General features: G+C 44.0%; 1 protein-coding gene and 2 long non-coding RNA genes across 6 annotated transcripts; 2 read left to right on the plus strand and 1 right to left on the minus strand.

Annotated features, from left to right (window-relative positions):
• Nucleotides 1-4,397: 4,397 nt before the first annotated feature.
• On the plus strand, nt 4,398-14,370 carry LOC116270733. The gene is made up of 3 exons (XR_004178899.1): nt 4,398-4,662; nt 5,681-5,875; nt 13,263-14,370. It is a non-coding gene; the product is annotated as an uncharacterized LOC116270733 (long non-coding RNA).
• A 39-nt stretch (nt 14,371-14,409) lies between these two features.
• DYRK3 (dual specificity tyrosine phosphorylation regulated kinase 3) lies at nt 14,410-33,536 on the minus strand. Of its 3 annotated transcripts, none has more exons than XM_021927587.2 (4): nt 33,291-33,536; nt 32,103-32,196; nt 31,341-31,452; nt 14,410-21,293 (listed from the first exon to the last, which is right to left on the minus strand). In XM_021927587.2, the coding sequence occupies exons 2-4, from the start codon at nt 32,117-32,119 to the stop codon at nt 19,716-19,718; spliced, it is 1,707 nt and encodes a 568-aa protein (XP_021783279.1). In that variant the 5' UTR covers nt 32,120-32,196; nt 33,291-33,536; the 3' UTR covers nt 14,410-19,715. The 3 variants fall into 3 exon arrangements, with proteins under 3 accessions (XP_021783279.1, XP_003893249.1, XP_021783281.1); XM_021927589.2 differs by lacking the exon at nt 33,291-33,536 and adding an exon at nt 33,010-33,155 and having other exon boundaries at nt 19,568-21,293; XM_003893200.3 differs by lacking the exon at nt 32,103-32,196.
• Nucleotides 33,448-38,766, plus strand: LOC103878242. 2 transcript variants are annotated; one of them, XR_638316.3, is made up of 3 exons: nt 33,448-33,531; nt 34,108-34,323; nt 38,116-38,766. It is a non-coding gene; the product is annotated as an uncharacterized LOC103878242 (long non-coding RNA). The 2 variants fall into 2 exon arrangements; XR_001896039.2 differs by lacking the exon at nt 33,448-33,531 and adding an exon at nt 33,719-33,859.
• The last annotated feature ends 16,003 nt before the right edge of the window (nt 38,767-54,769 follow it).

Consider the following 54,769-nt stretch of genomic DNA (forward strand, 5'->3'; position numbering starts at 1 on the left):
CTTTCTAGCACAGGACCCTTTGATTATCAGGACCTCACACTCTGAATTCTACTTCTAAATCCTTGCCCACTTTTTCTCAGTTTCCTTTAGTTGCTCTTCTCCCCTACTTCCCTCTAAAATGTCAAAGTTTGTCAGGGCTCCTCCCTTGACTGTCTTTACTAATCATTTTATACTATTTTCCAGGTTTCAACTACCAGCTAATCTATACTCATGACCCCCAAATCTACAAATTCAACCCAAAAACTTTTCTTAAACTCATACCCATAGTGGACTTTCACTACTATTTTCAGACAGCTTAAATTCAGTATCTACAGAACTGACTCTATCTACACCACACACACACACATACACACTCCTTCATCCTGCACTCAGAGAAGGTACCACTCTCCATCTGGTTGCCAAAGGCGGAAGCTGGTATTCAACCTTGACTCCTCACTGTCGCTCACCCCCAATAATCAATTACAATTCCAGCTAATGTCACCTCCCCACTGTTCCCTTCTCTCCATTCCCATGCCACTGCCCTGCTTCAGACATTCACCAGCTTCCATCTGGATTATGGCACCAGGCCCCTGATTGCTTCTGGTCTTCCCCTTTCCAATCCATTCTCCCAATATCACCCCAATAATTTTTTTAAATGCCGATGTGATCATTTGATTCCAGGGGACTTAAAAATCTTGGAACAGCTTTGCAGAGCCTAGAGAAATGGGCCAAACTCTCTAGAGTACATGGGACTCTTCACAGTCTTGACCCCTAAGTCATGAGCACTATTTATATAAACTGTAAGTGCTGTGTAGATTAGATTGAGGAGGGGACACATAGTGACTGGGATATTAGTAAGAGACTATTCTAAAATACTATTTTAAAATCTCTGCCATCAGATTTGCAGATTTCATAAGCTCATATTGCCCCCAAACCTTGAATATTCATAGCACCCAGTGAACATTTACTGGTTTGAAATTGAAGTGCATTACTTTCCTTTGGGTTTTAACTTTTCCAGCTACTTCACATGGTAGACAGAGTCATACATCCAACAGGGTATAGACCTTAGCCAGCTCACTTAATTTCCACAAATAATTTACTCCACGCCTTTATCTTAGAATTTGGAGGTGAAAACAAATGTGCCAAGTAATTGGAAGGAAGGGGTGAATGAAAGAGGCATTGTGAATGATGATAATTCCTGGCTATTATTAAGACTTGAGTGCCTATGACAAGTACTATGCCCTCTGTCCCAGGAGAATGTGGCCAAGTCCTTGGATTTGGAAATAGTAAAAGACATGATAGTTTCAGTTTAATGGGTGAGAGAAGTGGCTTGTGTCAGTGATTATGCATCAGAGGCAGGGATGGGTGGTGGTGAGGGTGAGGGCACGAGAAGAGAGAAAGGGAACACATAACATGCATAAGAAAACAAATCTGGCCAGTCGCAGTGACTCACACCTGTAATCCCAGCACTTTGGGAGGCCGAGGCGGATGACCTGAGGTCAGAAGTTCGAGATCAGCCTGGTCAACATGGCAAAACCCCATCTCTACTAAAAAATACAAAAAAACAGCCAGGCGTGGTGGCTCACACCTGTAATCCCAGCACTTTGGGAGGCTGAGGCAGGCGGATCAGTTGAGGCCAGGAGTTCAAGACCAGCCTGGTCAACATAGTGAATCCTTGTCTCTATTAAACATAAGAAAGTTAGCCGGGTGTAGTGGCACACACCTGTAGTCCTAGCTACTTGGGAGGCTGAGGCAGAGAATCACTTGAACCTGGGAGGCAGAGGTTGCAGCGAGCTCAGATTGTGCCACTATACTCCAGCCTGGGCAACAGAGTGAGACTCTGTCCCTGCCCCCCCAAAAAATACAAAAAATACAAAAAAAATGAGCTGAGTGTAATGGCGCACACCTGTAATCCCAGCTACTCGGGAGGCTGAGGTGGGAGAATCACTTGAACCCAGGAGGCAGAGGTTGCAGTGAGCCAAGATCAAACCATGCACCACCGTACTCCAGCCTGGGTGACAGAGCGAGACTCCATGTCAAAAAAAAAAAAGAGAGAGAGAGAGAGAGAGAAGGGAAAAGAGAAAAGAAAACACAAATCCATCCAATGAAATAGAAATCGAGGAGGCTCAATTCCAAAACACAAAGAAAGTACCATTTCCTTTTCACATTTTACCAGCATTAGAATCCTAACTTGAAAGGGCTAAGGTTAGAGTTCAGAAAATAGGGAGGATTCTCATTGTTAGGAACTGACAATAAGTGAGGCAATGGGAAAAGGAACTGGCATTGAGAAGAGAAAGTCATTTCTGGAGATGCATCTGTGAGATCTTCTAGTAGATGGAAGGGAGACAGAACTAACATCATTGAGCTTCTACTACTCTGAGGTAAAGGACCTCATGTACATTGCCTCATTCAAACTGCACATCATAAGGTAAGAATTGTTATTCCTATTTTGTGGCTCAACAACAACAAATGAGCCACATACTTAGTAAGGAATTGGGCCAGCCCATGAACCCATATCTTTCTGACTCCAAAGTGCATGCCCTTGTCAATTCATTGTGACCATGAGCAGCCATAAAGTCTCCTTTCCCAGGGATGGCAAATCTCTCTGTCCGGATTCATTTATCAAACAAATCTTTATTAAGTGCCCATTATATGTCAGGCCCAGAGCTAAGCTATGGGTTGGCTCTGGTTCCGATTTGAGAAGAGACATTCAGGACCCCTGGAGGCACTCTTCTTGCCAAAGAATTCAGCAACTATAGGAAATTGAGGAAGCCCCAGCCCCCTTCTCTGTTGTATTATCTGATTAATTCTCCTGGAGAAGGGGCCAGAACACAGTAGCCCACTACTCTTGTGCCCAGTCTAGGGAGACCAGAAGGAGAGAATATGTGCAGTTGAAAAGATAAGTAGCAGTGACTTAAGTCATAAAGAAGCTAATAGTTTCTTTATGGTTCTTGAATAGCGGCAGCCCAGTACAGAGTTTCTGTTGGGGATAATGAAAAAGTGCGAGAGACAGATGATGGTGACAGTTGCACAACATTGTTAATGTACTTAATGCCAATGAATTGTACATGTAAAAATAATTAAAATGATAACTTTAATGTTGTGTTTTGCCACAATAAAAACATTGAGCAAAACTCTCGAAAATAACTTTAAAACACACAGTGCAACATTGCTCCCAAAGAATTGACCTTTCAGACCATTCAGACAACTCAGTTCATTTTTGTTTTTAAGCCAGCGTACAAAAAGAAAAGAAAAGAAGCTGCAGCAAAAGCTCCGCTAACTGACCTGCGGAAAGAGAGTCACAAGCATGGGCAAAGTATCTCCCTTCGGGAGAACAAGAATTTGTTCTCTGTCTTGTGTCCCACCAACAAAATCCAGCTTCTGATAGACAAAGAGTCACAGTGCATAAAAGAAATGTCCGGTAAGATACCTAAAAATAAATGTAAATAATAAGACTGTTAAGTGGCAACAACAACAAATAGGCCCACGACTCCTCCCTATGTCTTTCCAGCCTGAGTGCCATAATCACCATGTCACCCTGTCCTCCCCTGGCCATCAGCCTAGGCAGCTGGAAAGGTGACTTCCTGACCAGAATGAAATAATCCTGGCAGCCATGAGGAGCTGAGCCTTGTGGGGTATCTCAGGACCAGGCATGGGTGACAGTGGTGCTGGCTTCTGACAGGGAAGACCACCCTGACCAGCAATGGAACTAACTGAGTCCCGGGACCGGGAAGCATCCCTCTTCCCTTGTCTGTGATTAGTGGTTCACATTGGATCTCACAGCCTCCTTGGGAGGCAGACAGGGCCTCTAGCATCATCTCCAAATTACAGATATGGAAACAGCTAGGCTTAAATAAAGACATTCAAACTCAGATTCAGGGCACAGCGCCAATGCTTCCTCCGCTGTGCCATGTTGATCCATAAAGTTGAAAGCCTCTAGCTAGGGACCATAACTGCAAATAGGAGAAAGAGAAGGAAGCTAGAAAGAAAAGGAATCAGCCCTGGACTCACACCGCAGGCTCCCAGTCACCTTTCAGGGACTTGGGGGAGAAACTGCCAGGCCAAGTGAGGGCCAAGTAAGCTGTCCCTGTGTAACCTTATCCTGATATTCACCACCAGGGGGGGTAGTTGCTCCACATCGGTGGTCTTTCTGCGGCGCTAAGGAGGTATTTGCTAAGGGTGAGAGACCCTCAGAGCTCTAAGGGGTCTTTTTCTCTCTCCCTTGCCCGAGTGCTGCCTGCATTTGCTTAGCACGCATCACCCTGTTTTAGATAAGGAAGGCATTGCAGAGATCATCTGGTCCCAGGCAGCTGGCAGTTCCCCCTACTCTTAAGAGCTCCAAAAATAGACTCCAGCACCTCAGTTGGCTGCTGTCACAAGGCTGCCGGTGTGGGCTGTTGGCTGCCCACAGCCCTGAAACAGGAGCCAGACTAGGGCGGGTGAGCCCCAGGCGACCCTGCATTCGCCCTTGCAGAGGAAGCAGCGGTTCCTGCCCTAGAGACCCTGCACAGCTTCCCCGGCACCTGCTCCCAAGGCACCTGCTCCCACCCTTCTCGCCTCCTCACTGGCTATGCCGGCTCCCCTCCGTGCCCAGTGCCTGAGACCCTTGGCTTGCAAGCCCAAAGGCTGCAGCCCTTTCGTCTGCCTCTTGAGCTCCTTGTTGTAAGAAGCAGCCTTATAGAGGTGAGCCTGGACTCATAGAACCCCATTTAGCATCTACTCCCGCCTTTCCTTGTCCCCATGCATCTGCTTGTACTTCATTCCACCTGGCATCCTTGGAGGAATGGTTAATTAAATGGAAAACAGCTGGCCTATTTTTTGGTGTTTTTCAGCTAAGACCTGGGGGAATTGCCACAAAATGTGGAACGAGCCCTGGGGAGACTGACAAGCTCTATGGTTGGCTGGTTCCTCTAGGATTGGCAGGTCCTGAGTCCCACAGACTGGCTGTTCCACTTAAGGTTTCATCCCATTCTCTCGGTTTTCAAATTTGGGAATGGGGTAAAAACAGGAGGAAGAGGAAATGTTCTCCTGGGTGTTCAACCCACATTGTCCTAGAAGAGGAAACAAGCTCATTTATTTGGCCCCGTTCTTTGGTTGCAAAATCAGGATGGTAACAGATTTCAAATAACAACTGTTCTCTGGAGAAACATGGGGATGGGGAGGTGAGGAGGTGCGATGTGGGATGGGGCCCTGAGAGGAGCAGAGGAACAGATCCCTGTCTCAGGTCCTATTGCTTGTATTTGAGCAGTGTCATCTCCTCCTAGAAAATTGCCTTTCCAAAAAGAAGCTCATTATGCCCCTCCCTTGTGTTAGACCATCTTTGGTTCCTTATTTGTCTGCTTAACTGGCGAACTCCATAAGTGGAGCTATAATAACCCTTTAAACCAGCCCACAGCTTTTCCACTAGACTCAATTACTGCCATCCTAGGCTCTGGCCACCCCGAATTTTTCACCATCCTTTCTCACCTTCTTGTTGTTTCCACACATTTCAAGTCCTCTGCCAGGAATTCCCTCCTCTGCCTAGCAAGTCCTACTCATTAATGGAGTTGCAGTGCAAATATTACCTCTCTGAAGCCTTTTTTTAACACCTCTAGGAATGAGTCACTCTCTCCACTGCATTTTCCCAGAACTTTGCTCATAACTCCATTACACCTCCTACCAAACACATTTTAATCATTTCTACATGTCTCTGTTCCATTAGAATATGAGTTCATTGAGAAGAAGAGGTGCTCTGAAGAGGTGTAGCCCAAGTTCCCAGCGCCTTCTACTTAAGAGGCTGGTGAATTTTTATTGATGGATTGCTTGATTAATTAGGACATCACTCTTGGAGTTGGAAGAAAGCTGTCGTTCAGAGAACCCACCAGGAATGACATTTAGGCAAACTGATCCTTCCCAGGTGAGGTGAGACGTAATATGTGGAGTCATATGGCTATAGTCAGATGGGTATCTTTGGCCATGCCTATTACGTAAAATCTCAGGGATGGAAGATCTGAAACTTGACCTGGGGGTGGATCGAGTTGCTGAATGACATTCTGCTATAGTGAAGGAAAGCACTCCCAGCTCTCTGCTCACCTGTCCTCCGATCCCCACCTCCACCCCCTCCATGAAGCCTTCCCTGAACACTCCTGCTTCTGACTCCCAGCTGGACTATCAGGTTGCTGAAAATCCATTTCTGTGTCTTATCCTTGGTACACAGCAAAATGCCTGTGCATGGTTTGTGCTCAAAAAACTGTTTACTGCCGGGTGGGTGCAGTGGCTCACACCTGTAATCCCAGCACTTTGAGAGGCCAAGGTGGGAGGATTGCTTGAGTCTAGAAGTTCAAAATCAGCATGAGCAACATAACGAGACCCCATATCTACCAAAACAAACAAACAAACAAACAAATTAGCTGGGTGTGCTGGCGCGTGCCTGTAGTCTAAAGTAGCTGGGACTACAGGTGCACACCACCACGCCCAGTTAATTTTTGTATTTTTAGTAGAGACAGGGTTTCACCATGTTGGCCAGGATGGTCTCCATCTCTTGACCTTGTGACCCGCCCGCCTCAGCCTCCCAAAGTGCTAGGATTACAGGTGTGAGTCACTGCGCTCAGCCGTAAAAAAAACAAAAACAAAAACAAAAACAAAACGTTTCTTAATGCTGATGAAATTACCTGCTTAGGATCATAGAGATTTGCCGTATATACTCTTTGCTCCTCTGGATCCACTCTCCACCCTTCTACACTGTGCTCTGTGTGCCAGGAGGATGACATTCTTTTTTTTTTTTTTTTTTAGAGATGGGGTCTCACTATGTTGCTCAGGCTGGTGTTGAACTCCTGGGCTCAAGTGATTCTCTCGCCTTGGCCGCCCAAAGTGCTGGGACCGCAGGTGTGAGCCACTGCGCCTGGCCAAGGATGGCATTTTTTGACTATGCCAACCAGACATGGCTTCCGATTAGGTTAGGCCAATGGGAGGCACAGGAGTAAGATAAGCTGGCACTAGCGTGAGACCAGCACATTTATTCCTCTGGTGTCTCCCGACCGGCCAGAGGTTGCAGTGCCTGCCCTCCTCTACCAAAAGCCACAGCTTCTGTCAGGCAGGCCACGCTCTCCTACAGCCTTATCCACAGCTATTGCTTGCAAAGATTCCAGCAACCACTCCCTTCATTCTGCACCATGTGGCTATCCTGGGTGTACCTCACTGTCCCTTAGTAGTTTCCCGAAACCCTGCCCACATTTTATAAATGGTGTCTTCTTTCGACTCCCCAGTTATCTCAGCTTGAGGAGAATTAGACGCAGTACCCTCAGGAATGTCTCTGACCCCCACGTCGAGCTCCATGTTGTCAGGGCTCCGCAGATGCCTGCTTGACATTGATGCATTGATCCCAGCTTGGCTCAGAATCACATTTGTTGATTATATTCCAGGAAGTCAGATGCTTCTGCATATGGCCCAGTTCCACCTTGGTTTCTTAAATTTCCCAACCAGAGAAAATGGGCATTTGTCCCCAATGTTTAGGATTAATCTCCATGGAGTTTGGAGTTCCAGAATAGTCCTTGAAATTACAAATGATACTGGTTTCCCTCCCTATATGTCCAGTGTTTTTCTAGACCAATTAGATATGCAAACTTGCAGTTGGTTTTTTACAGAGGAGGGACAATTTCTCTCTTGAAAAGCACTTCGGGAGGCCGAGGCGGGCAGATCACTTGAGGTCAGGAGTTCGAGACCAGCCTGGCCCACGCGGTGAAACCCCATCTCTACTAAAAACACAAAAAATTGGCCAGGTGCGGTGGCTCACGCCTGTAATCCCAGCACTTTGGGAGGCCAAGGCCAGTGGATCACGAGGTCAGGATATCGAGACCATCCTGGCTAACACGGTAAAACCCCGTCTCTACTAAAAATACAAAAAAATTAGCCAGGCATGGTGGCAGGGCCCTGTAGTCCCAGCTACTCGGGAGGCTGAGGCAGGAGAATGGTGTGAACCCAGGAGGCAGAGCTTGCAGCGAGCTGGGATCGTGCCACTGCACTCCAGCCTGGGCTCTGTCTCAGACCAAAAAAAAAAAAAAAAAAAATTAGCCAGGCATGGTGGCACATGCTTGAATCCCAGCTAGTTGGGAGGCTGAGGCAGGATAATCCTTGAACCCGGGAGGCAGAGGTTACAGTGAGCCAAGATCGGGCCATTGTACTCCAGCCTGGGCGACAAGAGCATAACTCCATCTCAAAAAAAAAAAAAAACAAACAAAACAAAACAAAACAAAAAACACAACTATTATCTAGTTGAGGGCTATTGAGTATGTCCTGCCTGCCCATGCTATGGCCATCGCTCTAGCTCAGACTCCTGGAGTTCAGGCATCTTGGGGCCTACAACAGCTCCCGTTCCCTCCACGTCCCCATTCCACAGCACCGTATCATCCCACAGAGCAAGTTTTCTGTCCCTTCAGGATCCCTAGACACCCCCATCCAGCTAACCCACTGCAATGAACAGGCCCTGGGGGTTGCACTGGTCCAACCACAATATATGTGGTACTTTCCTCACCAAGAGGATCTGAGCAAATGAGCCTCTCGACTCAAGGTCCCCCAACATCTCAGGGAACTCAGATCTGAACGGGGAGGTCTTCAGCTTGCTGAATCCTTTAACCTAGTTCTGGGACTTCAGTAAAAGTGAAACTTCTCCCAGGAGCCTCCCACTGTCTTCTGGCCTAAATTGCCTAGAGGGCCCTGGGAGTGGGATCTGAGACACGCTGTCTAAAGGGAAACTGAGGCCTAGAAAGGAGAAGCAGCCACAGGCCTGAGTCCCAGGAGAGAGGCGTGGGAGGAGGGAGAAGTGTCTGTGTTGCTGGAGATCGGCAGATGCTAGCATTCTGAACTGGAAGGGGTGGAGGAGGGGGCAGGAATGCATGAAGGGGATCAAAGCTATGGGAAAGAAAAAGATACGCAGTGGTGTGTGTGTGCGCGTGCGCACACGGGGTGGGGTGTGACGGAAACAACGGCTTTGGCCAAATTAAGATTTAGTCCTGGAACTTCTGCCAAGCTTTTTCTCCCTTTCAGTCATCTGCCCTTACTAATGTTAGGCAGTCACAGTGTCCTTACTAACGTTATCACCCTTTCCCAGTGCCCAGAGCTGGAGGCTGATAGCTGGAGGCGGACTGGCACTGGGGCCAAGTCCACCTGTCCGGCTCCCTTCCTGGCCCACTCCCTCCCTGGCCCAAATTGCCCCTGCCCACTGGGCCTCCCTGTCCACCAGGCCCTGTAAAGAAAAGCTGGCACCTTCACCCCACAGCTCCTCATGCCAGGACAGATACCTGAGCTGGGAGATCACCCGAGCTCTCTTTTTAACCCGCCTCGGCTCATGTGACAGGCTGGAGTCCAGGCAGACATATGCAGGCCAGGCATCCAGGCAGGGCACACAGCGCTATTTATTTCCTACTGGGTTCTCTTCAGGCAGAGCTGGCAGGGTGGGACTTTCTCATTGTATTTAAGCCTCAGCTGGCGCCACAGAACTGCCCCAGCCTCAGCCTTTGCCCCTTTTCCAACCCAGTAGGTAAAAATAAACCCATTTGGCAGCTTTGGGGAGTGGGATGGGGACTGCTGAAAAGGCGCTGTAAACACGACAGTGGGGGCGGGATGGGGTTGGTTGCAGCAGGGAGGGGTCTGGTCGTAAACCCTGGCTCTGCTGTGAACTGAAGGGACGGGTGTTTGATCTCTCCAGCTGGGCACTCTGCCTCCCACTTCTTCAGCTGGGAAGAGCCTAGGCACCATTCATTCCCAATCTCTGAGGCAGAAGGCACTGGAGATAGTGGGTGGTCACTGGTGCTGCGGGTGGTGGCTAGGGTAGAAATAAGGGAAACAAAGGAGAGGAAATGGTCATGGCTAGTGAGGGACCCTTCATCCGAATGGGTCTTTCGAGGAACACTTGGCTCCTAGGGCACCAGTTCATGTCTACCATCATATGCATCTCATTGTATTTCAATTCTTTACATGTTTGACCTTCCACTAAATATGTGTGTTATGTTTGAATGGATCCAGCACAGCGCCTGGCCCACCAAGTACACTGGGCATTTACTGAGCGACTGAAGAGAAGGCAGAGAAAGGTGGAGGCGGGGCCTGGCGCCCCCTCGGGGGGCCCCGTGGAAGTGTAGCCGCAGGGTTTGGAGAGGTAGGACACTTCCCACCCAGGAGGCTCCCGCAGCTGTTCCCTACCAGGTTCCTAACTTTACAACTGCGACTCTGTGGTCTGGGAAATCTCCGCCTTGTGTGTTCCTCCGGCTCCAGCCCAGCTTTCCCAGCGACAGCGGCGCCTCCCCTTCTGAATGAAATAGAATTTAAGGCTGGGACTAAATGAAGAACAGAGGAAGCCCTCTCTTTGAAATGCAGCTGCCCCAGACCAGGTTGGGTTGGGAAGGGGTAGCAATAGCGTGTGTGACACAGCGGTTGGGAAACAGTTATGCCTGCGGGAAGACCGACCATGGAAGCGCCTGCCCCTCGTTATCTTAGCAGCATTGAGAGGAAGCACCTGTGGTCCATCACTCCTCTTGGTCCCCCAAAGAGCTCTGAAGCCTCCTCCCTCTCACTCATGCCACTTTGCCTGGACATCTCGCTGGCATTTTAAAACAGCTAGTGACTTCAGTTCCAAGGGGAACAGGGATGAATGAAGAGTGTTTGCTGAGAGGGGAATGGCACCAGGACAATGTGGGACACTGGCTTAAAAACTCAGGTGAAAGATCCCAGGGATGAGGTTTCTGAATTCATCTCCTGTATTCACCTCAGTCTCAGGCTCTGGCTGGATTGTTGGTGGGACAGAAGTAAGCAATGTAGTTTTAGCAACCAGAGAAAACAGCAACACAGCGGGCTACTTGTTGAGGGAAATGAGGGAATGGGGGAAGACAAGTAGGGAAGCCTGGTCTGCTGGTTCCTCCTCCCCCGCGGACCTCAAGATGGCTAATCTGGGATAGAATCAGTTTGATGAGGGAGAAGAAAAAGCCAAACCCGTGATCTGAAATCATAGCAGAGAAACCTGAAGGGTAACCCCATCTCATCTTCAAGGTCAGAAACAGGGAGGTGAGAGCCAAGTTGCTACTGGATAGCCATGTCTTTCATGCCTTTCATTCCTACCATCTTTTCTCCTCCACCTTCAGCTCAGGACAGAAGCCCCTTATTCTATACTATGCACAGACTCAGATGACATTCTTTTCTGAAACCCTCTCCCTTCCCCATCCCATTCACTTTCAGAGTTACACAAATTTTAAACCAGAACAGAGTGCAGATAACTTGCTGGCAAGTTTTCTCTGAAGCCATTGCCTAGCTTTTGTTAGATTCTAAACATATGGTCAGCAATGCTGCTGACACTCCCTATCCTTGATAAATGCCACTAGGGTGCTTTTTTTGCACACAACAGTTGCTCAACAAGTCACTGGTGAAAGAATCAATGCACCAACAAAGGCCTATATAGACATGCTTGAGAACAGCAGAGGTGAGTGCAGCTTGGGTCAGGGGTCCACCCTGGGAATGATTTAAGAATTCTCTGCAGTGGTTCAGATTGGGTGTCCTGGATCTGCTCCTCAATCAGGAGATCATCAACAGCCAGATTCAAAGGCAGGGCTGAGCAGCCTCTGCAAAATGAGGTCAAATCATGTCCAGGCTCACTCTACCGGAAGGTCAAGGTCAGTCCTTAGCATCTGCACAGACTAGATGCAGTCACTTTACGTTTCTGCCTTTGGACTGACAAATTCCTTCCTAGAAAGTAAAAAGCAATAGGTAATGCACTAGTAGTCCTCATTGCCATTTTCACTGCCTTTTCTAAGCTCTGATAGTTTGTGTCTTAAAAGGCATAAAGAGCCATGGGAGTATCCTGGTTTGTGGTGCCTTTGAGCATGGGTTTTGTTTGGTTTTTGAGACAGAGTCTCCCACTGTTGCCCGGGCTGGAGTGCAATCTCGGCTCACTGCAACCTCCGCTTCCTGGGTTCAAGTGATTCTCCTGCCTCAGTCTCCCGAGTAGCTAGGATTACAGGCATGTGCCACCACATACGGCTAATCTTCTGCATTTTTTGTAGAGACAGCGTTTCACTGTGTTGGCCATGCTGGTCTTGAACTCCTGATCTCAAGTGATCCATGGGCCTTGGCCTCCCAAAGTGCTGGGATTACAGGCTTGAGCCGCCGTGCCCGGCCTGATCATGGGTAAATTTTAACAGCGATATTGCAGGCTGAATGTTCTTTCAAATTCTGCCTGGTCTATAGTTCCTCTAGCAGCAGTTAATGTCTCTAACCTGGATTTGCTCCATGTGAATATGGGAAGGTCCATTTCTAGCTTTAGGCTGGGCTCCCATAAGGCAGAAACCCTGTTCAAGAATCCAGGGAAAGCTGGGCACAGTGGCTCATTCCTATAATCCCAGCACTTTGGGAAGCTGAGATGGGCAGATGGCTTGAGGCCAGGAGTTCGAGACCAGCCTGGCCAACATGGCGAAACCCATCTCTACAAAAAAAAAAAAAAAAAACACAAACACACAAAAAAACTGGCCAGGCACGGTGGCTCACACTTGTAATCCCAACACTTTGGGAGGCCGAGGCAGGCAGATTACCTGTCAGGAGTTCAAAACTAGCCTGGCTAACATGGTGAAACCCCATCTCTATCAAAAATACAAAAAATTAGCTAGGTGTGATGGCGCACTCCTGTGGTCCCAGCTACTCGGGAGTCTGAGGCAGAAGAATCACTTAACCTGGGAGGCAGAGGCTGCAGTGAGCCAAGATTGTGCCATTGCACTCCAGCCTGGGCAACAGAGTGAGACTCCATCTTCAAAACAAAAATAAATAAATAAATAAAATTAGCTGGGCATGGTGGTACATACCTGTAGTTCCAGCTACTTGGGAGGTTGCAGTAGGAGATCACCTGAGGCCAGGGAGGTTAAGGCTGGAGTGAACTGTATTCACGCCACAACAATCTAGGGGACAACTCAAGGGCAGCGGAAGGCAGTCCCTGTTAGGTATCCAATTAGCTCCTGTTGCCAGGGCAATCGTGGCTCAGGGCCAGATCAGAAGCAGGGTGGAGCAGAGCCCACAGCCCTTAAGAATATTGTTTTCCTCTTTCATTTGCTCAGTTCCCTCAGGCTTTAAAAGTTATCCCACAGACTGAGGCCTGGGCCTAAGAAAAACATCCAAACTTCCCAAATAAACTGTATTACTTAAAGTTGCGTGTCAGGTTTCATCCTTAAGCTGAGCTTGGGCCCCAAGAGGGTAAATGGGAGAGCTGCTGATTCGGGTTCCTGGGAGATGGTCAGCCCTGAGCATTCTACATGTTTTCCCATTTTCCTTCACAGGAAGGCTGGAGCTCACAAAGCAGGCTGTGAACAGAAGCTCTGGGTACTAAAGGAGGAATACTGGTGGACTCTCTGTAAGGCTGTTTCTCAGGGAAGCCTTGTCCCTTCCCAAGATTTTCTTTCTGTATCATTGTCATCAAGTGAGAGAGGCTATACCTGCAGCACAGCCCTAATTACCCAGTGACTGGTACTCACCTCCTTCAGAGTTCGGCACACAAGTTCTTGCCTGTGACAGTTCTCGGCCTTGGTTTTGAAACAATCAGCAGATGCTAAAAAATTCTCAAAGTAATTCATTTTTATTTTTTAAAAAACACCCCAAAATAAAAAACCACTGACTCATCCATGCCAAACTGCACTTTCCAGAGGAAGCATGTCAGCAGACTCAAACGGACAATGGATAGAATCCCATGACACCAAAGTCATTCAAACCTGATGCTTTAGAGGCTGACATTCTGAGCTGAAATAGCTACAGGTCACCACTTGGCCCCATCTGGGACTCTCCCTTCTTTTTAGTCTATTCATGCGGTGGCAGAAGATGTGAGACTCTTTCTAGTCTCCAGTCAGGGAGGCTTCTCCTGTTATAGAAAAATATTAGAGTCTAGGCTTGACTTAGCGGTGGGTGAGCTATATTAAGAATCATATCCTGCTTCTTCAAAGTCTAGACGAGGTATTTGTAGTTCTGGCTTCTCTCAGGGCTTGTGGATCTCAGGGACCAGAGAGCTTTTAGTCCTTTTATGGATGGGTTCACTATGACTCTTAAAATCTTTTCTCATTGAAATTAGCCAGCATAATTTGACAGACACTCAGAAAAACACCCTAATCATATTAGGCTGAAGGCCAGGTCTGGAGGTAAATTCTTTAAAAGTTTGGGCTTCGGGAAGTATAGGTTGAAGGTGAAAATGGGATATGTTAAAATGGGGATATTAAAAATATATTTAAAACTGGGAGGCTAATCTCTGGCAGAGCAGAACTCTTCTTTGATTTGCCAATCCCTGGCCTCTTCTTACTCCTTATTTGTACTGACTCCAGGTTTTCCATAGCATGGATGCCTGCTGCTGCTCTAAGCCTAATAAGTTATAGCACTCTACAGACTGGTCACCTAGACTGAAGACACGGAGGAAAACATGTTTTGGCAATTCCACCTGGCTCAAGGTATAAGTATGTATTTTTAATCTTCAGAGGAGAAAAAGCATACAGAGGCAGTCTAGAACAATCATTGTCACCTTTCCAACTTCCGTGTTGATGACATCAATAACAGATGCAAAAGAAATAATTAAAAATAAAGGAGAAAGAATTTTCCATGATTCACCAAAGTAGTAGGAGTATTCTGTCAGGAAAGCTTAGAAGCATTTATCAGCTGCTACCTAAAATTTAGCATTTAACTTTAATTATGCCTAGTTAAGAATTAAGCAAAACAGAAAGTGTTTTAACATGACTAGCTGCTACAGATCAAAATAGTTTCACAGTAGAAATTTTTATTTTTTTATTGTTCTTTTTGATTATGCAATAAGCCCCCTTCTTAACAGATTAAATGTCACAAAAACTAAAATGTAATGACATTAGCCAGCTAACCTGTCAGCCCCAACTCCCTTAAACACTGAGGAATAAAGCATACTAATATGGTCATAAGTCAAACTTCCTCTGGGAAAGAAGATTAAGGCTAGACTCTTTCAGAGCCCCTGGGGGGCAGAAGCAGAATTCTTATATCATAGTTAGGTTTTGGTGATATTCATTTTTTTCAATATTATCAAGGTAACTGTATCTAACACTAGACCAGAAGAAAGTGTCCTTACATAATCCTTATCTGATTACCCTTTCCCAAAAAGAAGACATCAGAGACTGCGTGGGTCAACTTAAAAGAAGAGGCGAGCATGCTCCTGGTTCATGGAAGGAAATGAGCTTCCATTATCTGCACATGATCAGCGGCCATGAAAATCTGTTAATTCAGAACAATATGAAGACATGGGCCTGCCCATTTGAAGCTTACTTTCTAATCTAAGCAGAAATCATGATAGCACATGATGAAAGAGTACATCAATAACTCTGAGGGTAGAAGGTAGGATAGAATACAAGAGGATGAGCGGTATTAGGTGGATTAGCCAATTTTCCATATTGAAAGAAAAAATGAGGCTGGGCACGGTGGCTCACGCCTATAATCTCAGCACTTTGAGAGGCTAAGGCGCATAGATCACTTGAGCCCAGGAGTTCAAGACCAGCTCAAGCAACATGGTGAAACTCCCCCTCTACAGATATACAAAAAATTAGCCAGGCATGGTAGCACATGACTGTAGTCCCAGTTACTTTGGAGGTTGAGGTGGGAGGATCACCTGAGTCTGGGAGGTTGAGGCTGCAGTGAGACAATACTGTGCCACTCCACTCCAGCCTGGACGACAGAGTGAGACTCTGTCTCAAAAAGTAAAAATAAAGAAAAAGAAAAAATGACTTGGGGAATGAAACCAAAATTCTAACCCAACTCTCACCATGTCAGAAACAATTTGGAAATTCAATTTTGTTAATTTAGAAATCAGTAAGTCACCTAACCTGACCAGTTTGACTGAAATGACTACAAGAAAAATGGCTAAAGAACAATCCAGTAACTGAGGAAGAGACAGTCTGAATTTCTACACTAACTGATCCAATTCGGTCATTCATTGCTATGGCTGGGCAGGGATCCAAGTGAAACTTTTAACAGTGGCCAAAAAGGTGGCATAGGGTTACTGCCTCTAAAAACCACAACTTGTCCCTAAGCTTGAAACCCACCCATAAATCATCAAATTCATGTGGACGAGCGCCATGTTTTAAGCAGCCCACTCTCCTAAAACTTGCATTGGCCTGCAGAAGACAGGCATGCCAACCTCAGTGACTCTGCTCTGCATCACTCTCTAGGTTGCCAAATTGAGGCAGAAACATCCATTTGCCTTCCCGTAGCTTTCTAAAATCTATCTACAGTGTAAAGAGTTGTCTATGCCCTTTCACTTAGCCCAGTTTCAGTAACCTTATAGTCCATTTGATACACAGAAATAGAGCACGCACCAACCTCAGCCACAGGCTCCTTTCTCTCCCAAGTTCAGGCGCAGTACTGGCTAGAACTCTGAAAACACAAACACCAAAACACAGTGTACATCAGATGCATATGGGGTCACAATCCTTTTAACACAGTTTGCTTGCAGGAGCACTTCTTCAACACTGATAACAACTGGCAAAACAACCTCAACATATGCTCTGCCTAGATAATGCAGGAGATCCTTAAATTTCTCCAAGTTAGAAAATTCAGGACAACAGCAATATGGTGTTAGGGATTGCAGATCTGTGTCAATCAGATACAGCCTTGCCACCACCTAAAAATGTGCTTGCTGCCCCACACATGGCGTTAGCAGCAGTTCCAAAGGCCAACACATTCACTCTTGGAAGACAGTGTCAGCTGTCTTGACACTGCTGCTGGCTACATTTAACCAACTCTATGATGTGGTACCAGAACCCAAGAAATACATCAAGCCAGATCGTTCTGTCCAAACATCCCAAGGAAACATGTGCCTTGGACAGCACCCGAGTGGGAACAGGCTGCTAATGTTGATATAAAATGCAAAATAGTAAAAGCAGCATTTTCTCTAATTTACTATTCAGTGAGAAACCCAAGCACAAATCCAATGCAGCAAATTGTAGAGGTTCAATGCTCCCTGATCTGCAGTTAAGCCAGGTGTGCCACCTCCTTCATCTGACTTGGATCCTGCTCTGGACTTTAAGGAAACATCTACCTGGCTAGCAGTTCAAGGACTCAATATAAAAATAACTCATGCTTTGTTTCAACTGGAGGGTCGTGACACAGTTGGGCCTACAAGAAAATCATTCATAAGTCAATGTAAGCTCGTATCTACTGAAAAAGTAGATTTGAGTTTTTTGAGTAGATGTGAGCTTTTACACCCTATGTTATGATGAAGAGATTCACTGAAGAATTCAATCGTGCTGTACTACTTCCTGGAGTTGGCAGAGAAATCATGCATTTCTTGGTAGTTGAAGAAGGCTGATCCAAGTACACAGTGAAGAGGTGTTCCCATTTCTCAAGGTGTTTCATCTTCATGGCCATGAAGATTTAGCACCTGCAAAGTTCCCAAAACTATACAATGCAGTTAATGTGGGGAAGCAGACGTTGGATAATTCATTCAGAGACTACCAGTCTTCCAAAGAGTCACTATTTTGACTAGCAGATCATGAGGTAGGTTAGGCAGTTTCAAGACCTCCCTTGAAGAAAGCAGTGATGAGTAAAGATGACGAGGATGGGTTATGAGCAGCATTTAGTGTGACATGTGAAGAGGTCAAGATACCACTATCAGACAAGAAAACCAATGACCAGACAAATTTCACACAGCTTCTTCAGACAATGCAATCAAGAGATAGGATGCAGGCTTAGAAAGAAAGAAAATTCAGCAGCAGTTAGAGGGATCTAAAGGAGTTGTATATTCATTGCCCTCTGTAAACCAGGAGTAAAGGAGATAATTAAGGTTTTAAATAATCCAGTTTCTTAGTCACCAAAAGTACCAAGACTTCCTTCTATTAATGAGGGTAAAGGCTCAGTTTAAGCTGTTCTCTGCCATCTGGCCTTTGTACTTGGGAGACTAAAGCCACCCTGGACATTTAAATGAGAGAGATTTGCACTCTCTCATTTTTCACAGCCTGTGCTACAGCAATCATGACTACTTTTGGATAAAGCAAAAGTTCCCTAAATAATATACCCATGGTATTTTTCTTTTCTTTTCTTGTTACTACACTGCCCAACAAAAAGAGCTTCTTCCAATCTCGTCGAGTTTGCACCACATTCTAGAATAAATGGAACTGGATCATTCTGAGAACTATATTGTAAAAAGCAAATATTCTACTTTAAAGAACACACTTTTTTTTTTTAGACAGAGTCTCACTCTGTTGCCCAGGCTGGAGTGCAGCCGCACGATCTCAGCTCAAGTGATCCTCCCACCTCAGCCTCCCAAGTAGCTGGGATTATAGGCACGTGCCACCACGCCTGGCTAATTTTTGTTTTTGTAGAGGTGGGGTTTCACCAGGTTGCCAGGCTGGTCTTGAACTCCCAGACTCAAGGGATCCACCCACCTCAGCCTCCCATTACAGGCATGAGCCACTATACCCAGCCAAAAGTACACATTTAGGATAGAACTTGAGCATACTTTTGTTCTGGAAGAGGACAGAAATAGAGGAAGGGACAGGAAAAAACAAACAAAACCCAGTAGCAATGAGTTAGTTTCTGTCCGTTCTCCACCCTTCTAAGTAGGACACTGGCTTAACAACTAGTTTTATTATCAGCCCTCACTGTTTAAATCTTAGCAGAGAAAAAGAAAAGCTGTTGAAGAGAATAAAATTAAGAAACATAAAGGGGAAAACAACTGATTATCACCAGTTTCTGGATTTTTAGTTTTCTTCTAACTGAAGTTCACTCAGATCTAGGGAATAGCACTAAGCTTAAAGTGAAAGTAGGAAAAAATGTGGCACACTAAGGTGGCAGGTAGCTGTAAAGAGAAGAGGGAAGCATTTTAAAACTGTAGTAAGGTTTACCCGAGAGTGATTACTTTTATAAGGAAGAGATTCTATGAAAATGCAGCAAGGAGGCTGGTCCGTGGAGTACCACAAAGCTGGGGAGCTGCCGTTTTCATGCTGATTCTCTATCTTTAGCATTCTGGGTCAATTGTGGCAGAGAAGCTGTTTTATCTTCCTTGGACACAGGAGCGGAAAGAAGGAGGGATGCATATGACTCAACTTTTAAATCAGCACCTTACAGGGTTATTTGGTAAAGTGGTAAGGCTTCTGTAAAATGCTTTGAGTGACTAGGAAACAAATCAGAGGCAAAATAAGAACATAATAACACCAAACATCAGAGAACTGAAGGGAAGAGGAATGAGTCACTGAAAACCAGGGACACCAATTGTCCAGGTCACCAACAGCTTCCTGGTGCTCCCCCACCCCCGAGTCTGCTGTGAGCTCTTTTACCTACGATGAGCCTAGAGAATGCCCTACTGGGGTAAGGGACCTAGCATTGGCTTTCAGCCACAACTAACACCATATCCCAAATTACCCTTTCCAGAACAGACGCCGAGGGACACTAGAAGTGAGGAGTAGTTGGGATACATTTTTTGCTACACCTTCTATCTTGAGAGAAAGAGATTTAAGCCAATAGTATAATACATCAGTTGAAATACCTCTGACGATAATAACAAAGATGCATTGACCTATAAAAAGTCATTTAATGCATATTCCAGATGGCCAATACAAGCTGGTTAGGTAATTAGCCCTTAAAGAATTCCTTTATAGTTATATAAAAATGTTTTGTCTTGTTTAAAAAAAGTCTAGTCTAACAAAAACATCCACCAATGGGCTTGCAATTTTTCCATCTGCAGGTTTGCAAGATCATAAAAATACATACATATGCATCTCTGGGCATATCTCTGTCCACTAGCTAATCAGTTTTGGCAACACACTGCATAGGGGTATACTACCATTGGTTTCTGACATTAAGTTAGCTTTAAGCTTATTAGCTATTCCAACAACTGGAGGCAGCTTAGAACCCAATCCCTGGAAAGCACTTGCAGGATTAACTATCCGTTTCCCTGACACCTTGTCTATGGTGGTGAGAGGTCTGGGGACAGACTTGCTAATCCAAGGGTGTCTTAATGCTTGAGCTGGGGTCAGGCGGGCAGAGGGGTCCCAGTGAAGACACCTTTTCAAAAACTCTATAAACAAGTAGTCATCACACCCTTTCAGTGCTGTTCCCCAGTCTTTGCTGCCCGGGGGACCCCGCTTTTTACCCCTACGTGAGCGACCCCCCACAAGCACAACCCTCCCATCTGCCTGAGTAGTCACAGAGCAGTAGCGGGGTATGCCCTTGGAATTAATAAAGTACTTGGCACGTTTGGATTGCTCCAGAAGTTTTGGTGGTGGCATCCCTAGAAGCTCCATCATGCAGGCCAACTGGTCTCCTTCATCCTCTCCAGGGAAGAGAGGCTGTCCTGTTAAAAGTTCTGCAAGGATGCAGCCAAAACTCCATATGTCAATCGGTGTGCTGTAACGGCTTCCTAAGATGATTTCTGGAGCTCTGTAGAACCGAGACTGGATATATGTGTAGAGCTTCTGGTACTCGAAACAGCTGGACCCAAAGTCAATGACCTTGGTTGAACTGCGCCCGTGGTGTTTCAGGAGAATGTTTTCTGGCTTCAGATCGCAGTGAATAATCTTATTTTTGTGGAGGGCATCCAAGGATTGCAAGATGGACTGGGCAAACTTGCGTACCAACTGGACGCTAAAACCCTGAAACTTGTTTTTTTTAATCAGCTCATAAAGGTCTATGCTCAGCAATTCAAAGGCCATGCAAACATGGTTCCGGAATGTGAAACTTTCCAGCATGTGGATAACGTTCATACTACCAGTTTTATCCTGTTTTTTAAGATGCTCCAAAATCCGGATCTCCTCAGCTGCTTGACGATGAAAGCGCTTCTCATTGCGCACCATTTTCAGGGCCACGTACTGCCGCAGTTTGTGATCATAGACCCTGGCCACCTGCCCAAAACTCCCCTTGCCAATAATTTTCAGCACCTCATATCGATAAGCTAGATGGTCTCGAGGTACATGAATGTAGGCCCCATCTGCATCATCATACCCCCCATTATTGGGACCACCAATAACTCCATGTCTTTTTTTGGCATTTGGACCTACAAAGTAAATTTCTGGATAATTAATTATTTCCAGCTTCTCATAGGCAGTGAGGTGGTGTTTATATTGCTTCAGGGCTTGTTCTGGAGTCAGAGGCACCACTTTGGGTGCCTTGGATGAACTGCTGGATTTTACTGTATTCAAGCAATCTGAACTTTTACCCTGAGAAACAGTAGGAGAGCATTTTTCAGAGTCACTGATGCCATCTGACTGAACAGTATTGGATTTTCTGTTGCCAAATTCTTGAAACAGCTGTTCTACCTTCATCTCACCTCCATCCAAAAAGTGCTGAGTATGATCTCTTATAAACTTCTCAGTGGTCATCTATGAAAGAGACAATGAATATGTTAAAGTCATTAAAGACATCAGAAAGATGGAAGAATCTTCCCTCCTCTAACTGAATAACATCAAAACATATCCAGTCATGTTTACTTTAAGGTTAAAATGATCCAAAAAGGAGATAAGAAAAGCAAGAGTCTCTAGCAACTTATGTTATATTAATTTTCAGACTGCCTGAATATTGCAGCCATCCCTAATCCCCATACATGCCTTGCTTTGTTCAAGACAAGATGGTCTTACCATGCCCCCCACATGCCAGGTTCCTCCTTACAGATGTGTCCTTGTACTGAGAATCCTTCTACCCCTCATCCCCTCAACTCCTACATTCCTTCAAAGCCCAGTTCAATTCCTCTCTCTTCCACTTAGAACTACTCCAAGCCCATACTAATTAACCTCACATCCTAACTGCAGTTTGTCCAGTTTATGCCACATAATTTGGTACTTGATTATGTATAATATATGCACTATCTTACACTGTTTACTAATTGTTTCAAGTATCTTCCCAAATCTTAAACACAAATAGCATGGTCAAAATAATGCCTACTGAAGTGTAAACAGTAAGGCACCATCAAGTGACAGAAGCAGAATTTGAACCTAGGTCTTCTGGCTCCTATTCCAGGGCCCTTCCCATTAATATAACTCAGCTCCAGGTTCTCCCAGCATCTGTAGACTAGCAGGGCTGAATGCTGACTGTGGCCTGAAATCAACAAAGTGTTCAATCATACACTCCCAGGTCCCCATATAAATTACTGCAGCCTTTTAACTTAGTTCATTGAATCACAAAAGCTCTAAGTTAGAGAGAACTCTGGAGATCAACTGGACCAATTCTTCAAGTACCTGGTAACAGTGAGGGTCCAAGGTCCCTGGGGTGCTTCTTAAAAACTATTCCCCAGCAAGAGCCTACTTGATTAAGGAGTACCACTTCTTTCACTAGGTTTTCCACAGTCTTCTCCTGGAAGGGACAGTGACCCACAGAAAAAAGCTCTACTTACTCCTCTGAATTAAGATTCTTTGAATTGAAACAAGGTTTTTTGAAATAAGATGGAGGAAAAGAAGGACAAAAACAACCAAACACCTAAGTAAAATTAATATTAATTAATATTAAGAAAAAAGGGTGGGTGCAGCACACCAACATGGCACATGTATACATATGTAACAAACGTGTACATTGTGCACATGTACCCTAGAACATAAAGTATAATTAAAAAAAAAGAAAAAGAAAAAAGGGTAACTGTGAGATGACAGGCACGTTTAATTGGCTTGACTGTAGTAACCATTTCACTACCTGTATCAAAACAATTATATTGTACACCTTAAAAAATAAAATTTTTTGGCTGGGTGTGGTGTCTCACGCCTGTAATCCCAGCACTCTGGGAGACCAAGGCAAGTGGATCACTTGAGGTTAGGAGTTTGATACCAACTTAGCCAACATGGTGAAACTCTGTATCTACTAAAAATACAAAAATTAGCCGGGCATGATGGTGCATGCCTGTAATCCCAGTTACTTGGGAGGCTGAGGCACGAGAATTGCTTGAACCCAGGAGGTGGAGGTTGCAGTGAGCCAAATCATGCCATTGCACTCCAGTCTGGGTGACAGAGTGAGACTCCGTCTCAAAAAAATAAATAAAATAAAAAATAAAATAAACAATGTGGCCAGGCATGGTGGTTCATCCCTGTAATCCCAGCACTTTGGGAGGCCAAGGCGGACAGATGACTTGAGGCCAGAAGTTTGAGACCAGCCTGGCCAACACGGCAAAACTCCACCTCTACTAAAAATACAAAAAAACCCAAAAACAAAAACAAAAAAACAAGGCCAGATGTGGTGATGCATGCCTGTAATCCCAGCTACTTGAGAGGCTGAGGCAGGAGAATCACTTGAACCTAGGAAGTGGAGGCTACAGTGAGCCAAGATCACGCTACTGCTGCATTCCAGCCTTGGCAACAGAGAGAGAGACTGTCTCAAAAAAATAAAAAAAGAAATCAGTGAAAAATATTAAGAAGGGGCTGGAAAGATAAAAATGTTAAATCTGTTGTTAAAAATAAAAGGAAGTCTAGGATACTTAAAAGAACAACTGTTTTTCTCAACGGACCCTGAAGAATTATGTCCTTTATCTGTTTGATAATTTGAGAGAGCCTGTAGTATGAGGAACAGATTAATTCCAGAGGAGCTCTGGGCTACAGTTATAATCTCTAAAAATGTAAGCTAAAAAGTGGTCAAACCTTTAAAAACTAGAAATTTTAATATAACCTAAGCAAAACAAAAATTGTATTTATAAATTACCAAAAATAAATAACAAAAAACAATATTAAAAAACATAAATGACAAAAATTTAAGTGTTGGCATACTTCAGACAGCCCCCGTAATTCAGTTATAAAAGTCCTTTTAAAAAATCATTTAATCAATTTAAATATTTATAGAACACTTATAGTTACATCATGTATTATATGATCTTAAAGTCAACAAGCCAGTTCAAATGTAGCCACAGCTTGGCATTTAGTTTTAAAATAAAGGGGCCAGATATTGCCCAAGTACATACAGTCTCTCTGATACCAAAATAGAAACTATCACTGGTCAAGAAAAGAAACAGGCCTGCATATAGAATCTAAATATTGGCCGGCCGCAGTGGCTCATGCCTGTAATCCCAGCACTTTCGAAGGCCGAGGTGGGTGGATCACCTGAGGTCAGGAGTTCGAGACCAGCATGGCCAACATGGCGAAACCCTGTCTCTACTAAAAATACAAAAATTAGCCAGGCGTAGTGGTGCGCACCTGCATTCCCAGCTACTCAGGGGCCTGAGACAGGAGAATCACTTGAACCAGGGAGATGGAGGTTGCAGTGAGCTGAGATCGCACCACTGCACTCCAGCCTGCCATCTATCAGGGAATAAATCTGGTGGAACTAGGAAAAGAATTTTAATTGTTTGGTTTTAATTAGATTTACATAACAAAAACAAACATCTACAAGCATCTTGGCTAGTTGTCCTTAAAATCTTTACTACCTAACTTTAATGCATCTAAATATTTACTGCTGAAGTCTCTGAAACACATCCTGAAGAAACAGGGAGTCAGAAGGCCTGGGTTGGGGTCCTGGCTATGCTACTTAAAAGTTGTAGGTCCAGCTGGGTGTGGTGGCTCACGCCTGTAATCCCAGCACTTTGGGAGGCCAAAGTGGGCAGATCACCTGAGGTTGGGAGTTGGAGATGAGCCTGGCCAACATGGTGAAACCCCGTCTCTACTAAAAATACACAAATTAGCCAGGCATGGTGGTGTGTGCCTGTAATCCCAGCTACTTGGGAGACTAAGGAAGGAGAATTGCTTGAACCCAGGAGGCAGAGGTTGCAGTGGGCCAAGATTGCATCACTGCACTCCACCCTGGGCGACAGAGCAAGACTCCTTCTCAAAAAAAAAAAAACACAAAAAAAACTGTAGATCCCTGTTGCCTTCCTGAGCCTCAGTTTCTTTATCTGCAAGATGTGGATAATAATATCTGCTTGTAGGATGTTGTCTAATTAATAATAATAACTTCACCAACTATAAAATATTTAAGACACTGGTTACAATTCAGCAAAACTCTCAATACATTGAAGTTTAAGTTCCTATACACCCTTCCCCTTCCCCTTTTCTCTCTTCTCTCTCTGGTGGCTTCCTCCATTTCTCCAGTCTGATCTCCCTCCATCAAGCATCTAGCACTAACTACACCTTCTGCTCAATGAAGGCCCCCACAATAGGCCTTCGCTTAGGATACACGGAATTGCCTCACCCACTTTCTCCCCACATAAAACATACTTTCCACTCGCTATACAATGGACTGTGTTACCTCTCCATGGATATTTGAACTTCAACAGAAGATCAATGCCCTAACCCAAAGGAATGCCTCTAGGAACTGCAGTCACCAGTGACAAACTGTTAGGAAAGGTTATTTGTGGTGCAGGGTCTGTCCCTGGGAATTTCCCCTACTCTGCTTACATGTAAGGCTGCACTGGCTCTGAAGGCCTTCATTTCTGTTTGTGATAATGAGAGGGTCTCAGGTACACAACATAAATAAGAACAGATACATATCAGAAATGTAATTTCCACGGAACTATTACAATAATATTAATGATATCATTTGGAGTCCCTGATTCATGGTTTTTCCTTAAGGTAAACCTAAATTTCTCTCCTTGCAAAATAAGTCTTACTTTGCCTTTGGGAACCACACAGAAATGTCCAAATTTCAAGTAGGAGCCCTCTGGATACTTAAAAGGGGCTGTGCTGTCCCTGTCTCCACCATTCTGTAGGTTTACCATCCCCACTACATCTGCCTCACCTCACCCAACATACATCAGGCTTCCTCACTCTCCTGTTCACATTCGCAACATAGGCTGCACTTTATGTCTCTCTTACAGCATGCTCCAGAACCAAGCAGGCTACGTCAGTGTAGTCCACCATCAAGGTCATCTTCTCCAGTGAATCTGGAGAATTCTGGGAGGTAATTTTTCCACACAGGGAGGGGTTCTCTTCTTTTATTATTATTATTACACTTTAAGTTCTAGGGTACATGTGTACAACCTGCAGGTTTGTTACATACGTACACATATGCCATGTTGGTGTGCTGCACCCGTTAACTCGTCATTTACATTAGGTATATCTCCTAATGCTATCTCTCCCCCAGCCCCCACCCCACGACAGGCCCCGGTGTGTGATGTTCCCCACCCTGTGTCCAAGTGTTCTCATTGTTCAATTCCCACCTATAAGTGAGAACATGCGGTGTTTGGTTTTTTGTCCTTGCAATAGTTTGCTCAAAATGATGGTTTCTAGCCTCATCCATGTCCCTACAGAGGACATGAACTCATCCTTCTTATGGCTGCATAGTATTCCATGGTATATATGTGCCACATTTTCTTAATCCAGTCTATCATTGAGGGCCATCTGGGTTGGTTCCAAGTCTTTGCTATTGTGAATAGTGCCGCGATAAACATACGTATGCATGTGTCTTTATAGCAGCATGATTTATAATCCTTTGGGTATATGCCCAGTAATGGGATGGCTGGGTCAAATGGTATTTCTAGTTCTAGATCCTTGAGGAATCGCCACACTCTCTTCCATAATGGTTGAACTAGTTTACAGTCCCATCAACAGTGTAAAAGTGTTCCTATTTTTCCACATCCTCTCCAGCACCTGTTGTTTCCTGACTTTTTAATGATCGCCATTCTAACTGGTGTGAGATGGTATCTCATTGTGGTTTTGATATGCATTTCTCTGATGGCCAGTGATGATGAGCATTTTTTCACATGTCTGTTGGCTGCATAAAGGTCTTTTGAAGACATTTCATATCCCTTGCCCACTTTTTGATGGTGTTGATTTTTTCTTGTAAATTTAAGTTCTTTGCAGATTCTGGATATTAGCCCTTTGTCATATGGGTAGATTGTAAAAATTTTCTCCCATTCTGTAGGTTGCCTGTTCACTCTGATGGTAGTTTATTTTGCTGTGCAGAAGCTCTTTAGTTTAATTAGATCCCATTTGTCAATTTTGGCTTTTGTTGCCGTTGCTTTTGGTGTTTTAGTCATGAAGTCTTTGCCCATGCCTATGGCCTGAATGGTATTGCCTAGGTTTTCTTCTAGGGTTTTTATGGTTTTAGGTCTAACATTTAAGTCTTTAATCCATCTTGTATTAATTTTTGTACAAGGTGTAAGGAAGGGATCCAGTTTCAGTTTTCTACATATGGCTAGCCAGTTTTCCCAGCACCATTTATTAAATAGGGAATCCTTTCAGGGAGGGGTTCTCTTCTTAACTTTCTTTCCTTTCCTGTAAATAACTCAAATACTGGCCTGAATCAATTACATATCAAGTCTGATGAGCTATAAATAAAACATTCCTTCCATTGCTCTAAAAAAATCTAGTGTTCGGCCCGGGTAGCGTGGCTCAAGCCTGTATTTTGGGAGGCCGAGGCGGGTGGATCAAGGAGTCAGGAGATCGAGACCATTCTGGCTAACACGGTGAAACCCCGTCTCTACTAAAAAAATACAAAAAACTAGCCGAGGCGGTGTGAGGCGCCTGTAGTCCCAACTACTCGGAGGCCCGGGAACAGGAATGGTAAACCTGGGAGGCCGAAGACACGGTGAGCCTCCGACCACTGCCTCCAGCCTGAAGCAAATGAACTCCATCTCAAAAAAAAAAAAAATCTAGTGTTCACACATATTAAAGTATAATTGTTTTAAAACACTAAATATTTCCCCAAATGCCCATCAATCAAGGAGTAAAGAAATTATGGTATATATATGCACATATATACACGTGTGTGTGTGTATATATACATGTATATATATGTGCATATACATGTATATATGTGTGTATATATATACACGTATATATGTGCATATATACGTGTATATATGTGTGTACACACACACACACACACACACACATATATATCTCATAGAATACTACTTATCCATAAAAAAGAATGAAGTAATGGCATTCACAGCAACCTGGATGGAATTATTCTAAGTGAAGTAACTCAGAAATGGAAAACCAAACATGGTATGTTCTCATTCATAAGTGGAAGCTAAGCTATGAAGAGGATACAAGGGCTTAAGAATGATACAATGGACTTTGGGGACTTGGGGGATGGGGTAGTAGGGGAGTGAGAGATAAAAGACTACACACTGGGTCCAGCATACACTGCTCGGGTAATGGGTGCGCCAAAATCTCAGAAATTACCACTAAAGAACTTGTTCATGTAACCCAAACACTACCTGTTCCCCAAAAACCTATTGAAAAAAAAAACACTAAATATTTCTAGTCTAGGGTTAGAATTGCAATAACCAAGCAATGTATATGATTGACTCTACGAAGTATTTTCTTAACCATGTAATTATATCCAGAGAGATGAATAATGTCATATTTATCATGTTTTATTTCATAAGAATGCTTCATATACCCTGCTAATTTGATGGGCTTCTGGCATTTCAAATAGAATCTCCTACTACATTAATCAAGTTTTAAAAATCTTGCTGAGAAATTCAAAAGGAATATCCTTCTCACTCAGATATAAAACCCTACCTTTTCCCCGGCTCCCAAACCCTAAATCCCTGCAACACAAAACTTAACCCAATAAATGTCAGTGGGGCAGATATTTATAGTTTACCACGAGAACATAAGAGCCCCTTGAATAAAGGACGCTAGAAAACTTTGTAAAAAGGGCAACAGGATCTCGGGATAGAGTCATGGCATAATGAAATGTAAGTGGCACCAAGAGGTCAAAACGCATTTTTTTTTTTCCAGCAAAATGAGTAAGGACAGCTGGGTGCGGTGGCTCATGCCTGTAAATCCCGCACTTTTGGGAGGCTGAGGTGGGCAGATCACCTGAGGTCAGGAGTTCGAGACCAGCCTGGCCAACATGATGAAACCCCATCTCTACTAAAACTACAAAAATTAGCTAGGCATGGTGGCAGATGCCTGCAATCCCAGCTACTCGGGAGGCCGAGGCAGGGAGAACTGCTTGAACCTGGGAGGTGGAGGTTGCAGTGAGCCGAGATTGCGCCACTGCATTCCAGCCTGGGTGAGAGAGTGAGACTTGATCTCAAAAAAAATAGAATATTCATCTGGGACTGGGCGCGGTGGCTCACACCTGTAATCCCAGCTCTTTGGGAGGCCAAGGCGGGCGGATCACGAGGTCTGGAGATCGAGACCATCCTGGCTAATACGGTGAAACCCCGTCTCTACTAAAAATACAAAAAATTAGCCAGGTGAGGTGGTGGGCGCCTTTAGTCCCAGCTACTCGGGAGGCTGAGGCAGGAGAATGGCGTGAACCCGGGAGGCAGAGCTTGCAGTGAGTGCCAGTGCACTCCAGCCTGGGTGACAGAGTGAGACTCCGTCTCAAAAAAAAAAAAAAAAAAAGAAAAGAAATGAGTAAAGAGTAAAGACATCTTTACGCGAGAAAGACATCTTTCTTCTTGCTCCCCTACAAAACTGCTGTGCTGAACACCATGCAGTAAGAAATTCATTTTTGATCCTGAAACATACAAAATAAGTAACCTACTGGAAGGTAAATAGCATTGGCTAACTCTGAATCAAAGTTAAAATGACTTGGCCAGGCGCAATGGCTCGCACCTGTAATCCCAGCACTTTGGGAGGCTGAGGTGGGCGGATCATGAGCCCAGGAGTTCAAAACCAGTCTGACCAATATGGTGAAACCCTGTCTCTACTAAAAATACGAAAATTATCTGGGCATGTTGGTTGGTGCCTATAATCCCAGCTGCTTGGGAGGGTGAGGCAGGAGAATCGCTTGAACCCGGGAGGCAGAGGTTGCAGTAAGCCAAGATAGCGCAACTGCACTCCAGCCTAGGCGACAGAGTGAGACTCCACCACAAAAAAAAAAAAAAAAAAAATCAAAGTTAAAATGACTTAAAGTCAGATGTTAACACTTCAACCCAATTGCAAATAGTTTCCTATAGAGATGAGCCAATTGGCAGCAAGTAACCAAGCAATCTGATGGGCAACACAAGATGTATATGGTTCTGAAGTTCTTAGACATTTTGACATATTAAAGAAACAAACTTGCAAAGAATGGAAAGAAACCCCACTACACTCCAAAAGGAGACAAAAAATAGGGTGACCAGCCTTCAAGATATTTTTAGGTTACGTTTTGTATACTACTAGTGCTGAAAGTGGGGAAAAGGGCCAGGCACGGTGGCTCACGCCTGTAATCCCAGCACTTCGGGAGGCCGAGGGAAGTGGATCACTTGAGGTCAGGAGTTCGAGACCAGCCTGACCAACATGGTGAAACCCTGTCTCTATTAAAAATACAAAAATTAGCTGGGCGTGGTGGCAGGCGCCTGTAATCCCAGCTACTCAGGAAGGGTGAGGCAGGAGAATTGCTTGAACCCGGGAGGCGGAGGTTGCAATGAACCGATGTCACGCCATTGCACTCCAGCCTGGACGACAGAGTAAGACTCCATCTTAGGAAAAAAAAAAAAGGAAAAAGGTTGATTTTAAGCAAAAACTGATGACAACAGGAAGGACTATGAAAAACACAAGTGATTTTTCCATATAGAAACAATTTCAGGTCTTAAACACAGAAATGTGAAAGAGAAATATTACAAATGAGTCAATTCAATTATTCAGTTTGTTCATCTGATAACATATGCAGCAAATTTTAAAGTCATAGGATAGCCTCTCCTTGTCATGGAACTTGGCCAAACCCTGCTCTGCCTACCACTCTACGCATGCCGAGGGAATGTGAATTAATTTTATCTTAAGTTAAAAAAAAAAAAAAGCTGCCAGGCGCGGTGGCTCATGCCTGTAATCCCAGCACTTCGGGAAGCCGAGGCGGGTGGATCACGAGGTCAGGAGTTCAAGACCAGCCTGACCAACATGGTGAAACCCCGTCTCTACTAAAAATACAAAAATTAGCTGGGCGTGGTGGCGCGCACCTGTAATCCCAGCTACTCAGGCAGCTGAGGCAAGAGAATCACTTCAACCTGGGAGGCAGAGGTTGCAGTGAGCCAAGATCATGCCATTGCACTCCAGCCTGGGCGACAGAGAGACTCCATCTCAAAAAAAAAAAAAAAGGCTAAGTGTCGCAGTCCCAAACTGTGTTAATTACCATCTATCTATAAAATGGTTCTCTTTAGCATACTAATAAACGAAGACTACATTTCCATCGTGCAGGGGAAAAAAAACCCTGCAGATCTATGAATTCCGAGATGTTTTCTGTTTCTTATTTTTGTTAAAAGGAGCCTTTGTAATACTAGGTGTATATTATCCTATACAAAAATAAGCATTACCTATATAAAAGTAGCATATTATTTTTTTCCTAGTGCTATATATTTATCCCAGTGGAAACTGAAATAAAAAGGTGAGCTTCAAATTGAAATCATTCTGAAAAGCTAAATTTGGACCACAGACGTTGTTATTTCAAAGTCAAGAGGAATCAAAAAGAGACAAAAAAAAAGTCTGGTAGTCAGTGATACATAAGTGTACTTGAGCATTAAGTAGCACTTCCTCCTTTCCAAAACAATTCATGTACAAAGAATTACTTCTTTTACTTACATTTAGTCTTCTGGGTGGAGGTGGTTCAGAAGGATTGCAGAGCACATTTGAACAGGGGGGACATTTGGTTTCATCTATCATCATGAAAGTATCATAGACACCATCCCCCAACCTAGTTGAAAGGATTACAGATAAAATGTCAGTAACTGAAGAATATAAAATCCTGTCTCTTAACTGCTTCATATCTGCTACAAGGAACAGTAATAGAAATAAAAGTCTACACTACATTTTGGCACTGAATATAAACAACTGGGGTATTTGGAAGAGGAACAGAGGAAATCCAACTTTTGTTTTTCAAGGACAGCATTTCTAGGTTTTTATTTTAAAATAGTTGAAACAAGTCTCTCTGAATGTTGTTAAAAATAATAAGGACTATCAGGAGGATCTCATAATAACTTACTACTTGAAAATAAAGTCTAGTTTGAATCTGAAGTTCATAGAGAAAAAAAAAGACCAGAAAAAACTAACAGAGGTAATAGTTTTTCAAAGTCAGAGACTTGGATTCTAATCTCAGCTCTAACACTGGCTGTGTGCTACCTTCTCCTCTGAGCCTGTCTTCCCCATGTTAATGGGAAGACTAGCTCCAGTCTATACACTTCTGGGTCTTACAGGCAAGAAATAAAAAGCCTTTTTAAGGCTGTCTTCTCTTTATTAGTTTACTTGCTTACCTACTTACATCTACCTAACTTGTAGAAAAATACAGTTAAGTACTACAGCAAACACTAAAAGGATGCTCTAAAATATAAAATGTAATGAATTTACTTCTCTTTCCACTTCATTTTCTGGTGAATGGTGGAGGCAAAATTCTAAATGATTAAGGATCACTTCTCTGTTCTTTAACACTGTGGCTCCACCACTGTAAGGGAACACAAAAGACGGAGAGGATTTATTTCATCCACAAGATGGCCCTGAATAATGTATTTCATCTGCTACCAAGAACACGGATTTCCCAGTTACACACATCAGCATTTCATTGTATCATTTTACATGATACACTATGAATATAACAATGACGATGTTGCAGAGGAATAATTTGTTTAATGTCTTTAAAATATCCTGGAATATTCTGGTCACCTTTAAAAACTGTTTTGTGAAATTCGTTCTAGAGTTTTCTTTATAGATGTGTTATAAAAATACAAAGGGGAGAAAACCCTACAAATATTTTTGGAATGCTCTTTTTAAAAACATGCTCACATTCTGATAGAATTATTTATATTTTTAACAGGCAACGGCTTCACTGACAGAAACCAAATATTCTGAATGTGACTGACCCTTTGCCATAAGCCTGATAAAACAAACCAGAACAGGCGTCCACATTTATAAAGAAAAAGAAAACGTTCAAAATTGCCTAGTGACTAACAGCCAGAGGAAATTAACAAGAGTCTGCATGCAAATAAAACGGGGAGCAGGGGTCTCTTCTCTCCATTGAGGTGTAAAATACAACGCAAGGTGGGGAATCTCTCAAAATAGGATCCGGAAAAAGCCGTACCCAGCACAGCCCACAACCTGCACATCCGAAGCTAGACCGCACCCCTCACAGCAAACCCCAAGAGTTCAGCCCTTGGTTATCCGCTCTAAGCAACAGGGCTTCTTTCCAAGGTATCGCTCCCGGTCTCTCCCCGTTTACTAAAAAGCCCCACAAAAAGTCCTAGTTTTCGTAATCCCTTACCATATACCCTGATCTAGGGTTTCACGGGTATTCCAGGGGTGGAAATTCTTCTTGCTCTAACTCCTCTCTAGCCCCCTCCCCCGCGCCCGGTGAGCCAGGGATGGGGGGAGGGGACCCTGACGGAGAGGAGGTTGGGGGAGGTCCCGGGGAGGCAGTCAGACCCCTGCCCTCGTCCCTCCTGCTGAGGGCTCACTCTACCTCCTCCCAGCCCCCAAGCTTCGCTTGCCAGCGCCAGCCGCTCCCTGAGGCGCCTCCAGCCCGTTACCCCGCGGCGCCGTTACCTTCGCTGCTGGGGCGGGAGCCCGGCCCCGGGCGGCCCCGCATCCTTCCGCCCAGGCCCGCGAGCTGTGCCTCCCATCTGCTAGCTCGGGACCCGGCGCGGGGAGGGGCGCCAGTTGGAGGGTCCGGCCGGCCACGCCACCTACGCCGGGACGGCTGCCTCCGCGGCGCGACGCTCCTACGGGGACTCTCGGCCAGACACTGCAGCTCAGCGCGCCTTCGCTCCCAACTGGCCTGGGCTGGGTAGTGGGGAGACGCAGCTGCAGGGGCGGGAGGGGGAGCGGTCTGGTCGCCTAGCAACCGCGGCACGCCCCCGGGAAACGCCTCGGCGCAGCTACGCGCTGACGCACGGGGGTGGGGCCCGTGGCCGGTACAGGCCACGCGGCGCTCCTAGCCGGTGCTAGCGCTGGCGCGGGAGGCGGGAGGCTGGAGGCGGGAGGCTGGAGGCGAGGAGCCCGCGGCCTAGGCGCCTCGGGTTCCCTGGCGCGAGCTGCGGACGGACAGAGGGGTCCGGCGAAGGAGGGGTGAAAGTAACAGCCCGCGATCTCAGAAGGGCTGCCCGCCCCTCACGGTCCGCGGTCCCTTAAGTAGCATGTTGCATCCTGGAAGTTCTAAAACCTCCCGCTTCAATATGAATTTTAAATTAAAGAAAACATATGTGTATTGTTTTAGGCTTTCCCACCACGGGGACGACCCTCCGGGGGTTTGTGAGTTACATAAGAAAGCAATAATAATAAACCCATTTATTGACACGATGCCTCCATTTATGAACATTTGATATCAGTAACCGAGGTACCCGACGGCTTTCGTCTTTTACAGACTTAGCTGGGATGCAGAATAGAAGCTGGGCCTTTGTCTGACTCCCCTGCAACAGTCAGCCACAGACGGGAAGACAGCGTAGGAAACTAAGGCCAGAGGAGCCGCGCTTCCTCATGAACGTGAAGCGGCAAAGCCTGAACTAGAAGCTTCTAACGCCTAACCGTCCTCCTGCCGCACCAGGACCCCTGCGAGGCCCTTCCTGACTTTTTCCTTAGAGTGCGTATATATGTGTCTTTTTCCTTTTCTGATGCTAAGACACCTTAGAAACACCAATGTTAAGCAGATTTCCATCGTTGGAGGTTAAAACACCCGAACACAAGTGTTTTCTTGAGTGTGGCATCCAGTCATGTTTTGTGGGTTTGTTTGTTTAAAAAAAAAAAAAAAAAAATCCTGGAAGATGGGTGGTAAGAACCAGAGCTTGTAAACCCACCAAGCACGAGGCGGTCGGACTGTCCAGATTCTGGAGTCCAGAAGACGCCAAACGTTCTCAGAATGCCGAACGCGGGCGCCACCTGGTGGGACTAGAACGCTCATTGTCCCTAATCAGTATAGCACAATTCCCATAAATCTTAAAAATTCCCATCCAAGGCTCATTTCCGTGTGACTGAAAGTCATATTCTCTGTTCTCGTGACTCCAAGTAAAAATGTCCCTAAAGAGCCAAAGTCGCTTCACTCTATATAAGAATCTATTGGTGGCCGGGCGCGGAGGCTCAAGCCTGTAATCCCAGCACTTTGGGAGGCCGAGACGGGCGGATCACGAGGTCGGGAGATCGAGACCATCCTGGCCAACACGGTGAAACCCCGTCTCTACTAAAAAATACAAAAAACTAGCCGGGCGAGGTGGCGGGCGCCTGTAGTCCCAGCTACTCGGGAGGCTGAGGCAGGAGAATGGCGTAAACCCGGGAGGCGGAGCTTGCAGTGAGCCGAGATCCGGCCACTGCACTCCAGCCTGGGCGACTCAAAAAAAAAAGAATCTATTGGTTTGGGGAATTTTATTTTTTGTGATCAATGTTACTTTAGCCTTATGGTATGCATATAAATAAAAAAGTTTTCTTCCGTGATTATTTTTTAAAGTTTTCTAATTTTGTAAATAAACTTTTTCTTTTGTCTCCCCCTTCCCCCACTCTGCAACCAGAGCAATTCTGCTTTCACAGGGGTTTGTATTTGGGCTCTCATGAAGCTTTTGTTTGAGGAAAGAGTTCCATGGCAACGCAAAGATTGGACGAGGTTACTGTTGAAGTCCTTTCCAGCTCTAAGATTACAAAATTCTATTAAATAATCCCCGTTCTCAGTACTTATGTGGACACCTCAGACCACTTTACTGCCCTCCCTGAACAGTTGAATGAGACTTGCTCCCACATGATCTCTTACCTCATCCTGAATCACTGCTCGTCAGACGATTGCATCCTCAGTCTGTGTTTAAGACACATCTTCCAGAGCCAAGTGGAAGTGTTCCTGCTCTCTTTCTGACTCCTAAGGTGGAAAATACAGAGGCCTCCTTTGTCTTTAGCCTATTGTTCCCATGGTCAAGGGAAAGAGGACTCCTTGAGGGTGCTGGAGCTTCATAAATCTCTGACCTTAGTGACCCAATGTTTCTTCAAAGAGCCCCTGTATGATGGGGTTAACGTCCCATAAGGGATTTGAAAGGAGCCTCCACACCCCTGCTGAGCGCTACCCTGTCCCCTCCAGCTCCCAAGCAGCTTCCACATCATTCATGCCCTTTCTTCCCCTCCAAAGCCTCATTCAAGAGTAGTTTAAAATCACCATTATCATTCTTCATGCAGTTAAAGTCAGATTTACCCACCATGATTTAGTCAAAAGTCATATAAGATGCCTGTCTGTCCTTTGAAGCCAGTTCTAAGACATCTGCAAAATAAGGTACTTGTGAGTTCTAATACATTGACTAAGGAAATAAACAACAGCAAAAAAGATGCAACTATTCCAGGATCTTAAAAACCCATTGGGACATTCACAATGTGATCAAAGTTTCAAATGCACAGATTAAGAAAACATCCCTGTGGCCTGTACCTGGAATTTTGTGATAAAATAGCTGTTGGTAGGTTATGTTAAGTTTGAACAAGTTTCATTGGTATAATTTCTGTACAGCAAAATGTGCCATAATGCCTACTGTAACATGTGCGTCACAGAATTGAAAAATATTTTTAAAAAATCATTTGGAGAGAACCAGTGAAACTTACTCTTTTCCCCAAGCTATATTAACCTCAAATTCACCTGTGTTCCTGAAATACATACTTGCTATTTTTTTCAGAAACACTGACATCTAGCTCACTGGAACACTAAAGCCATGGCTTATTTTTTTGGAGCCTCAGAAAACTGTCTCTCTTTTATACCTCAGGCATCTCCTGTTCTTATGCCCTCCCCTCTCCACCAAGATTTGAAAAATGCCCCTTATTAACACAGCAAACAAAAGCCATGCCCGCAGTGCTGTACTACAGTACGGCCTCTTCCACTACTATCCACACTTAGTTCTGTGTCTCCTAAACCCTGAAGGTTGCCCTTATTATCCCAAACCCTTCACCTATTTCTCTTTTCCAAAACGTTTGCCATCTTTTTCCACTTGCTCCTCCTAAGTCAGCGTGACCAGTTCCACCTATAGCCCTGAGGGGTCCTATGAAGCTTCCTTTCTGAAATCTTGAAACCAAACCAGGAGTCTTTCTAATCATCATTACTATTTGCTAAGTATTTATTATGTTCCAAGCACCATCTGAAGCACTTTAACATATTTGCTCATTTAAAACTCACAGTAGTCCTGTGAGATGGGTATTATCTCCGTCCTACACTTCAGAAAACAGTCCAAGATCACCCAGCCAGTAAATTATGAACTGCAATTCAAACCCTGGTCTGTTTGATCGAAAAACCCAGCCTCTTAACTGCCTGTATTCTACCTGTATTCCCTGAGCCTGGGAGGCTAGCCAGGCTAGACCACTGGATCCTTTGAATTCCGTAACATAGTTTCCCTTGATTTAAGATTCTGAAGGTGGTAAGCATAATGATAGTTTCCCAAAGATGTCCACATCCTAATGCCAAGAATCTGTAAATATGTCACTTTACTTGACAAAAGGGGACTTAGCAAATGTGATGAAGTTAAGGATCTCGAGATGGGGTAATTTTCCTATATTATCTGAGTGGGCCCACTGTAATCACAAGGGTCCTTTTAAGATGGAAGGGGAGGCCGGACACAGTAACTCACACCCATAATCCCAGCACTTTGGGAGGCCGAAGTGGGTGGATCACCTGAGGTCAGGAGTTCAAGACCACCCTGGCCAACATGGTGAAACCCGTCTCTACTGAAAATACAAAAATTAGTTGGGCGTTGTGGTGTGTGCCTGTAGTACCTGCTACTCAGGAGGCTGAGGCAGGAGAATCACTTGAATCTAGGAGACGGAGTTTGCAGTGAGCAGAAATCACGCCATTGCACTCCAGCCTGGGTGACGGAGTGAGACTCCATCTAAAAAAAAAAAAGATGGAAGGGGGAAAAAAAAGATGGAAGGAGGGTCAGAGAGGGAAATGTGGCTGTGGAAGCAGAGGTCAGAGAGAGAAAGAGATTTCAAGATGCTGTTGTTGGTCTTGAAGATGGAGGAAGGGGCCATGAGTTAAGGAATGAAGGTGGCCTCCAGAAGCTTTTGGAAAAGGCAGGGAAACAAATTTTCCTCTAGAGCTTCTAGAAGAAACGAATCACTGCTTACACCTCAATTTTGGGACTTCTGACTTCCAGAACTGTAAGATAAATTTGCTTGTTTCAAGCCACTAAATTTGTAGTAATTTGTTGCATTAAAGTTTAGGAACCTTGTCTACTGTAGTAGATTAAACATAGCACATCCTTTGCAGCTGCTCCCAGGGAGTGGAGGAAACTATTTTCCTAATTCTTGAAGCTGACTGGCCATGTGACTTGATTTAACCAATGACACGTGACAGAATTGGCGGTGTGTGATTTAGGAGCTGAGGCCTCAGGAGACCTCCTTACAGCTTCTGCTCTCCTTCTCTTAGATGCTGCCACCATGTGGACAAGTCTGAGCTGTATTTCTGTAGTCCTCAGCTAATGCCAACTGCCAGACAAGTGAGAAGGGCCACCCGGTTGAGTTGACAGCTGACAGCAGCCACATGAGAGCGCCACACAAAGCTAGCAGGAGAACCTCTTGGCTGCACCCCGCCCAAATCAACAGCCCCTTGAGAATTATGAGCAAATAAAATGGTTACTTTAAGCCATTAAGCTTTGGGGTACAGCAATAAATAAATGAACTTTTGAAAAGTACCAATTATGCCTACCCTCCATCCCACCAAATCTAATGATGAACAGTTTCTTGGTAAGAATACCTGCTTATCTTTTTATTGTGGCTGTTGTTCATCAGCCAGGTTTGGAAATCACTCATGTGTAGACCAAGTCCTGTTGGGTCACCTGGCTCTTGGAAGGTCTTAGAGGACCACTATACCTGCTCTATTCACAGCATTTGGGCCAAGGAACTAGTTCTCTCTCAATGACCTAGTGTACAGGTTAGGGCTTTTTCTATTGCAAATATCAACCTAAAACTGCTTAAAGAAAATGTACCAGCTGGGCGCGGTGGCTCACACCTGTAATCCCAGGACTTTGGGAGACCAAGGCAGGTGAATCACCTGAGGTCAGGAGTTCGAGACCAACCTGGCCAACATGGTGAAACTTCGTGTCTACTGAAAACACAAAAATTAGCCAGGTGTGGTGGCAGGTGCCTGTAATCCCAGCTACTTGGGAGGCTGAGGTTGGATAGTGGCTTGAACCCAGGAGGTGGAGGTTGCAGTGACCAGAGATTGTGCCATTGCTCTCCAGCCTGGGTAACAAGAGTGAAACTCTGTCTTAAAAAAAAAAGAAAGAAAAGAAAAGAAAAGAAAATGTACCATATACCTTTTTAACAGTATTTTTTTAAAAAGCAGTAAAGCTAAATTTGGATACGATGGGTGCCTGTCCTATCTCCATTTCTTGTTTCTGTATTCCAACATACTAGTTTCATTCTCAGGGTTCTTTTGTGCAAGCAAGTTGGCAACTGCAGTTCCAGATTCAACTCAGTAGAAAAGCTGTCTCAGTCATCCCACAGTCTCTCTGTAATTCACTGGCTTTGACTGGGCCCATTGTTACACCATATCTGCGGCCAGGAAAACATAATACTCCGAATGGTCAGGCCTGAGGCTCCTAGACCCAGCAGTAGAAACATATTGGACAGAAAGTTAGGGAAACAGTGACTTTCAGAGGAAAGTTGCTATAGAAGGTCCCAAAAAAGAGATACGTGAATATGGTACAGAAAACACAACAGGTATTCACTACAGCTAGGTGTTGGAAATCAGTTTTATCTGTGTCCCGAAAGTCCACATCAGGGTCACCAGGCTACTGGAAGTCTTTAAAATTCCCAAGTCTCAAAAACCTGGACACCAGACTTTGAAATGCATCTCACCATGTCACCCAAACGATGGAAGACAGGTTCCCCTCTGCCTCAAAAATGGCCCCCAAGCTCTGTAAAACAATTCATGAAGTACTTTCATGCATGATAATCACAGCCCAGCAGCTAGGGGCCCTACCACCATGCCTCTGTGTTCCTAATGCTCAAATTTCATTCACCTATCTGTACTTTAATAAAAGCTGGATTGGGGGTGTTCCGGTCAAACATGTTCCTTTCCTAGGGTTGTTAAAACTAAGCTGGAAATGTAAGAAGTTGCAGAATATTGTTTTTATTTAGATTATATTCATGGAAACAACCATATGTGCCTGGAAGAAAGGCTTGGTTGAGCACCTAGTGGGAATAGTTGGGGTATAAGGGTAAGGCTCCCAAGAGGCATTCCAAAAAATCCTAATGATCCCTACACTGTCTCAAAGCAGGATAGATCCAGTTATCTGCAGGACTGGGGAGTCTCAAGCTGGAGGTCCTCCTCTCTGTCCTTTTCTCTGTCCAGCTCAGCCCCTCCTCTAATAATGATGATCAAATATCTGGGTTGGAGGAAAATTCAGGTGTTTCCATGGGCATTGATTAGAATGATGTATGCATGGGTCTGGCTGACTCCTTCATTATTTATTAATAATCTTCATATTCCCCATGCCAGACACTAGTGACTCTCAGCAAGGATGCCGATGTCAGCAGAATTTTAGAAACTATTCCCCAATACATAGACATCTCTGTCTTAATTCGTCCTACTTTCCCAACATTTTACTTGCTGGTCACCTTGGCTTGAGAAACCCTTCACTTTTGTTTGTTTGCTTGCTGCTTACTTGCTTGCTATTTAAGAGAAAAGTCTGCTCTTGTCCTGGAAGCCTGGAAACACACACAACCTTCCTAGGTTGAGACCTCTGCAGGAACTGCAGAGATTAGCAAATATGTCTCCACTGGGCCCTGGAAATCAGCCTCTTTCCTTCAGGATTTCCAGGCCCCCCTTGGCTTTTATTGTCTGGAGCTCCAGGAGCTGCTCTCTTCTGATGCTCTGACATTTGTTGCTGGTCTTCTTCTTCCTCCTCCTTCTTCCTCTTCTTCCTCTTCTTTCTCTTCTTCTTGTGTGTGATGGTTTTAATAGTTGATACCAATCCAATTTTTAAAATTATGCTTTAAGGTAAAGGGATTTGAGAGGATGTCTTTCTGTATTCTAGCTTTGGATTGAGACCAGGATTTCCAGAATCCTGTAAAAGTCGGTGGCCTCCATGTTCCAGGCTCCTTTTCACCATCTTCAGGGTCTCAGTACTGTCACAGCCTCTTGTTAATGTCTGGAAAACCTCTAATAAGCTCAGCTGCACCAATGTTTAGGGATCAAAGCTGCTGTTCCTCCCAGGAGCATTGGTACCTTGCAGGTTTTTAAGTGGCATTAACTCATGCTAGCCTGTGTCTAATAAAGACTCCATGATGAGAACATTCTGTCAGATTGCTGTATTAGTTCATTTTCATGCTGACGATAAAGACATACCCAAGACTGGGTAATTTATAAAGGAAAGAAGTTTAACTGACTCACAGTTTCACATGGCTGGGGAGGCCTCACAATCATAGGGGAAGGTGGAGGAGCAAGGCATGTTTTACATGGCAGCAGGCAAGAGAGCATGTGCAGGGGAACTCCCCTTTATCAAACCATCAGATCTTGTGAGGCTTATTCACTATCACGCAAACAGGATGGAAAAGACCTGCTCCCATGATTCAATTACCTCCCACCAGGTACCTCCCATGACACATGGGGATTACGGGAGCTACAATTCAAGATGAGATTTGGGTAGGGACACAGACAAACCACATCAATTGCATTCTCGTTGGCTTGCAATAGGGATGAGAACTTTTCACAGGTATCTTCACAGCCTTATGTTTGCTGTTTTATATTACAAAGAATACGGATGAAGAGATGCCTAGGGTGAGGCATTGGGGAAGCAGTGCAGAGATTCCATGCCCTCTCTGGGCATGCCACTGTCTAGGAACCTCCATGCATTCAGCTATCTGGAAGCTCCACAGCTGCTCTCCTGAGATATAGATACCACTACTGAATTGGGAAATCACAGTTTTCAATGAGGGAGACACCTTTAAAGAACTCTAGTTTTATCCAGTGCGTGCTCCTTAATAATATTGAACATGAAGATCAAGAAAGGTCCACTGAAGTAAGAGCAATATGTCTTCATATCATCTTTCCCCAGAGGTGTCATAGCCCTAGGAACTGGAGAGAACTGGAAAGGAAATTTGATTTTTTAAAATCCAGCCTCTAAAAGAACAATGGTACTGCAAGACATTGCCTACACTCATATAGTCTTTGATTAAACAAATAGCTAGGCCAGGCACGGTGGTTCATGCCTGTAATCCCAGCACTTTGGAAGGCCAAGGTGGGTGGATCACGAAGTCAGGAGTTTGAGACCAGCCTGACCAACATAGTGAAACCCCGTCTTTACTTAAAAAGACAAAAAAAAAAAAAAAATAGCTGGGTAAGGTGGCACACACCTGTAATCCCAGCTACTTGGGAGACTGAGGCAGGAGAACTGCTTGAACCCAGGGGGCAGAGGTTGCAGTGAGCTGAGATTGCACCACTGCCCTACAGCCTGGGTGACAGAGCAAGACTCTATCTCAAAACAAAACAAAACAAAACAAAACAAAACAAAACAAAACAAAAAAACCAAATAGCTTTACCTATAAACTACCTGAACTTCTTAGGAAATACCATCAATATTGAAGTGATCCAAAAACCACAGTTTCAGCTTCTTTTCCTCCAGATGTGTGCACCAAAATCAAACAGATTGTATTTAACAAATGTTTTTTATAGGCAAGGCCCTTTGCTAGATGTACAGAAGGAACCAGATCCTCATCCACACCCCATGATCTCCATGGAGGCCCCGCCTTTCTCCTGCCTGTCTTTGTTTTTCACTTACAAAGAATCATGTTCTCAGCTCACAGTCATTGAATCTGTACCCTTTACAGAAACTTAACAGCTTCCGTCCGCTTTTCCTAAATAGTCCTCTCATTTTTGGCTCTACCTGCCTTTCTTGGGCTGGACCTCACAAGCTCAGCATATCCCCACTGTATGACTAGGATGTGTGTAGTTGGGTTGCCAGAAAAAATACAGAATGCCCAGCTGAATTTACATCTCAGATAAATAATGTTTAATTTTTAGTATAAGTGTGTCCCCTGTAATATTTGGGATATAATATACTAAAAAATGATTCGATGTTTATCTGAAATTCAAATTTAACTGGGCACTTCATGATTTTATTTGTTAAATCTTAATACTACATGGAAGGAATAAAATCTTCAGCTGTAATTCCTTAAATTAGACTTGAAACCTAATCTTAGAAAAATCATCCTAAGTAACTTTTCCTCTTTCCCTCTTACAAACTCACATAACCTCACAGCTACTGAAGTGCATATAATCTTATTCCCTAAATCTTTTTTTTTTTTTAGTTTTTGAATTTTTATTGACTAATTTTTAAGATAAATTTTATACCCAGCAAAATGCACAGCTCTTAAATGCATATTGTGATGAGTTTCAGCAAGTGTGTGCCTCTGTGCAACATACACCAAATCAAGATACGGAATATTTCCATAACTCCAGAAAGTTCCCTTGTGCCCCTCTCCAGTTAATTATCTCATCCCAGAGACAACCATCATAGATTAGTTTTGCTTGTTCTTAAACCTCATATAAATGAAATTATACAGCATGTATATATTAGTCAGTTCAGGCTATCATAACAAAAATAACATAGACTGGGTGGTTTAAACAAGAGACATTTATTCTTTCACAGATCTGGAGGCTAGAAGTTTGAGATCAGGGTGCCAGCATGGTTGGGTCTTGGTGAGGACACACCTCTGGTTTGCAGATGGGTGCCTTCCCCATGTGAGCTCACATGGCCTTTCCTTCAATAGGCCAGAAGTCTAAAGTCAAGGTATTGGCAAAGCTGGTTCCTTCTGGAGACTCTGAGAATCTTCTATGCCTCTCTCACAGCTTCTGGTGGCTGCTGGCAATCCTTGGCATTATTTAGCATGTAGATACATCACTTCAGTCTCTGTCTCCATTGTCATAGGGTCTTCGTTCTTCTGTCTCTGTCTCCGTGTGTCCTCTCCTCCTTTTATAAGGACAATAGTCATTGGATTTAGGGCCCACCCTAATCCAGTTTGACCTTATCTTAGCTTAACTATGATGTCTGCAAAGACTCTGTTTCCAAATAAGGTCACATTCTGAGATTCTAGGTGGACATGAATTTTGGAGAGACACTATTCAACCCACTATAGATAAATACCTAAGAGTTGGAATTGTTCAATCATCTGGAATACTACTTAAATTCTCATATCCCTAAATTTTACTTATGACCTTTTTGGCCCTCTTGTCTTCTAACAGTGGAAGTATGGTACTGAGGCAGCAGTTTTGAAAAATTAAAGGAATAGTAGTTGGAAAAGTCACAGCTGCCAATACATTGCTATTTATATTTCCTAGCCCTCTTTTGCTATCATGCCACACTATACTGCTTCTACATTAAAGCCTACATGCTTACTGCTTACAGATACAGTATCTAAGTGAAACAAGAAAGAGATTCAATGGGAGTCTAGTTTCACTGAAACTTTAGAAAGAAATTAGATTAATGTGATGTTTCTCAAACTTTAACTTGCATAAGAATCACCTGGAAGGCCTCTTAAAGTGCACTGCTTTTGCAGATGACATAATCTTGTATCTGTCACATTGTATCTATCTATACTTGTAGAAAATTATAAGGAATCCACTGAAAAATATTAGACCTAATAAATGAGTTCAGCAAGGCTGTAGGATGCAAGATCAATACACAAAGATCAATTGTATTTCTATATGCATGCATGAACAATCTGAAAATAAAATTAAGAAAACAATTCATTTTACAATGGCATAATAAAGAAAATACTTAGGAATAAATTTAAGCAAATAACTAAAAAGTACATCATTGAAAGATATTAAATGATACCTAAATAAATGGAAAGAGATCTCATGTTCAGGGATTGAAAGATTTAATATTGCTAAGGGGACAATATTTGCCAAATTGATCTACAGATTCAATGCAATCTGTATCAAAATCCCAGTTGTCTTCTTTACAGAAATTGACAAGCTGATCCTAAAATTCATACAGAAATTCAAGGGACCAAGAATAACCAAAACAATCTTAAAAAAGAAGACCAAAGTTGGAAGAATCACACTTTCTGATATCAACACTTACTGCAGAGCTATAGTAATCAAACCCCTTGGTACTGGCGTAAGATCAATAGAATTGAGAATCCAGAAATAAAGCCTCACATTTACGGCTAATTGATTTTTTTTTTTTTTTTTTTGAGACAGAGTCTTGCTGTGTTGCCCAGGCTGGAGTGCAGTGGTGTGATCTCAGCTTACTGCAACTTCCGCCTCCTGGGTTCAAGTGATTCTCATGCCTCAGTCCCCCAAGGAGCTGGGATTACAGGCGCATGCTACCACACATGGCTAATTTTTGGATTTTTAGTAAAGAGGGGGTTTCACTATGTTGGCCAGTGTATTAGACCATTCTCATTTTGCTAAGAAGAAATACCTGAGACTGGGTAATGTATAAAGAAAAGATATTTAATTGACTCAGTTCTGCATGGGCTTGGGAGGCCTCAGGAAGCTAACAATCATGGCAGAACGCACCTCTTCACAGGGCAGCAGGAGAGAAAATGAGTGCCGAGCGAAAGGAGAAGCCCCTTATAAAACCATCAGATCTCGTGAGAACTCACTATCAAGAGAACAGCATGTGGGGGGAACTGCCCCCATGATTCAATTATCTTCACCTGGTCCCACACTTGACACGTGGGGATTATTACAATTCAAGGTGAGATTTGGGTGGGGACACAGAGCCAAACCATATCAGCCAGGCTGGTCTCAAACTCTTGGCCTCAAGTGATCCACCTGCCTCAGCCTCCCAAAGCGCTGAGATTACAGATGTGAGCCATTATGCCCGGCCGGCAAATTGATTTTTGACAAGACAATTCAATGGGGAAATAAGTAGTCTTTTCAACAAAGGGTTGTGGGACAACTTGATATCTTTTATTTTTTTTTTTGAGGCGGAGTCACAAGCTCTGTAAGCCCAGGCTGGAGTGCTGTGGCGGGTCTCAGCTCACTGCAAGCTCCGCCTCCGGGTTCCGCCATTCTCCTGCCTCAGCCTCGAGAGTAGCTGGGACTACAGGCACCGCCACCTAAGCCGGCTAGTTTTTGTATTTTTAGTAGAGCCCGGGGGTTTCACTGTGTTAGCCGGATGGTCTTGATCTCCTGACCTTGTGATCCGCCCGTCTCGGCCTCCCAAAGTGCTGGGATTACAGGCTTGAGCCACCGCGCCTGGCCGACAACTTGATATCTATATCAAAAGTATAAAGTTTGACTCCCTACCTCACACTGTTTATAAAAAGTAACTCAAAATAGATCAAAAACCTAAAAGTAAGTGCAAAAGCTGTCAAACATCTACAAAAAAACAGAGACATAAATCTTCATCACCTTGAATTAGGTAGTGGTTTTTTAGACATGACACCAGAAGCACAAGTAACTATGAACAACAAAAACAAAATGTATATTAGAATACATCAAAATTTAAAACTTTTGTCCTTCAAAGGATACCATCAAGAAAATACCAAGACAATCCACATAATGGGAGAAAATTTTTGCAAATCATATGTTTGATAAAGGACTTGTAACTAGAATAAATGAAGAACTCTTACAACTCAATAATAAGACAAATAACTCAATTTAAAAATGGGCAAAGAATCTGAATAGGCATTTCTCCAAAGAAGATATACAAATGGACAATGAGCACATGAAGATATGCTCAACATCATTGGCCATCAGGGCAATGCAAATCAAAACCAGTATGAGACAGCATAATACCAAAAACAATATGAAACAACCTGGGAAACATTCTGGCAGTTCCTCAAAATGTTAAATATAGAGTTACCATATGACCCAACAATTTCACTCCTATGTATATACGCCAAAGAAATAAAAACGTGTTCACACAAAAACTTGTATATGAATGTTCATAGCATCATTCGTAGCCTCAAAGTGGCTATAAAACCCAAATGTCTATCAGCTGACTAATGGGTAAACAAAATGTCATGTACACATATAATGGAATATTCTTTAGCAATGAAAAGAAATGAAGTACTGACACATGTACATAAAAGGCTCAACATGGATACGCCTTGAAAACAGTGAACTAAATGAAAGAAACCAGTCACAAATGCATGCATTGTATAATTCTATTTATATGAAATGTCCAGAAAAGGCAAATCAATAGGAACAGAAAGTTGATCAGTGGTTGTCTAGGACTGAGCAGCTGAGGAAAATCGAGGAGTAACTGCTAATGGGTACAGGGTTTTTTTGAGGGTGATGAAAATGTTCTAAAATGTTGATTGTGGTGATGGTTGCACAACTTTGTGAATATTCTAAAAGCTATTGAATTGTCCACTTTAAATGTGTGAGCTGTAGGGCAATGAACTACGTCTTGATAAAGCTATTATTGAAACAAGCACAGGGCCAGGTACAGCAGCTCACACCTGTTATCCCAGCACTTTGGGAGGCCGAACAGGTGGATTACTTGAGGTCAGGAGTTTGAGACCACTTGGCCAACATGGCCAAACCCTGCCTCTACTAAAAACACAAAAATTAGTCGGTCATGGTGGTGAGTGCCTGTAATCCCAGCTACTTGAGAGGCTGAGGCAGGAGAATCACTTGAACCTGGGAGGCGAGATTGCAGTGAGCCAAGATTGCACAGCTGCACTCTACCCTGGGCGGCAAAGCGAGATTGCATCTCAAAAGAAAAACAAACCCCCCCCCCCAAAAAAAACCTCCTTGTTTTGTAGGTATAGGGTAATATCTGATAATTTGGTTTTCTGACAAAATCCCAGCTGATGTCACTGCGGCTCTAGATACCACATTTTGAGAACCACTGGATTACGACCCTCTAGTGAACGATAGACAGGGAGGGAGGATGAGGTGTGGTGGTCAGAGGTGAGTGGGAAGCAGCCCTAGGTGTGGCTCTAGAACTAATAAGATTAGCAGCGAGAGCAGTAGGATAATTGTCGTCCACCCATCTCTCTCCTCCATTTTCATTTTTTCAGCGAGGCCTCAAATTTTTTTTTTTTTTTTACAGGCATGCGCTATCACACCCAGTTAAGTTTTGTATTTTTAGTAGAGATGGAGGTTTTGCCATGTTGGCCAGGCTGGTCTAGAACTCCTGACCTCAGGTGATCCTCCCACCTCGGCCTCCCAAAGTGCTAGAATTCCAGGTGTGAGTCACCGCGCCCGGCACCCAAGGAATACTTTTAAAAGATACTTTAGAAGATCATGGTCTGACCTCAAAGTTCAGAGAAAGAAAATGCTACTTTTCCCACAATGACCCATGAAAGCTTTGTTACCCATGACTTTATCTAAAAGTTTTTAGAATACTTTTATTTTTTATCTTGGGTCTCTACTTTTGACTTGCAGGTTGTTCTGCTGTACATGAAGGGTGAGATTAGGGTGTCATTGGCAATAAACAGCCTATGCATCACCACTTTCCCTTCTGGGGCCGAGAAAACAGCATGCCCTTTAATTACAACCTTTTCTCAGCTCCTCAGATTTGGCTTCAGAATCCTCAGCATGGCTCTCTAGTCAGCTGGTACCAACCTGGGAGAGTTGACATGGTACATAAAGCTTATTTGCCATCCTGGGATTAGGAGCTCTTGAGGAACCTTTGAGCTCTAATGTGGAATTCAAGTCCACAGGCACTTGTGAAGCAACTATGACCAAGCCCTGTGGCTGATATGTGGGAGAAAACAGAATGAGTCCCGTGATTCCAGATTAAATGAAATAGGACCACACTTTAAATTGCCAAAATTGTAACCTTTTCTAAGGTTTAAGAACCTTGAACCTGGGAATAATGCATAACAGCTACATATCTGCATACAGCAATAACAGATGATTCCCTGATTTCAGAGCCTCTTCCACTCTCATTGGCCATGTATTCTCAAAAGTTTTTCTTTCTTGTCTCCGAGTGCAAATGAGCAAGAATTGACTAGAAAGCCAGAATCCATCATAATCCATCATTATGGTTGGAAACCCTTCTGTTTCCCTCCTTACCTCAGGACTTGGAGAAGCTTAACATGGGAAAATTGTTCAGAACCTCCAACCAATCACTATCATAATGATCCTTTAGAGCGTTCTATTTCATGTGCTGCAGACTTTGGACACTGGTTGTATGATTTTGGTTTTTTTCTCTGCTTTAAGCAGCTGAGTATTCTATATTAAGGCCTAAGCAATCGATATAATAATAGCTACCCCTTGAGTGTTTACTACCTGCTAGACCCTGTGCTAAGAGTCTGATGCATATTATTCCATTTAATCCTCACTACAATGAAGTTAGACAGTTTTGTTTGTGTTTTGTTTTGTTTGAGACAGGGTCTTACTCTGTTGCCCAGGCTGGAGTGCGGTGATGCTATCTCAGCTCACTGCAGCCTCGACCTACTGGGTTCAAGCAGTTATCCTGCCTCAGCTTCCCGAGTAGCTGGGACTACAGGTTCATGCCATCACACTAAGTTAATTTTTTGTATATTTTTAGAGATAGGGTTTTGCCATGTTGCCTAGGCTAGCCTCAAACTCCTGAGCTGAAAGGATCCTCCTGCCCCGGCCTCCCAAAATGCCAAGGTTACAGGTAGGTGTGAGCCACCATGCCTGGCCAGGCAGTTTTATCCATTCATATTTTACAGAAAACTGATGCTCAGAGAGATTATATAACTTGGTCAAGCTGATTGTTAAATAGAATTTTGCAAGCTGCAGTTTGTTAAACCTAACTTGAAATAGGCCATGGTAGGAGTATTTACACTGCAGAAATGGGTAAGCACTCTAAGTCAGAGTTCCCCTTCCCCCGACATCCAATTCACCAGCAAAGTACTGGTTAGCCCGAAAGCACAGTGATGCTACCCTTTTTTGTTGCGATCTTTGTCCTGTATATATGACATTTGAAATTTGAATTGTTTCTAGGGTTTGGCAATTATGAAAAAGCTTCGATATGATTTATGTCCAGATTTATATGAACACAAGTTTTCTCTTTTTTTTTTTTTTTTTTGAGACAAGTTCTCACTGTGTCACCCAGGTTGGAGTGCAGTGGTGGGATCTTGGCTCACTGCAACCTCTGCCTCCTGAGCTCAAGCGATCCTCCCACCTCAGCCACCCCCTCACCCCATCCCCAGCTAATTTTTTGGTAGTTTTTTAGAGACAGAGTTTCACCATGTTGCCCACTCCTGGGCTCAAGCGATCCACTCGCCTTGGCCTCCCAAAATGCTAGGATTACAGGTACAAGCCATGGCACCTGGCTGTTTTCCAAAGTTATTTATCATTTTGCATTCCCACCAGCAATGCCTAAGAGTTCTGATTGTTCCACATCCTTGCCACAACTTAATATTTATTGTCAATTTTTTTTTTTTTGAGACAGAATCTCGCTGTCACCTAGGCTGGAGTGCAATGGCACAATCTTGGCTCACTACAACCTCCGCCTCCTGGGTTCAAGGGATCCTCCTGCCTCAGCCTCCCGAGTAGCTGGGATTACAGGTGCCCACCACCACCCCCAGCACTGTTTTTTTTTTTTTGGTAATATATTTTTAGTAGAGACAGGGTTTCCCATGTTGGCCAGGCTGATCTCAAACTCCTGACTTCAAGTGATCCGCCCATCTTGCCCTCTCAAAGTGCTGAGATTATAGGCATGAGCCACCACACCTGGCCTTTGATTTTGTTTTAACCATTCTAATAAATGTGTATGGTATTTAATTGTGTTTAATTTGCATTTTCTAATGATTAATTATGTTGAGAATGTTTTCATGTGCCTAATTGTCATTTAACTAGTTTCTTTGGTGAAGTTCCTGTTCAAATCTTTTGTCCAATTTTTATTGGGTTGTTTCCTTATTATTAAGTTTTGACAGATCTTTATATATTACAGATATAAATCTTTTTACCCAGTCCATAGCTAATCTTTTCATTTTCTTAACATGTCATATATATATATATATATATTTTTTTTAAATGGGGTCTAGCTCTGTCACTCAGGCTGGAGTGCAGTGGTACAATCATAGTTACTGCAACCTCAAACTCCTAGGCTCAAGCAAGCCGCCTGCCTCTGCCTCCTATGTAGCTAGGACTTGTACAGGTACATATCACCAAACTCAACTAATTTTTTTTTTTTTTTTCTGGATCTACTTGTTTCTATGCAATTGACTAAATTTTTTTTTTTTTTTTTTGAGATGGAGTCTCACTCTGTTGCCCAGGCTGGAGTGCAGTGGTGCTATCTCAGCTCACTGCAACCTCCACCTCCCAGATTCAAGCAATTCTCCTGCCTCAGCCTCCCGAGTAGCTGGGATTACAGGCACCCACCACTACACCTGGCTAATTTTTGTATTTTTAATAGAGACAGAGTTTCATCATGTTGGCCAGGCTGGTCTCAAACTGCTGACTTCAGGCGATCTACCTGCCTTGGCCTCCCAAAGTGCTGGGATTATAGGTGTGAGCCACTGCTACCGGCCACAGCTGACTAATTTTAAAAAATTATTTTTAGTAGAGAGAAGGTCTGGCTATGTTGACTGGGCTGGTCTTAAAATCCCAGCCTCAAGTGATCTTCCTACCTCAGCCTCCTAAAGTGCTGGGATTTTAGGCACGAGCCACCATGCCTAGCCAAAATATTATGTGTTTATTTGATGAATAAAAATTGTATACATTTATCATGTACAACATATTTTTTGAAACATGTAAACTGTAAAATGGCTAAATTGAACTGATTAACATATGCATTACTTCACATACTTTTTTTATGGTGAGAACACTTAAAATTTACTTTTTGCAATTTTCCAGATTTTTTTTTTTTTTTTTTTTTGAGATGGAGTCTGGCTCTGTCGCTCAGGTTGCAGTGCAGTGGTGCCATCTTGGCTCACTCTGTCTCCTGGGTTCAGGCGATTCTCGTGCCTCAGCCTCCCAAGTACCTGGGATTACAGGCACTTGCCACCACAGCTGGTTGATTTTTGTATTTTTAGTAGAAACAGGGTATGGGCCAGGCTGGTCTCAAACTACTGACCTCAAGTGATCCACCTGTCTTGGCCTCTCAAAGTGCTGGGATTACAGGTGCCCACCACCATGCCCAGCTATTTTTTGTATTTTTAGTAGAGATGGGGTTTCACCATGTTGGCCAGGCTAGTCTCGAACTCCTGACCTCAAGTGATCTGCCCGCCTTGGCCTCCTGAAGTGCTGGGATTACAGGCATGAGCCACTCTGGCCCCTGCATGTCTTTTTTTGAGACAGAGTCTTGCTCTGTCCCCCAGGCTGGAGTGCAGTGGTGAGATCTTGGCTCATTGCAAGCTCTGCCTCCCGGGTTCACGCCGTTCTCCTGCCTCAGCCTCCTGAGTAGCCGGGACTACAGGCGTCCGCCACCATGCCCGGCTATTTTTTTTGTATTTTTAGTAGAGACGGGGTTTCACTGTGTTAGCCAGGATGGTCTCGATCTCCTGACCTCGTGATCCGCCCGCCTCGGCCTCCCAAAGTGCTGGATTACTCCCAAAGTGCTGGGATTACAGGCATGCCCTGCATGTCTTTTAAAGGCTTGATAGCTCATTTCTTTTTAGTGGTAAAGAATATTTCATCATCTGCATGTACCACAGTTTATTTATCCATTCACCTACGAAAGAACATCTTGTTTGCTTCCATGTCTTGTCAATTCTGGATAAAGCTACTATAAACGACTATGTGTAGGTTTTCGTGTGGATATACATTTTCAACTCATTTATATAAATACCAAGGAGAGTGATTGCTGGATTATATGGTAAAAGCATGCTTAGTTTTGTGATAGTTTTTGTTTGTTTTGTTTTACATTTAGATCTTTATCTGGAATTTCTTTTTATGAAAATATGAGGTAAACTTTCCCTCCTAAATGGATAAGCATTTGTCCTGACATCATTTATTGCATCCATTTTTTCCTAGTGGTTGGAAAGCATCATCCACAGACTAAATCATGCAAGGTAACTGTGTGAGCCTGGACAAGTTAGTTAACCTCTCTGTATTCCAGGTTTCTCACCTGGCAAAGGGGTTAACAATAACTGCCAACAGCACTGGTATGAAGGTAACATGAGGCAATGGGCATGGAGACATTTGAAAAAGTAAAAATCCCATATCCCTGAATCATCTGTATATGGGTGAAGATATCATGACTCTTACTGAGGCTGTGAACACACCTGTTCATCTGAAAAGCCATCCAGGTCCAGCAAAGAATTCTCAAACCATTGGTCACATTTGAAATATAGATGCCAATGATCCATATTTTCAGGGGATTTGAGTGTGGGCTTCAGTAGAAGGGAAGAGAAGGCTAGTGAAGGAGTAAATAGTAGGTAGCCATGGATGAATTATCAGTTTGGGTACCCTGTGGTCATATAGACTTTAAGAGAACATAAATACCACTTGTTTGTGAGCTCCTTGAGGGCAGAGTGCTTGTGTCTAATTTGTCTTAAAAATCACAGAGCCTGACTAGAAAGCTTCCAGTAAAGTTTCAATGAATTAAACTAATTTTCTCCATTAGGACTCACTGGGAAGGGAAGAAAAAGGAAGGCTAGGGAAAAGGGAATCTCTCATCTGGCTTACCCTTGCTTCCAAATAGTTGGTACTCTTGTAAGGAATCCAATTTACAGCCAGTTGCTGTCAGGTAAAATTAGTGAAAATGATCCTTTTTCTCAGTAAACGGCAGCTTTCTTGGTATAGTTGTCCTGTGCCTTGCTGCAACTTGGCAGCTCAGACCCACCAGTGGGGAACAGTCTGGGAGCCCTGTGGGGTGGCTCTGGAGCTGCTGATGGGAGGCTCAGGAATCAGGGCCTACTGAAGTCAAGGTTCAGGCCGCTTTCCGTGCAATAGGATCAGCCAGCAGGGAGCAGGCAGGTCTGTGATGTAAGCAGAGAAGGTGGGATTGTGCCCACTGGAGAAGGGGGCTCTTGCCCTACACAGGAGGAGGCTGGATGCCATGGTGCAGAATCCTCTGGGGTCTTGGCTCCTACTTGTCCACCACTAATTAATTTTTAGGTTATAACTGATGTTTTCTTAACCAAGGACATCTGGTATACAAAAGTTCCCCTAGCTTAAAATGTTTAGTATTTCCTGAATAGCTTTCCTCTGTTCCTTAAGAAAGAGGCTTCCTCAGCAGCTGTGCTGCAAAAGACCCCAAATGTATTGCACATCCCAAGAGAGGCCAAATGGGACGTCAAGGGTACAGGGGTCTGTTGTAGGCACTGTCCTCCTCTGGGCTCCTCTGACATTGGCCTGGTGGCTGGGATACTTCAGAGTAAAGGCCTAGTGGGTCACAGGTTTAGGAGGAATTGGGGCTGGTCCCTAGGCCACTATAGGTGCTGGGCAAACATTGCAGAAGGCCTAATGTTTGGAAAGCCAGTGTGGAATTCTCCTTTTTGCAACCTTGTCACTGAATCAATTAGGATTTTTTTATTGGTGAATGGACACTTGGAAGTTTTAATATGCAAAACATAATTTACTTTTATTACTTAAATTACTTAATGTAATTTTAATAGGCAACTTAATTTACCAAAAGCCAGGATTCCAGGTGTTTAACTCCTTGTCTCCAGGGAACACAGCTGTCCCTTTGAGGAAAACCTAATTTCTCTTCGCTGCCTGTGTGACTTTGGGACAAATCTGGGACAACAGTGAATTCTCTATTACTGTTATTACCACCCATGTAAACTAAAAATCAGGGATGAGAAAAATCTTACAGAAAATCCTAGCCGAGGCTTCTAGCTTATAGTACAATGAATAGACCTTAATCATAGAATGCCTTTTAGAAAAACATTTAGGCCCGACTTGGTGGTTCACACCTGTCCTGTAATCCCAGCACTTTGGGAGGCTGAGGCGGGCAGATCTGTTGACCTCAGGAGTTTGAGACCAGCCTGGGCAACAAGGTGAGACCCTGTCTCTACGAAAAATACAAAAATTAGCCGGGTGTGGTGGTGCCCGCCTGTAGTCCTGGCTACTTGGGGGGCTAAAGTGGACGGATCGCTTGAACCCGGAGGTCGAGGCTGCATTGAGCTGAGACTGTGCCACTGCACTCCAGCCTGGGTGACAGAGCGAGACCCTGTCTCCAAATAAACAAAATAAAATAAAATAAAGAAAAATATTCAAAAGGCCCTCAAGGTTTTTTTGTTTG

This window comes from Papio anubis, chromosome 1 (genome assembly GCF_008728515.1).
Source record: "Papio anubis isolate 15944 chromosome 1, Panubis1.0, whole genome shotgun sequence".
Taxonomy (NCBI): Eukaryota; Metazoa; Chordata; class Mammalia; order Primates; family Cercopithecidae; genus Papio; species Papio anubis.

Coding starts and splice junctions, on each gene's coding strand:
- DYRK3 (XM_003893200.3), bottom strand. CDS start 33,367: ATGGGAGGCACAGCTCGCGGGCCTGGGCGGAAGGATGCGGGGCCGCCC. Junction 31,453..33,290: donor CTCCCGCCCCAGCAGCGAAG/GTAACGGCGCCG, acceptor CCTTTCAACTAG/GTTGGGGGATGGTGTCTATG. Junction 21,294..31,340: donor CTCCACCCAGAAGACTAAAT/GTAAGTAAAAGA, acceptor TCTCTTTCATAG/ATGACCACTGAGAAGTTTAT.